At 44.5% G+C, this 60,948-nt stretch overlaps 2 protein-coding genes across 3 annotated transcripts; one reads left to right on the top strand and one right to left on the bottom strand.

Annotated features, from left to right (window-relative positions):
* Positions 1-368: 368 nt before the first annotated feature.
* Positions 369-37,555, top strand: RHCE (Rh blood group CcEe antigens). 2 transcript variants are annotated; one of them, XM_021683563.1, is made up of 10 exons: positions 369-577; positions 9,020-9,206; positions 12,860-13,010; positions 17,640-17,790; positions 18,544-18,710; positions 20,211-20,348; positions 22,559-22,692; positions 28,492-28,571; positions 32,296-32,369; positions 37,315-37,555. In XM_021683563.1, exons 1-10 carry the CDS (start codon positions 400-402, stop codon positions 37,339-37,341), a joined length of 1,287 nt encoding a protein of 428 aa, XP_021539238.1. In that variant the 5' UTR covers positions 369-399; the 3' UTR covers positions 37,342-37,555. The 2 variants fall into 2 exon arrangements, with proteins under 2 accessions (XP_021539238.1, XP_021539239.1); XM_021683564.1 differs by lacking the exons at positions 28,492-28,571; positions 32,296-32,369 and having other exon boundaries at positions 430-577; positions 37,315-37,375.
* Positions 37,556-38,710: 1,155 nt separating this feature from the next.
* Positions 38,711-56,977, bottom strand: TMEM50A (transmembrane protein 50A). Its single transcript, XM_021683562.1, has 7 exons — positions 56,812-56,977; positions 55,108-55,214; positions 52,389-52,501; positions 49,907-49,974; positions 47,790-47,882; positions 44,438-44,498; positions 38,711-39,181 (listed from the first exon to the last, which is right to left on the bottom strand). The coding sequence occupies exons 2-7, from the start codon at positions 55,198-55,200 to the stop codon at positions 39,136-39,138; spliced, it is 474 nt and encodes a 157-aa protein (XP_021539237.1). The 5' UTR covers positions 55,201-55,214; positions 56,812-56,977; the 3' UTR covers positions 38,711-39,135.
* Positions 56,978-60,948: the final 3,971 nt, after the last annotated feature.

Below are 60,948 nucleotides of genomic sequence, written 5' to 3'. Positions count from 1 at the left end.
ACTCCGTTTCCCCATTTGTAAAATAGGAGTGCTGATCCACTCTCTGCCTTGCAAGGATATGGGGAGGGTAAACTGAAGTCATGAGCAAAGGAGGGTTCTTATGTGTGGGTGCCCAGTGAACGGATGCCCTCTTTGAAACTGCGCACAGTGCCCGTCCTAGAGTAGGAATGCAGCAACTACTTGTTGAATGAACAAATAAATGAGGGACTGAATGAATGAGTTAGTGTTGGAATAAATGCATCTCTTCTGCTCCCTGTCACAGTCCCTCTGCTCCTATGTTAACTCCATCAACAGGCCAGCAAAACCAGCCTTGCAGCTGGAGATAAGGCTTTTGGCGGGTGTCTCCCCTATCACTCCTTGGAGTGGGGGTGGGGGTAGAGGGGTGATGCCTGGTGCTGGATGCCACACAGACACGGACAAGGACACAGGATGGGCTCCAAGTACCCACCATCTATGCGGGGCTGCCTGCCCCTGTGGATCCTAATGCTGGAGGTGGCTCTCATTGTCATCTTCTTCTTTTTCACCTCCTCTGACACTTCCTCACAGGATCCGAAGAAGCTCATGGGGAACTTCCGAGGTGAGTGCCCAGAGGGGGGTGGTCACAGAGGCAAGTAGCAGGAACAAGGGAAGAGGAGGTCTGTGGTCCTCCAGTGGCTGACATGTTCCTTTCCACAAAGTCTCTGAGTAAATGGGTTCCCACACCTTCTCCCATAGGTTGCGCAGAGACCCAGCCAACAATGTAGGCTCCCCCTTTAGGACCAACGTGGACATCTCCTCTTCCATGAAGCCTTTCTTGATTTGTCAGGGCAGTGAGGGGCCTCCTATTCTGTATTTCTAGAATTTCCTTTGCCAAATGGTTTTCATAAGTCTCTGCTTCTCTGTCCTTTCCTCCCCTTTCTCCTGAACAGCAAGGAATTTCACGTTGTTTGGCTTTTAGTTTTTATTTCCTTTTCTTTTTTGGTCTCTCTTGCTCATTTCTGTACCACCCTCCTTTTGGTAGCTTGAGTCTGTTGCCCCTCCCCCACCCCCAGCCTTCTCCTTCTCACTCATTGGCTGGGAAGTCTACATTCTGTCTGCAAATCCAGAGCCATAAGGTATGGCTGAAGAGGAGTGTAGGATGGTTGTGATTTTATATGCAGCTAAAAATATTCACAGACTGTGATGAGAACAACTGTAAACAAGACAGATATCCACAGTGGTGTGGCTTCTGCTTTTTTAAAAAAAAATTGAGATGAGTTTCAACCATCTCATTGGGCCGATATCTTATCTATGATAATGGATGGTCCTCCTTGAGTGTCCTCCCTGAGACAAAGCTGAAGCTCTAGTCTGGTTGAGTGCCTGCTTCTTCCCGAGTGATATTAACTGACTAGTTAGCTGAGAGCAATGGAAAAGCATCACTGGGCCCTAAGCAGAAGTAAGTAGGACAAAGAGATGACTTGGGGAGGGAAGCCTCTACACCACTTCAGGGGCTGGTCCAGAGAGAGGCCCTTAGCACCTGACGAGCAAGGCCTAGACAAATTTAAGTTCATTTCAGTTTACTTTAATTCTTTTCAGTCCAATACAGTATAATTCAATGTGTGCATTCATTCGCGCATGTATTCATTCAACCCTGTATTACATCCAGTGGGGGATCTAGACACGTGCTAATCAGAGCTAATATTTATTTTCTCTTCCTAAGTTATCAGGCACTATTTAAATGCTTTATATTGAACCCTCACAATAATCCCATGAGTCGGTATGATTATGATCTCTGTTTCTCATACAAGGAAATGAGGCACATGGACGTTGAATAATTTGCACAAAGTCACTCAACCAGTGATAACACAGCAAATTTAAACTCACGCAGCCTGGTTTTAGTTTCCATGCATGTAACCACAATGCTTCACTGCCCCGTTTTACAGTGAGCTTGAGTCACCTGTCATATAACCAGTGGGTATAGGAGCCGGTATTTCAACTCTGTATGTTGGCGCCAGGGTCCACATTCTTCACCCCTCTGCTATGCTGGTAACATAGAAATGAAGTGTCCTCAGACACTCACTTTACATGGAAGCACAGAGGAGGGCCCATAACCCAGGCAGGGGAGTTGATGGTGTCAGGGAAGGCTTCTGGAAGGAAGTGACTGACCAGCCACGTCTTGGAGGCTTGGTAGGAATTAACCATGTGAAAATGGATCATCAGCCAGAGTGAGAGGACAGCAAGAGCTGGTGTGTGCACTCACTGGAATGGACCAGGTTAGGGTTTAACATCGCAACAATGGAGCCCAAAGAAGGCAGTAGGGCATGGTGGACCCACTGGGTTGAGTAAGGAGCTTGACCTTCATGCTGCTGAGCTGATAGGAAGAAGCAGGGGTGTGGTGAGTTTGGGTTCAGGTTGTGGAGAAAGCCATTCCTGGGCTAGTGGAGGGGTAGGGGAAAGGGCCATGACTTGAGGTGGGAGACCAGTGTGTGGGCTTGTGTGTAGTATGGACCAGAGGGCTTCAAACGCTTCTGATCACATACACCATTTTTTAAGCACGTACCATACCTACATGTCATCATCAAGTACTGCTGCGTGAATATATTTTGTACATTATAATAATACACACAAATTAGAAAATCTGAAAGAGGTCAAAACAAATACATAATATTTTCAAATTACTGATTGTGATGGTGCCAATCAATCTCAAGGCAAGGTCCATTGTTTCCATTACTGAGAGTGGATGTAAATCCATTCCTAGAGTCTTCTTGATAACTTCAAATTCTCCTGGTTGACTTCCTGTCAAATCTAATTAGACTGACTTTTTTAAAACCTCGAATGTGACGGATGAAGAGTTTACACAAGAAATATCACTCTGCCCTTTTTTTTTATACACTTGGCTGCCATTATGGTTCTGCCTTCATTCTGTGGTTTTAGGCAGGCGTTGTTCAAGCCATTAGTCCATTTTGTAAAGGTTAGTTGAGCTAAAACTAGGTTACCTTATCTGTCAATTCACTTAATCTAATCCAGTCCACGTGAACTCAATGTTATTCAAACCAGCCAATTCCAAAAAGACATTTTTGAGGCAATCAGCATGAATCCGGTATGACATACAGGAATTATTGTGAGTTTTGTTAAGTCTGATAATAGTATGGTGGGGTTTTTTTTAAGGCCCTATCTGCTAGAGAGGTATATTGAAATGAAGCAATGTCCAGGGCTTGCTTAATGCCAGTCAAAAAAAAAAAAAAAAAAAAAAGGAAAGAAGTGGAAAGGATAATAAAAACCAGATCAGCCCCGTGTGGGACGGTCATCAAAGCTGGGAATGGGGACATGACATTCACCATGCAACTCTCTCTGTTTTTGTATATGCTTAACGTTTTCCATAATAAAGAATTAAATTTAAAATGAAAAGCAAAAAAAAAAAAACCCTGCCATTCACTGCACCATGATGAATTTGGAGAAACACGTCACCCTCTTCCCAGTGGCCCAATATTCCCTCAGGACTCCTTCCAAAGCTAGGAGCCTAGAAACTGTCTGACATCCTGAGTGAGCAGAGGAGGCTCCTGGGTCAATGTGGATCTTAAATACTTGCAGAGCTGCAAACTTCACCAAGGCCCTTTGGAAGTAGGATAGCCTAGATCAGTGGTTCTCAAAGTGTGGTCCCCAGGATACCACCTCAGCCACTAACAGCTCAGGAATGTGTTAGAAATGCAGATTCCCAGGCCCGGATCCATACCTACCGATCAGAAATGTTCAGGGTGGGTTTTAGCAAACTGTGTTTTACCAAGCCCTCTAAGTGACTCTTAACGCACACGAGAGTTTGAGAAGCATTCAAGGCAGACTGATTCAAACCCTGCCTCTGTGCCTTCTCAGCTGCGAGATCTTGGGCAAATTATTCCACCTTTCTTGCCCTCCATTTCAACCATGTCACGTGACATGGGTCGCGGGACATGGGTCACGTGACAATAGTACTTTTTCAATTTGTTGTTGAAAGGTTTGAAAGAACGAAAACATACACAGACTAAGAGTATTCACTTTCATTATTAATAAACTTCAATTTCTTATATTTTTATAAAATCAAATAAAACTAGAAGGGCTCATATCTTCTTCCAGCAGCCCCTATGGATTGTCTGGAGCATCTTCTGAGGTGTGTGTTCCCTGCGCTGGTCCGCACCGCCAGTGATGAGGCCATATGGGCAGGGCGAGCAAAGGAGACACAAAGTGTCAAAATATTCAAGTCAAAATATTCAAGAGACAGCTAGGAGATCAAACGAGCTGTACCTGGTGGAAGTGAAGGAGGGGTTTAAGGATGGCTTCAGACATGAGCTTTGGTATATGGAAGTGCCAATTCCTGAGACAAGAAGCACAAGGGGAGGAGCAGTTTGGGAGGTAAATAAACATCGATATATTCATTCTGGGCTTGGGGTTGAGGTGCCTATGAGATGCTTAGGAGAAGCAGAGTGTAGCAGCTAACTATTGCTGCATAACAAACCACCCCCAAACTTAATGGCTGAAAAAAGCAACCATTTAATTTGCTCATGATTGTGATTAAGTGGTTCAGCAGAAGAGTCATAGCAGTAAAAGAGGATAAGCCCCAATGAGTGGGTGCTTTTCAAATCTCGGCTTGTAACATGTTGACTAATGTAGCATTGGCCCAAGCAAATCACAAGGCCCAACCCAGGCAGGATGGGTCTATACTGGAAGGCGTGATTCATCGGGAGCCATTACTGTAACAATCTGCACACAGAGCCTGCTCTAGGAATGCCACATTGGGGAAACATCCTAGACCCTGCACTGTGGATACTACCCAGGTCCCCTCCCCTGCTCCCCAAAGGGAGGAGAGCTACCAAAAGACATTTCCACGGACATGTAAATACAGTACCCCCAAATCCTACAGTGTTGCAATCCCCCTTGATTGGGACATCCCTTTTTCCATTCCCTGTATGCTGTAGGGGTGAAGGCAGGGTGGGAGTAGAGGCTACTGGGGAACAGAAGTCAGCCTAGGGCTCTGTGGTTGGTCCCAGTCTGGGGCTGCAGAGGTCTTCCCAGTCAGCAGTGGGGAGAACAGTGTGGAAGTCGAGCCTAGAGCCTAAGGGCCAGAAGCTGGTTCTGGCTTCAAAGCAGTTCGTGCTGAAGTGTCTGCAGGCCAAAGGAAGGAGGAAAGGTGAGTGGAAACACAGGGGCAGCCAGGCCAGAGGAGGGGGGAACGGTCTTGCCCAAAGTCACACAACCAATAAGTGGCGGACACAGGATAATAGCGTCTCACACTGTGTATCCAATGCCAGGCTAAGTGATTTGCACGAGCCAGTGAAAATGTTCACAGCGATCCTCTGAGTGGGTGCCATTGTTTCATACCCATTTTACAGATTAGGAAGCTGGGACACAGAGGTAGAGCCAGGCTCTAAACCCTGACAACCTGACTCAGAGTCTTCACCATTACACCCTGTGTGCTGTGTGGAAAAGCATGATGCATCGTGGTTAAACCCAGACGGTCAGCATTCAGATCGCTCACCATTTGCTAGCTGTGTGACCTGGGCTAGTTCTGGCACCTCTCTGGGCCTCCCTTTCCTATCTGTAAAAGGTGGATAGTAAATAGTACCTACTGCATGAAGTTGTTGCAGGTGAAAGCCATAAGGCACTTAGAATGGTGCCTGGTGTGTGGAGGGCATCATGCATGGGCCTGCTGTTGCCAATGCTGGTCATCATTGCCTCCTCTCACACCAGCGGGCTCTCAGCTTAGACCCTTCCTGCAAGTCGTGGGGCTTTCATAAAATTCTCCCGAAGGCCTGTCTGAGACCATAGAACTCCCCTCTGGGGCCCAGCCATTGGGACCCCTGTAGCACATCCACTCCTTATCACCTCCAAACACCTTAGAGTCCATTAGCTTATCAGCCCAGCAGCCGATGTGGGGTGCAGCGCAGAATCTGAGAGGGGGAGGCTAGCACCACTGGGGATGCCCTGAGCTGGGACCTGGCCCTGAAGTGGGGGTCCCAGTCCTGAGACCGAGGAGGAGTTGGAGGGGGGCCTAGAGCTCTGGGAGGCCGGGAGAGGAAGCAGGAGGGTGCAGAGAGTGAAGAGAGGCCTGACATCTAATGTTATTGACTCACCCATTTGGGGTGACTGGGCTCTGTCAACAGCTCCAAGAACCTGCCCGCCCCCCCCGACTTCATCCCATGGGGTGGAGTACGAATATCCTCCCTCAGGGAGAGTGTGGGGCCTTGGGGAGGAAGGCCCCGAGCTCCTCCGCCTGACAGCAGTGACAGGCATGACAGCTGTGCCTGATAAAGCCCCCCAGCCCAGATCCTCCGACTCTCTGCCCTATCCTGGTTACCCCCCTCTCCCCACCCATTGATCCTCTCCTCAGAATATGCCAAAGCTGTAAGGGCCTTAGAGAGTACCAAGTCCAACTCCCACATGTTTACAGAGAGAGAAATTGAGGCCCCAAGAGGGTAGGGGACCTGCTTGGGGTCCCTTAGTGAGGTGGGGGCAAATAAGAGCAAGAAACAGCCTAGCCTGGTGGAAGAGCACTCACTGTACCTGGAGTTCAGAGCATGGCTTTGCTGCTAGCGTGCTATGTGGCCTTGAGGAAGTCACAGGCTCTCTCTGGTCTGCTCCTGTAAAATGGGAGGAAAATGAAAGGCTCTCCCTACTCATGGGATCTTCAATAAGTCCAGACCCTACGCATATGGCGTGGCTGCTAGATGGCATCTGTGTTTGGTTTAACAGCGGGACTTAATACGAGATTGAACCGGAATACCGATTGTTGGGTGTGCGGTCTCCAGTGGGCCACAGGCCTTACCACTCCCAAAGATGCACTGTGCCTTTCACACACATAGTTTCCTGCCTGGCTCCTGAAGGAATTTGAGTGATCCCTATACAAAATGTGCCCTGTCACCCCCACTCCTAAGAGGATGTAAGCAGGAGACAGAAACATTGCCTGCACCTCTCTCTCCCCATGGCAGAGAAGGGGCAAGAAGTTGAATCAATGCCATTTCTCACCCGCTCCCCAAGTTCCCAGACCCTTTGGAGGTCCTCGGGGGTCTCCAACATCCTGGTGTGATCAGATTGTTCCGGAGGCATCCATACCCACCCACATCTCACACGCAAGATCCTGTGCGTTTCTCAATGAAGGTGAATTTAAATGTGACTTGAAGGGGCTTTCTGAGACTTTGGAGCGTTCTGGAAAGGAGTGCTTCCTCATTGTTATCAGAGCCAGGGTTGGAGGGGGAGACCAGGTGGGTTCTTATTACTGTGATGGTGAGGATGGTGGTGGCAGGAGGGGGAGAACCACCATTTCCCGAGCGTCCTCCCTGCGCCAGGCACCGTGCCAAGCCCTTGAACAAAACCTCACCTCCTTCAGCTCTCCCGGCCCCCTCTGGGGTGGGCACAATTGCCCTTATTTAGCGGATGAGGAAAGTAAGCAACCTACAAGTCCACACAGCTATGAGGTTGAAGCATGTAAAACGCCATTTTTATAGGTCAAAAATGGTCAAATGTTGGCAATTTTAATATGGTTTAACCTGATAGGGAAGGACAGAGCTGGGATCAAACAGAACTGTCTAAACTTGAAGGCTGTGCCATTTTTCGTCTGTGTGTGTGTCTTGTTTTGTTTGTTTTTGTTACTGTCTGCATGCTGGTTGTAGAAAATTTAAACACCGAGAAAAAACAAGTAAAACCCTCCCAAACCCAGAGATAATATCATGGGGGGACAAATTCTTTCAAGTTCTCTCCCCAGGCATTTATACATGGGAAATAGTTGGTGTTTGTTGATTAAACAGTCTTCCTATTCTGAGCAATTGGGTGCATTGTATCATTGGATTCCAGCCACCAGACGGAGAGTGTGATTATTTTTCCCATTTAACAGATGAGAAGACAAAGAACAGCTAGTGTGGTAGTTGAAGGCACAGGCTTCAGAGCAGATCATCTAGGTTTAAATCTGACTGGAAGAGCTGGGGCAAGTTACTTAACTCCTCTGTGGCTCAGTTTTCACATCTGTGAAATGGTGATAAGAGCACCCACCTTGAAGGGGGGTTGGGAGAAGGAAGCGGGCTGGTCTGTGTGATGTGATTAAAAGCGTGTCGCTGGGGCTCCTGGCTGGCTCAGTCTAGAGAGCATGTGACTCTTGATCTCAGGGTGGTGAGTTCAAGCCCCACGTTGAGCGTAGAGATTATTTAAAAAACAACAACAACAGTGTTGCTACTTGAGAAACACTTAATAAATGTAGGCTGTTACTAAAGCTCAGAGACATTAAATAACTAGATGAAGCCTCACAGCTAGAAAGTTCGATTCCTGATTTTGAACCCAAGTTTGTCAAGCCGCTACCCATTTTTCAAACTTGGAATTAAATAAAAGTGTCCACCCTTTTCCTTTTGCTGGACCTCTCCCTGCCATCAGGCAAGTCTCTCGCACTCACCTGCTGCAGCAGCCCCTGAACAGGGTCCGAGGCTGGAAAAGGTGAGGGTCACTCCGATGGCCCTGGTGCTTCCTGCCTGCCCACTGGGTCCCTCCCAGCAAGTGACAAAGGGAGAGATCTGCTTTCTGAAAAGATAATTTGGTTCTTACCAACAGAATCTCTGAGCCTCTTTGGCCCCTCTTTTCTGGGCCAAGTCATTGGCGTCTGTACTCTTACTTTCTCATGCACATGATCAGGTTGAATCTGTTCCTCAGTAGCCACAGTAATTACCTTTACTGGATGTCAACTGTGTGCCAAGCACTGGTCCAGATGCTTTACACATGTTCATATCATTAAGTTTAATAATAACAGTTACCGAGCACTCACTATGGGCCAAGCCCTGCCTTTGTGCTTCACCAGCAGTAGCTCATCGAATCCTAACCACAACCCTGCCTGGTATGTATTGTCCGCATTATTCAGATGACAAGACTGAGGCTCAAAGAGGCAAACTAACTTGCCCCAGCACTCTTTAATGATCTCTTCCAGCTGCCATCCCATAAATTCATACAGAATGTATGTAAATTCTAATTCTGTAAGCTCTGTAAATTCTAATTTCTAACTTTCCATCTTGTCTGCTTCTCTTGCTCCTTCTCCATATCTGCTCCTGGGCAGTCCTCCAGGATGTGACCATCATGGCGGCCCTTGGCTTTGGCTTCCTCAACTCATCTTTGCGGAGATATGGCTGGAGCAGTGTGGCCTTCAACCTCTTTTTGCTGGCCCTGGGGGTTCAGTGGGCAGTCTTGATGGATGGCTTCCTGGAATGGTCCTTCCGTAAGAAGGTGGTCATCAAACTGTCCAGGTAACCAGACGACAGCTGTTATCATTTTTTGGGTCCTTGAGGGTATGGGGCCCAAGAGGGCTGGTTCTAGACGAGCTGGGATGTCCCCTTGAAGCCATGAAATGTTGAGGATATCCGCTAACAAATTATTTACTGTTTATCTAAAATTCAAAATGCATCAGGATTCCTATATTTTATCTGACAACCCTGAGCCCAGATCTACAGCCCTCCCCAAGTTCTTTCTTTATTATTGAGTATGATTTTATAAAGTTACACAAGCAATATGGGTTCAAAGAAAAGTTAATAGAGATTACAGAAAAGAAATAGAAATGTCACAGTCTCTTGAAAACAAAGGAGTACTCTTAGTCCTCAAATGTCGGTGAACAAGAAATAGCCATGCCTTTAAATTACCTTTGATCCATTTAGATGCATGTATATGAAATTCTAAAAACTAGCAAAATTACCCATGTTGCTAGAAGTCAGAATAATGTTTACAAGAGGAAGGTGATGGTTATTGATTAGGAAGGAGCACAAAGAACCTTATGAGACACAGTAAATGTTCTCTGTGTTATCCCAGGTAATGGTTACACAAGGGGATAGATATATATATCCGTCAAGCTGTACACTTTTTTAAAAAAAGGCATTAGCATGGGGCACCTGGCTGGCTCAGTTGGTAGAGCATGCAACCCTTGATCTCAAGGGCGTGAGTTCAAGCCGCATGGTGGGCATGGAGCCTACTTAGGAAAAAAAAAAAAAAGACAAAAAATTAAAAAAAAAATTAAAAAGGCATTAGCACTTGACAGGAGAAACTCGGTAAAATTTACCTTGTACGTTGTTTTTTGCTCTTATCCCACTCTGAATCTCTGTTCTGCCCAGATGATGGTAAATCCCATCTTAGGCATCTTGGGGAACCGGTCACCTCTCTAGGCCACTCCATCCTCCCCTCTGATGAAACCCTGCTCAATCTCTGGGCACTGCTGTTGACCATCTCCCCACAAGCCAGACATGGTACCAGGCAGCACACAAACATTATTTTGTTTAACCCTTCCAGTAGGGGTCTAACTGGGGTACAGGCAAGGAAATAGAGGCTCAGAGAGCATAAGGCATTTGCCAAGAGTCACAGGGCTAAGTGGTGGTAATGGTTTTAGCGTTTTACTATCTGCAACCCTCCCCACACCCTCCAGGGTGGTTATGACATGAACCATAGCCCAGTCAGTTCCTTCCCTATTGGCCCTGAAAAAACCCTCCACATTTTTTCTTCCAACAAGTTTTAGAGCTAATCCCCATGGGGATTTGATACCCACCCACCCCCAAGAAACACCTGGGAAGAGGCAAAGGGTACTCTCTGGAAGAATTCTGACAGTGATGGCCCTGGTCTGGCGTTTCTGCTGCCTTGCCTTCAGCCTCCTGCCCCTTAGTGTCCAGGCATCATCTCTGGGCTGTTCCTTCTAAGGTACCGCGCCCAAGGAGGCCAACTTGTTCTTGACTCAATCCAGGAAGACAAGAAGAGGCCATGTGCAGCCTGAGTGAACTCCCCTGCCCCACCTCTGACAGCCTGGATCCTCCCAGCTGTGACCCCTGCTGGGACCGGCTTTACAGATTTGAATAATGAGCTCCATCCTGACCTTTCCAAGGGCCTGGCTGCTTCAGGGGGTGGTGCCCAGGCCTGCCTCCAGGACAGGGTCCTCCCTTCTCCCTTGGCCTCACCCACACTCTGCAGCCTGACTTGGCACTGAATTGCCTTGAGTCACCGATGACCAGTCCCTTCGGGGCAGGGGCCTGTCCTGCTCAGCTTTGTCCTTTGTTTTCCTCCTGTAGTAAAGACTTACTAAATGGTTTTTGGAACCAAAATGAAAATAAAAGCAACCCTCAAAGTTGTGATATATTTAATGCTGTATTTTGAGAGGTTCAGGAGGGCTCCGCTGGAGGATAGTAGCAATAACCAACCCTCTTACTGTGCTTGACACATATTAACTCACTTTACCCTTATGACAGCTTCACAGGCCTGGCCTCCACCTTACAGATGAGGACCCTGAGGCACAGAGTGGTTCGGTACTTTTCCCAAGGTCACACAGCCAGGAAGGGGCTGAGCCAGGATTCCAACCTAGGCTGGCTGGACTGGAGACTGCACTCCTGAATACTGCACCTCACTGTCTCAACACCTCCCCTGCACCAACTGGCCCCCCGGGGTCTGACATCCCACCACTGGCACACATCCCCTTGAATTAGGCCCTTGCCAATTAAGTGAACACTCACCAAAAAGACATAACATGGCCTAACTTTGAGTAACTCCTAAATAATTCCCGATCCCTGTGAGACTCCCTCCCCAGGCCCTTGGCCCTCTTCTGATGGGCCCTCTGAAGTCCTTGAGCCTTAAGCAAGGTACTACGTTGGCAGCAAATGCCAGGGAGGCTGTGTCCAGACTTCAGAGCACAGGCTTTAGATCCAGGCCACCTGGGTTTGAACCTCACATTTGTCATTAACTAACTTTATGGCCAAAAGTGTCACCTCTGCTAGTCTCAGTGTCCTTTTCTGTAACGTTAGAGGTACTGAACGAACGGTACTCTAGCCACATTTCTAGAGGGCCGCTGAGAAGATTAAAATTTAATGAGGTGATGTAATTGTTGTAAGCCTATTATACATAATGCTTAATAAATTATTGTTATTTTGTAGTTGTGGCTGTAGCATCAGGGAGGGGAGGTGGTCTCAGAGCAAGGTGCCTGGAGAGGGTGAGTGAGTTGGTTTAACCACCATGGATTATTCTGCTCATTGCCACCTCCTCCAGGAAGCCCTCCCTGATGAGTCCAGTCCACACTGCTCTCTCCCTCCAGTGAACCCCTCTAGCCATGTAATATCATGGATAGTCTTAGTAGACAGACTCACGATGTCAGCCCCATCTCCCCAGCTGGATCATAAGTGCCTCGAAAACAAATTGTTTTCTCCTCCTGAATGCCTGTCCTGAGCTAGCTCATTTCTCAAGGGACGGAAGGAATCAGTAGTAGTGCTAATAATGCGGGCTTCTACTCCTGAGTTAGTTCTTTGTGCCAATCATTGTGCTAGACACACAGGCACAGATATTCCTTCTAATCCCCACAGCACTACCACAAGATAAATATTATCATCACTCTTGTTTTACAGATCAAGAAACAGGCCCAGTGAGATTAAATAGTTGCTCAAGTGAAAAAGCTGGGACTGGAAGCAGGCTTGTCCTACTTCTAAACCGTCTCCATTACAAAGGAGACGATGGGGGGCTGCAGAATGGCAGGCAGGCCAGCAGGTGAAGAGCGCCCTCTATTGAGCATCTTTGTGAGATGCAGGCAGAAGAGAAGCCGTGGGCAAAACCTCAGTTGTCAGACCTAGAAGGGGGTCCTGAGGGAACAATCAGCCTCTGTAACTCACCATGACATTCTTACAAGAAATTCAGAATGGCCTCAGTAGGCATGAGTATGTGCAGATCAATTTCTCACCCTGATGCCACCCTGATGGGGGAAGGAGCCCACGGAGATAGCAGATGGGGCAGCACCCGTTCCCATGAGGGTGGAATCTTGTTTCCTTGTTCTCCTACTGTGTCCCTAATTTCTTGGACAGCGCCAGGCTTGCTGAATGAGTGAATGAGTGAATAACGAATGAGAGGATACTTTTCAATCATCCCCCCCCCTCTCTCTGTCCCCCAGTATTAAGTTGGCCACCATGAGTGCTATGTCTGTGCTCATCTCAGCGGGTGCCGTGCTGGGGAAGGCCAACCTGTTGCAGCTGACATCGATGGCACTGGTGGAGGTGACAGTCTTTGTCACCATGAGGATGATTGACAGGCAGTACCTCAGTGTGAGTCATGATGCTGTGAGCAGGGGACTTTGGGGAGGAGGGGTGTGGAGGTGGAGGGGGGTGGACAGTGCCTCCATTTGGTGGAGTTCCTGGGATTTAAAAATTATAAAGACAGACCCAAATGGGGTTCCAAAATTGTGATCTATGCTAAATGTTTAAATATAGCAACCTAATGGTTTTAACTGGAGCTGGCGTAGTCACTGGTGATGACAAGGTCTAAGGTTTGACAGGGGATATGGGTGGCAGAAGTGTAATGTAGGAAAGTTATTAGTAGAGAAAGCATCAAGGAACAGAGAGAGTTGGACGGATCAAGATGATGACCTGGAGGAGTGATAGAAAGATGGTAAGGCAGGTGCTGAAATCCTTAGACCAAGAAGCAGGTGGATAATCAGCAAGGAGTGTAGAGTTCACCAGCATGTTCTTCAAGGGAGCTGGAGATATTTGGGAGGGAAAATGAACAATGGTCTAGAAGCTTAGATTTGAAGTTCTTATTATTCACTAATTTTTGGTTCTCTTCATCTTTTATATGACTTTATTTTAACCCCTAACTACTTCGGCGTATATTTCCTATAAACAAGGGCATTCTTTTACATAACCATTGTTCAGTTAACAAATTTTAGAAATTAACGTTGACATAATATTATTATCTAATTCAAATTTCCCCAATAATATCCTGTTACAGCAATATATATATATATATTTCTTTCTTTTTGGCCCAGGGTCACACTTTCATTCAGTTCTCATGTCTCCTTAAACTTTTTCAATCTGGAACAGTTTCTTAGTTTTTCTTGCTATTTCGTGAACTTGACATGTTTTGAGGTTACAAGCCAGTTATTTTGTAGAATGTGGGTTTGTCTACAGTTTCCTCATGATTAGTTGGAGGGTATGCATTTTTGGCAGGAATTACACAGAAGTGATGTTGTGCCCTTCTCAGTGCATCATATCAAGAGACACATGCTGTCAATTTGTCCCATTACTGAGGATGTTAACTCTGGTCACCTGTTAAGATTTTGTCTTCCAGGCTCTTCCACTGTAAAGTTACTATTTTCCCCTTTGTAATCAAAAAGCATCTTGTGGGGCACCTGGGTGGCTCAGTTGGTTAAGCGACTGCCTTCAGCTCAGGTCATGATCCTGGAGTCCCGGATCGAGTCCCGCATCGGGCTCCCTGCTCGGCAGGGGGTCTGCTTCTCCCTCTGCCCTCTTCCCTCTCGTGCTCTCTGTCTCTCATTCTCTGTCTCTCAAATAAATAAATAAAATCTTTAAAAAAAAAAAAAAAAAAAAGCATCTTGTGGGGGAGATAATATTCTGTAAAATCCTGTTTCTTATCAAACTTTCACCCACTGTCTTTTTTTTTTTTTAATATTTTATTTATTTATTTGACAGAGAGAGACACAGAGAGAGGGAACACAAGCAGGGGGAGTGGGAGAGGGAGAAGCAGGCTTCCCGTGGAGCAGGGAGCCCGATGTGGGGCTTGATTCCAGGACCCTGGAACCATGACCTGAGCCAAAGGCAGACACCTAACGAATGATCCACCCAGGCGCCCCTCACCCACTGTCTTTAGCAACTGCTGATTTTTTTTTTTTTGCCTGAATCAATTAGCACTCTGATGACTACCAATATTGGTTTTCTTTCTCTTTTTTTTTTTTTTTCTTAAAGATTTTATTTTGGGGGCGCCTGGGTGGCTCAGTTGGTTAAGCATCTGACTGTGGCTCAATCATGATCTCAGGGTCCTGGGATCAAGCCCTGCATTGGGCTCCCACTAAGCAGGGAGTCAGTTTCTCCCTCTGCCCCTCCCCCTGCTTGTGCTCTCTCTCTCTCTCTCTCTCTCAAACAAATAAAATCTTTTTTTTTTTTTAAAGATTTTATTTATTTATTTGACAGAGAGATAGAGAGAACAAGCAGGCAGAGAGGCAGGCAGAGGGAGAGGGAGAAGCAGGCTCTCCACTGAGCAGGGAGCCCGATGCGGGGCTCGATCCCAGGACCCTGGGATCATGACCTGAGCCGAAGGCAGCCGCTTAACCGACTGAGCCACCCAGGCGCCCCAAATAAAATCTTTTTTAAAAAAGATGTTTTTAATTAGTCTCTACACCCAAAATAGGGCTCAAACCTACAACCACCAGATCAACAGTCACATGCTCTAAGGACTGAGCCAACCAGGCGCCCCCAGTATTGGTTTTCTAATTCCATCTTCCCTTCCACAACCATTAGTTATAACGCATTCCGCTGTAAGAAAGAACTTTCTTTTCTCCTCCATTCAGGCATTCATTCATTCATTCATTCATTCATTCATTCATTTAACTATGGGCTCACGGAGTCACCCAGACATACTTTCATTTTTTTTCCTCTCTGCTTACCATAAGAACTAACTGCAACTCCTTGGTTTCAAGGAAAAAACTGCACTGGAACTTTTTTTAGGCAGAAAGAGGGGACCACCAAGGGCAGGAGTAGCAGTCAGACTCAGGACTGGAATTGTAAATGAGAAGCCTTTAAGATCCTAGGTAGTTCATGCTCTCCATCTTTTGGTTCTGTTCCTCTCTGTGCACATCAGCATTCTCTTCAGTGGAGAACATGTTCTCTCCACCCCTTTCGTTTCCGGGCTTTTAAGTCCCAGATCCTGCAGGATCCTGCCCTCCTCTCTGAGCTGGTCCCAGTTCTAGGGTCCAGTAAGAAAGAACCTGATTGGCTCATGCAGCCACGTGTCTGCTTTGGCCCAATCAGCTGCAGCCAGCGTGGAGGGCGGGTCACGCAGTGAACACGTGGCCAGTCCAGAAAAAGAGGTAAATTCCTAGAGCTGGAAAGCTTCCTGCGGGCCGGGCGTGGTAAATGCTTTCCTACTTTTAAAGGGCTGCAGTGATGCAAAGCCATACGGTCTGCTCTCTTTGTGGCTTTGACTCCAGTTTAGTTGGTGCCGGGGAGGATTCAGCACTGATTTTGAGAGTTGGCTGCTTTACCTAAAAACGTCAGTTCAGCCTGGGTTTATTGAATGGAAAAGCTCGGGGAAAACCAGAGACAGCAACCAGAGCTGCTTCGGTGGCGGCGACTCCAGAAATGAGTGTAGGGTTCCACTCCAGTCATCCCCACGTGTGGTTCCTGGATGCCTGGGAGACCTCAGACATTAAAAATGCAAGACCTCTTTTAAGTTCTTCCAGGCGACTTCATTTTCATGTATGCCTGAAATGTGTGAATGTATCCTTCCCATTCACTCATTCCTTTCACAAATATTTATTCCGTGCCTATTATGCACCAGGCATCTTTTCGGCAGTGGGAAAATGCTACTGTGGTGGACCTTCCATTCCAGAAGGAAAGACTGCCAATAGCAATCAACGTAGGCGAACGATACAGCATCTTAGATAGAAAATAAAATGAGAAAGGAGATATGAAGAATCGAGAGGGGGATAAAATGTTAGATAAGGTGGCCAGGGAAGGCTTCCCCAAGTAATAATGAGTAGAGACATGAAGGTGGGGAGTGCACAAGCCACGTGGGTGCCTGAGCACAGTGGCAGGTCAAGGGCGGGGGTGGGGGGTAGTGGTCTGCCTCTTCCAGGAGTATTTTATCACCCACACTGTTTAGAATTGTTGGCACGGGGTAATAATAAAAAGCAGACAGACTTCTAAGAGCTTTTATTATCGTTTTAAATTCTCCAATGCACCCCCTTACTGCCTGCACCCAGGGTGGGCCACTCCCTCCACCTTGCATTCCACGCACTGGAAAAGCCAGAGTGAAGTGGGACTGATGTGGGAGCATGCCTGTGGGTTGGAGGAAGAGCGAGGAGAGTGTGTCAGGAGTGGAGCAGGAAATGAAGTCAGGGAGGTTAGGGGAGAGCAGGTCACACAGGGTTCTACAGGTCATAGCCAGAACGTGGACTTTGAATTGAGCGAGAGAGGAACCATTGGGAGATTCTGAGCAGAGATGGCCATGAACTGACTTAGATGTTCATAGGGTCACTCTGGCGGCTGTGTGGAGGGTAGTCAGTAGAGGGACAAGGGTGGAATTGGGGGGGGGGGGACCAGTTAGAAGGTTACCGCAATAATTTGGAGGTGGTGGTGATGGTGGGGCTTAAATCAAGGTGGGGGTCAGTGAAGCCTGGTGGTAAAAATTCTGCCAATTCTGGATATTTTTTGAAGGCAGAGTTGACAGGACTTACCAGTAGTCCACCAAGTGAGTTATTAAAGATTACTAACTTTGATATTCATAAAGCAAAATTAGCATATGTCTAGAATTTACTAAAGACTTTAGTTTCGTATTATAAAAAGTCTGGCTGCTTCCTGCTGCAGAGTTTATATCACTCATCACTCCACAAATTCTGCTGAAAAGTAGGAAGCAGTGGGGGTGCATGTCCATGTGACTTTTTGCCTCACCTAAGTAGATCTCAGCCAAAAGCATTTAAGAGCTACTGATAAGGCCAAACCAGCAACTTCCCTGGAATAAATCCATGGCTGCTCCTGGGTCTCTCCTGGGTCTTCTCTGAAAGGGGAACTGCTGGGTTGGGGAGGCTCCAAACACCCGTGTCATGACTCCAAGTCACACCTTCTGAACTTGAGTGAAGTTCGGAACTGTCTCCCAGGAACAGGGGGTTGGCCTGTGGGCAGGGGCTGTGGGCATTCACCGCCCTGCTGGCTTTGTTGCAGATGGACAACCACGTAAGCATGATGCACATCCACGTGTTTGCAACCTATTTTGGGCTGATGGTGGCCTGGTTCCTCTCGAGGTCTCTGAATGAGAGAGTGACGGAGGAGAAGAATCAGACAACAAAGAGCTCCAGTTTGTTTACCATGCTGGGTGAGGACAAAGTGGGGTGTGTGTGGAGGGGGGTCTCTCCCTTGGAGTTAGCGAGAGGCTCTCTGATGGCTCTGTGGAAAAATCTCCCTCCTTTACCAACCTGCCCAGGGTGCTCAGAGCCCCTCCATGATGACTCAGCTCCCCAACTAGTGTTGGATGGATTCACAATCCCTTTTAGGGCAACGCTCTTCATTAATATCCACAGGAGAGGGGAGACGCGTTACCCTTGAGTTTAGATCAGTTTGCCTAATCCTTTTATCATCGAGCGAAGGGAGGGAACTGGACAAGTGGAGAAGGGAGAGGCCAGCAGTGGAGAGAGGGAGAGGGTGGGGAAGAGACCAGTAATACTGGCGTATCTGGCGAAGCCCAGCGGAAATGCAGAAGCCTGACTGTGGGAGAAGCCGAGAGAAAATTGGGCAGTGAGCCGGGCAGTAGGTGACCCAACAGCCAGCCACGAGGCCAAAATCAAAGTGGCACATTACATTTTCAGAATAAGCATTTGGCCATCACAAGCCGGGCTCAGGAGGCCTGGGGGTTGGTGATTTAAACTCTCTGGGCCTTTGTTTTTTTGCCCATGAAGTATGTTAGCTGGGCCCTATCAACTCGATAATTCAGAGGAGACATGACTTGCCCAAAAAGTCACATAACTAAAAAGGGACAAAGCTGAGACTTGCCTGCTCCAGGAAGCCCCCGCAGGCTCAGGCTTTGGAGTAGCAGTGCTGGCTCTGGCCACTGACCCTCTCTGGCCCCCAGGAACCCTCTTCTTGTGGATATTCTGGCCGAGTTTCAACTCCGCTCTGCTGGATATTCCAAAGGAAAGGAGGAATGCCGTGTTCAACACCTACTATGCTGTCGCGTCCAGCGCGGTGACAGCCATCTCAATGTCGGCCTTGGCTCGCCCCCAAGGGAAGATCAACATGGTGAGGAGGGGGTTGCCCCTCGGGCAGCACTCAGGTCTTCTAGGCTGGACACATATTCATGCCCCCTGTTCCAGAACCAGCCCCACAGGGTGGGAAAAAGTATTCCGGGTGACAGAGACTTGTCTGCAGTGTCCTGGAGCAAGGGGAAGGGCACTGGCTTATCAAAATGGAGGTGGAATTTGGAGACTATGGAATGATCAAAGGCTCTCTGAGGGGAATGATTAAGTCTATCAGTGTTGACACCAAACAGACACGTGGGTGTGAACCTGTTTCTGCTAGTTACTAAAGCCAGCCACCATGAGCAAGAGTCAGCAGAGAAGAGCTAGAATAGAATCAGCCAGGCTCTCCCCTTCCCCTAAGAAATTTCAAGAATGGGATGAATGGAATTGGAGGTAAAGAAGGATGTTATTACCCTAGCCGTGTGACCCTGATCAAGCCACTTACACCTCTGGAGCCACAACTGGCTCATATGTAAGGTGGAAATTAAGAGGCGATGCACATAAAGTGCTCTATGGGGGAAATAGTGCTGGGCAAACATTAGCCATGTTACCAATGTAGCCAGGAGACTGTGTGTGAGTTTTGGGGGTGGAGAGAGAGACGGGTGAAAGGGTAGAGCTAAAGATGAAACAAGTTTCCATGACGATCAGGTATGAGGCCAGCCAGCCAGAGGTGGTGGGAAAAAGTCTAGAGAGACAGCAGGGCCTAGAGTGGACAGAATGTGGCCATGCATGACAGGTTAAGCACTAAGGGGAGTGGGTGTCTTTCTGGGGGAGCTCCATGGTGACAGGGAGTCTAGGATCAGACAAGGTAGGGACATCTAGGGAGGCAGGTGTGGCCAGAAGGTCAGGGAAGCCCAGAAGCTGGTCCCAGGCCCCAGAGCTCCAAGACCTGGTTAGAGTTGGGAGGGCAGAGGGAAGTAGCATGAAAGCGAAGCAAGGCCCCAGGTCTAGAGGATTAAAGGACATAGCAGAGATGTGACCCAGGAACGAGAGATAGCTGGTTAAAGCTGGATCCAGTAGTACAGGGTGGCGTAAACACCAAATAGCCAATAATAATGATAAAAATAGTAAAAACAATAATAATGGCTTATATTTCTTGAGCCCTTGGCTCAGAGTCTTCCATGTGGTAACTCGTTCAGTCTTACAATAACCGTATTAAGTAGGTACAATCAAAACCCCGTTCTTCTGGTGCAAAAGTTGAAGCATGAATGGCTCAGTGCCCAAGGACACATCGCTAATAGGTGTGAGGGTGGCTAGGATACACTTTCAAGTTCATTGCCTCCCAGTCAGGGTGACTGCTCACTGAGCCTGAGAAGCGGAGTAAGATAAAACCATTGATGAAGGTCCTGTAGTCTCAGCAGAGAGGAGGGGATGGTTTCAGGGCCCGTGAAGCAGGGAAGACATGACAGTGTTGCTTGCTACCAGCTTACCAAGTAACTCTGGGCAAGATGCTGTCCTCTTTGTACCTCACTTCATTCGTCCACAAGCACTTTCTTTGCAGACTCATATCCACAACGCGGTACTGGCTGGAGGTGTGGCTGTGGGCCCTTCGTGTCATCTGATCACTTCTCCTTGGCTCGCCATGCTGCTGGGCTTTTTGGCTGGACTGATCTCCATCGGGGGAGCGCTGTGCCTGCCGGTAAGGAGCTGGGCCGCTACCACCTGATTTGGCTTAGACCAGCAGGGCCCTGGGAGCATGGTGGGCCGTCGTGTGGTGTCATGGCTGCACGAGGCAGACGTTGGCACCTTCTCAGGCAGGCTTCAGAGCTTGGGTGAGCGACCCACCCAGGTTGTACTGTGTATTTGTTAGGATCTGGGGGAGCAAGTAACAGAACCCATTCATGTTTGCTCAGGCACAGGGGGGAATATTGTAAGGCTACTGGGGTGTCACAGAACCCAAGGACAGGGATGCTGCTGGGAACCCAGGATTGGCTGACACCAGGGACAGGAGTGTTGTGAGGAACCCAAGAAGTATCCGCTCTTCTTCTTTCTTTGCTTTGCATGAGTATCTGCTTTATTCTCACTCTGTAGACTTCCTTCCCCTTCTCCTTCTCCTGCTCCACATGGTGGAATGTAGTCTTGCTCTTCAGGAAAGCAGCTGGGTGGAATTTCTCGGCCCCATTCCCAAGTGTTCTGGAGAAGGGACTCATGGGCTTAGTTTGGACAGTGTGCTTATCTTTGGCTGGGAATGTGGGGGACCCGAGCATAACATACGTACACGGCTGCTGCCCGTGAGCCATGTGAATGGGGGGGGGAGGGGCAGCAGCCGGAAGAGGGATGCTGGGCTAACCCAGGCCATGTCCACTTCTGATTGTTTAATTCTTCTTCTAAGTGGATGGGCTTTTCTTCCTTCAACATCCAGCAGGTGCTGATAATACCAGCATACCCCATGATAGCCAATTTGTTATAATACACTTCTAAGAGAAATAATTTCAGAGCAGCAACTCTTTGTGGGTTTGAAGCCTTGGTAGAGGAGAAAGGAGTAGACTTTTGGATGGCTCAAGAAGCTGAATTTGGATGAAAAATGGATATTCAGGGAGGCAGTTTCACTCCAGAATAGGGGAAGATGTACCAACAGTCTCGTCTGACCAGCAATGGGGTAGCCTGCTTTTCATCTTTGGCATTGCAATGAATGTCTTTTATCTCCTGTGCTTTGAGGCCTTATGATGAAAGGCTGAAGTGCGCAGGGAAACCTGCGTAAATTCTCATCAGGCTGGGTGTCCACTCTCTGTACTTGTTTCCTTGACTCCATCAGTGGGGGAATGATTCAGAGATGATTCACTCATTCATCCGTCCCTTCATTCATTCAGCACATATGTTTTAACATGTGTCCTGCTCCCTGAGCTATAGTGTAGTGAGGGCAATGGACAAATAAACATAGCACAGCACGTCTAATCCAGCCTGAGCTGGATCAGAAAATGCTTCCTGGAGCAGAGGGTGTCTCAGCCGAGTATTGACAGATGACTAATATTAGCCAGGCAAAGTAAAGGGAAATGTATTCCAGACAGAAGGAACAGTGTGTTCAAAGGCTCAGTGGTGAGAAGAGCAGATGGCCCAGCCAGGAAATAGACGCTGAAGCACTGGGTTCACCTGGGAGTGTGGTGGGACCACAGTCTTGAGAGATGGGAGATACTCAGGTGTGGCTCCTGGGCAGCTTGAGGAGTCTGGGTTTTTATTCTGAAGACAGTGGGGGATCCCAAGGGGGAAACTCACCTGTCCTATTTGCATTTGTATCCACATTTGTTGGCTCATGGTCCCCTGGGAGGCTAAGTGGTGGAGGGGAAGGGGTGCTGAAGGAGAGTCCGGAGGGGGGGGCGGTCAGATTCTTTTCTTCTCATTAGTCATGTTGTCTTTGGGATAGCAGTTACATTTGGGCTAGACCAGCGGGTCTCAATCACCCTCCGGGGACTTTTTGACTATACCTGGTGACATTTTTTTGGTTAACACACGGTGCGAGGGTTGCTCATGGCATCTCGAGGGTGGAGCCCAGGGATGCTGCTAAACATCCCAGGGCCTTTGCACAATACATAAGTATCAGCCCAATGTGTGAGTAGGGCCTGGGCTAGGCCCTTGCTTCTGGAAGGGTGGTCAGGGGGCCAGTAGCATTGACATCACCTGGAACTTTGTGAGAAGTGCAGAATCCCAGGCCCTAGGCCCACTAATCTGACTCTGCAGCTTCGCAAGCTCCCCACGTGATGCAAGTACGCATTCAGGTCTGAGGAGCCCTTGTGGAGGTGAGCCCCAAAGCCTACCCCCTGTGGGTGGCCCTGGATGCCAAGGATCTGTGGAAAGCCTGGATAGGGGATATCAGTCTTTCATGTACATCTGCTTATCTGACGTTCGTTCCAGGAATACTTTAACCGTGTGCTGGGGATCCACGACACCTGCGGCGTGCACTACTCCTTTGGCTTGCCAGGTCTGCTCGGGGGAATCGCCTACATTCTGCTGATAATCTATGAGGTCACCTGGACCAAGCAGTCCATGTAAGTGACTTGGCTTATCCCCTTCGCACCCCGTCCAACTCAGGAAGAAACATGCCCAAAGCCCTCAGCTGAGGTGCGTGCATTCAGAGCCAGGCACTCCGCAGGCCTTAACAAATATTTGCTGGCAGATTTATTAATACATTCTGCCTAACCTCTACCTCTCCAGGCCATGTCTTCTTTCCAAAAAGGACAGCTTAGATGCTGGGCAAAGGCAGACAGTTGTGAGTCCTGCCCCCAAAATGTAGACAGAGCAGGTCAATTGGGCCCAAGCCAGCTGAGTCCATTGTTTAACCCCTGGTGGTTTAGGTCATGGTGAAGAGTGTGTCATGGAGTCAGACTCATCTTGACCTCTTACTAGCTGGGTGTGCTACCTAGTCTCTCTGAGCCTCATTGCCTGGTGTAAACGCAGATAATGACAGAGCCTCTCCTCATAGGGTGCTTGGAGGCCAGGTGCTTGCAGCCAGACACCTTGTGGTTAAAAGGATTTAATACTTTAATGTAGGAATATGCTAAGCACAGCCCATCCCTGAGGCCCCAGAGAGAGAAGGAGCTTGGCCAAGGTCTTGCTGTGAGGCAGGAACGTGGGCCTTGGGACTAGGGTCAGATCCTATGTTCTCCGGACAATGGACGCCAGTGGCCGATTTGACATACCCGAGACCTGGCCATCACCTCCCAGAGGTTGTGTGAGTATCTTCTGGGCGTGGCTCACATAAAATGAAAGAGTGACTTGAGCGTGATACAGGGATAGATTTTTCCAGATGAACTGATACAGTGATAACAGTAATAATAGTCCTGGTGACAATCACCACTGCTTATGGACTGCTCTCTAGGTGCTAATAGGCCTGTGCTAAAAGCATCACATGCGTCATCTCATTTAATCCTCGCACCCCGACCCGAGATGTATTATTATCCTACACTAAGATACGACACATATGGGGAGTTATCTGCCCTAAGTCACTCGGCTGGAATGCAGCTGTACAGCTGATGAGCGCCTGAAGTGGGTGATGAGGAGCTCATCGCATCTGGAGGCAGCTCAGAGAAACCACGGAGGGCTGGGGCCCTTCTAGCTCGAACAACAGAGATGGACACAGCCCCACATTATAGGAATCACATACAGCATGTGAGACAGCCCTCCTTAAACTGCTTGGGGTAAGGGGGAATCCCACCTCTGGGTGGGGAGGAGATGGTCTGCGTGAAGCAAGACACCATAGGGATGGGCTCCAATGATGTGTCTGCCACTGTTTTAACAGTTGTGCAACTCAGCCTCTCTCTGAGCCCCTGAGTCCCTCTCTGTAAAGCTCAGGTGACTGTAGGGGCCAGGCAGGTAAGGTTACAAAAAGAGAGCAGCGAGAGGAGCTGGGCAATCGTGGGCAATTGCTCTGAATTCAGCACCTGGCAACCATGACGGTGCCAGGACCCAGGCTCAGTGTCCCCAGGTCTAATGACTTTTTAAGAGAAACCAGAAATCCAGAGTTACGCACCTGCGCCCCCAAGCATTGGCAAAAGATTCAGAGTCATTAGAAACATTGTGTGGGCCAAATTCCGTTCCTGGGTGGCCAACCTGTGATTTCTGAACCACCTACCCTTCTAGCTCCTTAATTCTGTGCTTCTGTGGCTCTCCTAGAGCAGTGGTTCTCAACAGCACTAGCATCACCGGGAACTTGCTAGAAATGCAAATCCTACCCTAACCCAGACCTGCACTGTTAGAAATCTAGTGATGGGGCCCCAGCAATCTGTGGGTCAACCAGCCCTCTAGGGGGTTCTCCTGCAAGCTAGTTTGAGACTACGAGCCTAGAGCAAACAACAACAAACGAACAACAAAACAAACAACAAAAAACAAAACAAAGGTCAGCCAACCAATGGTGTGCTACTAAAGGACTAACAACCTGCTCTCCAGGAAAACAAAGCCCTGATTGCAGAGGGGCAGATACTCCCATCTGTAACCATGGAGGGGCTATCACTGAACTGGGGGTTGGGAACGGTTGAGAACAGGGGTCGGTCAACCCGCCCCTGGGAGCGGGCTCTTGCACACCTCTGCGAGTCAGGTCTCACCAGGATGGGACAGTAGAGTACCAAGGAGTTGTCCTCTCTCCTCTGCAGGAACCCGCCAAAGGGAAGGACATAGCGACAGCAATGACCTCTCTTAGGGAGGCCTCTGGTCAGCTGGAAGTCAAGGGCACAGGCTTCAGGGAGGGTTCCATTTACCAGCCGTGTGATCTTAGGCACAGTATACTCAAACTCTCTTCAAGTCTCAGCTTTGATCTGCATGATGGGATAATAAGATCTGCGTCCCAGGGATGCTGTGAAGATTCAGCATGGAGGGAACACCCTCTTGTCTTCATGATGATTCTTGCTACTGCTGCTTCTACAGGAGAAACACCTCTGTGTATAGAAAGAGGGACAAAGGACTAGCTGGGAGTCAGAACACTTAATGTGACACGTGGAGCAACTGTTTATTAGCTTCGTGTCATTGGGCAACACGGTTGGCTTTTCATTCATTCCACAGTGTTTGCTGAGCTCCTATTCATGGGAGCAAATGTGAACGGGTCACGTGCTTGCCGCTGGGATGGGGCAGGGTTTCACAAACTGTGGGATTTAAGTGGTGTAGAGACACACTTAAATAACATTGAATCATGCAGGGCAGATGCTGTTTTTCAATTATTCAGTCCTTGGATTGCATCAGGGCGAAAGCCTGCACTCATGTGCTAAGTGCCTCTGTGCTTCTGAGGCAAGCTGACGTCAGGTTGGAAGGCCAGCGAGGGAGCCTCTGGCTGAGACACGTGCTCAGGCTGCATCTGGGGGAGATTTTAGCAACACTTTGTTTGCACTGTATCTTTTTACAGTGACCTCCCATTTCTCTACCGTTTACACTGGTGACTCAAAGTTTCCTTTTAAATACATTTATTTAAATGTAAAAAAAAAAAGTCCATTTAAAGAAAAATATTTAAAAAAATAGTATCCTTGGAATGTCAATATGGCTAAATTTGTGAAGGTAACTCACAGATGCCGAAATTTGGGAAAGATCTGTCTGGCCTTCGTGGGTAGATGGGGTTTGAATCCCAAGAGCCACCCATGCCAAGCCATGTGACATTGGAGACTCTGGTTCACTTTCCTAACCTGGATCTTCCCATTTGTGGAACACACTCAGAGGGCTGACAGCTCACTCAGAGGGCTGCTCCAGCATCATATGAAATCAGATGGTAAACATGGGGAGCAGAGGGTGTGGTGCAGGGGAGCCCACCCTGCGTGGGGACTGTCATTATGGCTAGCTCTGTGTCATCCATTGCTGCTTTCAGATGGCATCAGGAGAGAGTGAACTGGGGGGTTAGCAGTTAGCAGATTTAGATTTAGCTTCTATGCTACCACTTAATCTTATTTTTAAAAACAAAACGTTGGGCGCCTGGGTGGCTCAGTTGGTTAAGCGACTGCCTTCGGCTCAGGTCATGATCCTGGAGCCCCAGGATCGAGTCTCGCATCGGGCTCCCTGTTCAGCAGGGAGTCTGCTTCTCCCTTCTGACCCTACCCCCCTCATGCTCTCTCTCTCTCTCTCAAATAAATAATAAATAAAATCTTAAAATATAAAAAAAGAAAAAAGAAAAAGAAAACGTTTTTGTAGTATAATCTACATCCAGAGAAGGGCAAATATCCTCAGGGTACCACTTGATGAATTTTCTGACACGCCCATGTAATCAGCACCCAGAACTCCTTCTTGTCCCATCCCAGGGCAGCCGTGACCCTGACTTCTAACACCATCAGTCAGTTTTGCCTGCCTTTGTCCTTCATGTACATGGAATCCTACAGGAAGTCTGTGCTCTTGTGTGCCTGGCTTTGACTCTACATTGTAGTTGTGAGACTCTCCCACATTGTTGAGTATCTCTGTAGATTGTTCATTTTCATTGGGGTAGAGTATAGAATTGTGCTGGGGTTTACTTCATAAAGGTGACTTGAGTGATGACATGGAGAGGTCAATGTCATTGAAGGAAAAGTTTAATGTTACAGTTGTCCTAGAAATGAGAGGCTCAACACACCATGTAGGGCCCCACAAAACCTTATTACACCCAGGGACCAGGCAGCAGAGAGAGAGGGGAACTGAGACTATATGCCTTCAGGTTGATGGCAGTGGGGTGGTGGGGGGGAGGGGTGGGAGTCCCCTCTTGGGCAGGAACTGAAAGCATGTGTTAGAGTTTGTGGTCAGGGGGTTTATAATATGAATTTTGCACTCCCGTGAAAGCTGACTTGCTGGAGAGAGAGCGGTAAACAATTTTGGCCATTAGTTGGGCCCTGTAATAAATGAGTGCCATGTAGACAAATACAGAATCTAAGAAACACAGTTAAAATAAGTGTTCCATTGTGTGAATACAAAACAATTTCTCCATCACTGATGAACATTTGGGTTCTTTCCGGTTTGGAGCTGTTATGAACATTCTAGTATGGCCGCTATGAACATTCTAGCACTTTTTTTTTTTTTTTTTTTTTTAGTACATACAAATGCTCTTCTGTTGAGTAAATGCCTAGAAGCAGAGCTGTTGGATCATGGCATTCATATGATCCATTTGAGAGGATATTACCAGTTTTCCACTGTGCCAGTCTAATCACCCATGGCACCCAAGAGTTCCCTTTACCCCATATATTCTCCAACACCCCATATTTTCCTTCTCTTTAAGTTTATCCACTTAAGCATCAAACATCAATTTAATTTTAATTTCCCTGATGACCAATTAAGTGCAGCACTTTTCATTGGCTTTCTGGACATTTGAACATCTTCTCTTTTGAAATATCTGTCCAAGTTCTTTTGCCCATCTTTCTGTTGTATTGTTCTGCCTTTTTCTTATAGATTTGTAGGAATTCTGGATATAGAGTCTTTGTTATATAAATGTATCATAAATATCTTCTCCCATTTTGTGGGTTATCTTTCACCTTAATGGTATCTTTTGATGGACAGAAGTTCTTAATTTTAACACAGTTCAATTCATTACTGTTCCCTTCACGTTTGTGAGTCCTGTTTAAGAAATCCTTGCCTAGGGGTGCCTGGGTGGCTCAGTCGGTTAAGCGTCTGACTTCAGCTCAGGTCATGATCTCAGGGTCCTGGGATTGAGCCCCACATCAGGCTCCCTGCTCAGCGGGGAGCCTGCTTCTCTCTGTCCTTCACCCCCCCCCCCACCCCGATCATGCTCGCTCTGTCTCTTGCTTTCTCTCTCTCTTAAATAAATAAATAAATAAATAAAATCTTTAAAAAAAGAAAAAAAAAACGAAATCTTTGCCTACTGCAAGGTCATGTAGATGTCTTCCCAGGCTACTTCATAGTTTAGAGTGAGGTCCTGGGGTCGCCTAGAAAGAGAGAGGACAGGGAAGTATGTTCAACAGGGGTGGGCCGGGGAGATGAGCCTGACAGCCAAGCTCTACTCCACCTTGCCCTGATGGAAACAGAACTTTCATCATTACTTGCCTCATGAGGGAACTTGGGGCTCAGAGAGGTTAAGTGACTTGCCCAGGATCATGCAGCTAGTTACAGTCCTTGGACTTGAACCTGGGTTTTCTGCCTCCTGGTCAAATTCATCATCCATGGTTTCCGAGAATTGAAGGCAGCCAAAGAGGATCTTGGAATCCCCCCTTTCCCTCCTCCATGTCTGTGTGGCTTTGCAGGAACACGGCAGGGGAAGGGGTTACCTGGGGAGAGGAATTATTCTTCTGATAGCCCTTCCTGACAGCATCACAGGAGTTGCAAACAGTCCTCTTGACCCCAATGACCTCTGCACTCTGATGGTTGAATGTGGCTACACCCCACTCTGTCATTTCTAGGATCAGCTACCAGTTGTTCATTGGCACTGGGACACTCAGCTTGGCCGTGGCTTCGGGTCTTATAGCTGGTGTTTTGACAGGTAAGTGTGAGATGACCCTCCTTCCCCCATGGCCCAGGGCACAGGTCCTGAGGCCAGAGGGCATCTGGCGCACGGCCACATGTCTGTGCCCATCCCCTTCTCTGTGAACCCCCGCAGCTCAAGCTAAATGATGCAAAGGGGCTCAGACCTTGATTAACAACAAAAACAGAATCACATGATTTCAGAATTAGAAGGGCCCTCAGAGGTCACCTGTCAGAGGTGTGGACTCTGAGGGCCAGATAAAGTAAGAGACTTTCTGGAGGTTACAAGTAGCAGCAAGTGGCAACATTACAGTCTCCTGAGCTCAGGGCTTGTGATTTCACCCAATTTTGTACAGCAAGCCAAGGAAACCCATATGCCAAAAAGTTTACCTTCACTCCCTGAGAATACCCATACTATTATTTTGTTCAGCAAGTATTTATTCAATATCTACTATGAGCCAGGGCACTATTCTTTTTTTTTTTTTTTTAAGATTTTATTTATTTATTTGAGAGAGCGAGAATGAGAGAGAGTACATGAGAGGGGGAAGGGTCAGAGGGAGAAGCAGGCTCCCCGCTGAGCAGGGAGCCCGATGCGGGACTTGATCCCGGGACTCCAGGATCATGACCTGAGCCGAAAGTAGTCGCTTAACCAACTGAGCCACCCAGGCGCCCCAGGGCACTATTCTTAGGCACTAGGGACACAAGAGTGAACAAAACACGTTCCCTGATCTCATGGAGCTGATATTCTAGTGAAGGGGGAGGGGATAATAAATAAACAGATAAGTGGAGTATTTACTATGTCAGAGATGGTAAGTGCTATGAAGAGAAATAACTCGGTAGAGGAACACAGAGTCGGGGTGAGGATGGGGTGCTCTTTTAGAATGGTGGGAAGGGAAGGCCTATCTAATAAGTTGACCTTTAAGCAGAAACCTGAAAGGAAAGAGGGAAGGAGACATGCCATGCGTTTATTTGGCAGAAGAGCATTCCATAAAAAGAGATAGCAAGTGCAAAGGCCCCGAGGCGGGAGCAAAGCATGCTCAGTGTGGCTGATATGGACAGAGTGAAAGGGAGAGTGGCAGGGGTTGAGAACAGAGTGGTAACAAGAAGCCAGATCATTCTGAGAGATGGGAAGCCATTGGAAATCTTTAAACAGAGGACTGAAGTATGCTTTTGCTCCTGCAATATGACAGAACAGCAAGACCCTTAGGGAGTTGCTAATCTGCCAGTCTTATTTATATGCTAGGTGAAAGTATGGATTTCTGTCCAAAACTGCTCACCTTTATTCTACAAGCAAACAGCTTTATTGGTTAGACATTCATATACTGTGTCCCTAAGCAGGGAATGAATGCCAAATAAGAGACCAAATAGCATAAGCAGACATAAAGGAGTTGTATGGCGTTGGGCACATCAGTTCACTCTCTCTGGGCCTTGGGTACCTTCTCTGTAAAATGAAAGGACAGTGGTAACTAATCATTTGGCTTCTTTTCTGCTCCAAAACGTAGAAAGATACTTTTTGGAATTGCCTAGGTGATTTTAGAGAGCGAGACTGACTAGAATTACTCTAATATACTCACTGGCCTCAGCTTTCAGCAGAGTTGAGGTGATTGATTAAGCACCAGATAAGACAAATGCCTCCCTCTGTAAGTTTACATTCTATTCATGGTGACAGTCTAATCCTGAGTAGGGTTACCAGATTTAGCAAGTGAAAACCCAAGGTGCCCATTTTTTAAGTTCAGCATTAACTGAGCATCCTGTATTTTATCTGGCAACCCTCCCCCCCGGACTGTGACACCATTCACCATTGTCACTAGTATTCACAAAGTGACACTGATTTGCACCATCTTGTAAAGCCCCTGGGAGGGCTTTTTTAATGCTTGCCTGGAGTCAAGAAAGAGAATAGACTATTGTTCCTTTAAGAGTTAAGACCAATGAGTATTCCTCTTTACGTGTGGCTTTGAACGTAAGAACACTGGTAAATAAAAAGAACATGAGCAATGGAAGGGGGAAAGAGGCCACCAAGCAGCCAAGATAGCACCAAATTGACCCCCTAAAGCTGAGCATTTTGCTTGCCAAGAGCCCCGCCCCCGATTTGGGCCTGTCTACACTTACGTAAGAAACAATCCCATCAAGCATGGTTATTGAGTTTCCCAGTTCCGGCAGATCAGAAATGGAGGTTAGAAATGGGACAGGTTTCTAGAGGTAAGGCACACTGGTAGAAGTGAGAGGTGAAAAAAGACAGCCTAACAGAAGAAAAATTCTTAAAGCTAGACACTAGAGCATGAAACTTGGGCTGCTAAGAGAATCCAACAACCCTCAACAGCTACATACTTCCTCTGCATTAGATAGCACATTTCATAAATGGATGTTCCTAGCAATGGTTCCGATTAAAAAAAAAAAAAATCTAGGGGCACCTGGGTGGCTCAGTCGTTAAGCGTCTGCCTTCGGCTCAGGTCATGATCCCGGGGTCCTGGGATCGAGCCCCGCATCGGGCTCCCTGCTCGGCAGGAGGCCTGCTTCTCCCTCTCCCACTCCCCCTGCTTGTGTTCCCTCTCTCGCTGTGTCTCTCTCTGTCAAATAAATAAAATCTTAAAAAAATAAAAAATCTAAATGTGTTTAGTGTTGTCTCATAAGACAAGAAAATATAATATATTTTGGGTGGATTTTTGTCAGTGGTGAGTAAGCCTCAGCTATGTGGAAAGTTCATGTAGGTGTTAGAGATCATTTCTGAATAATTCCAGCTAAATGAGGTGTGCTGGTTACACCCTACATGTCAATATCAGTTAAAGGTGTGCATTACAAAAGGAAAATGTGAATAAGTACACGCCTACTCTTGTTAATCTTACTACTTAATACATTGGGACCGATCACCATTAAAAATACACAGATAGGGCGCCTGGGTGGCTCAGTCGTTAAGCGTCTGCCTTCGGCTCAGGTCATGATCCCAGGGTCCTGGGATCGAGTCCCACATCGGGCTCCCTGCTCAGCAGGAAGCCTGCTTCTTCCTCTCCCACTCCCCCCGTTTGTGTTCCTGTTCTCGCTGTCTCTCTCTGTCATATAAATAAATAAAATCTTAAAAAAAAAAAAAAAAGGTGAACACTTTAAAAAAAAAATACACAGATAAATCTATCAATGGCATTTCCCTGGTTCGTATGAAAGGTGAGCAATCCCTTCACGTATCCTGAGAAATTCGGTTCGCTTTGCATAGCTGGAGGAATACACAGGGCCAAGCTCTCTGGGCAGAGGCTGGATGGGTGAAAAGAAGAATAGCGCAAAAGCAAGTTGGTATAAACTACTTTCCTAACTACACAAGTGGAGTCCTGAGCTGAGGGTCACAGAGTTTATTGAAGCCAGTGACGCCGGACTGACAGGAGCACCTAATTGGAGTTGCTGTCCATGGTAGCTCTCGTGTTCCAAATAGATCAGCTTTTAAGTAGGAGCACCGTCTGACAGGGCTCTTCTATTCCACCTTGGGAAGCATGTCAGATAGGTGGCTACTGTACACCTCTCAGTATCATCTAAATCCTTTTGAGATAATTGCTCTTGCCAGTTTCTTTTAAAAGATGTCTACAGAGTTAGTAAAGCTGGTCCAGGAAGGCCAGCGCTTCAATTTGTCTGTCTCCTGGCTGTAGAAGAAAAAGGGATTTTGTTGAGATAACCATAGCTGGCCTATGATATTTTGATTAATTTGGAGATAACAAATGCTGTGCTCTAAAGGTTTAACACATAATTATGAATTTTAACAGGTTTGATCTTAAACCTCAAAATATGCAAGGGACCTCATGCAGCTAAATATTTTGATGACCAAGCTTTCTGGGAGGTAAGATTTTTAACCTAAGGTCATAGATCTTGAGTGAATGAACTTAGAACGATATCTGTTATATCTGTATGTATGTTGACTTGGTGTTTGTGAGAACAAACTAAAAACAAAATTGTGTGTGTGTGTGTGTGCACTGGTAAAAGCTGGGGAGGGAAGTGGTAAAGGTTACCATTCCCCTGATGCCTCAAAGTCACTGAGGGTCAGAGATGTGAGAACGGCTGCTGGCCACACTTCCCTTATCTGGGGTCATCAACGTGGGCAAAGGGTTTGACGTAAAGGTGATCGAATCCTGCGGTGCACGAGCCAGCAGGTCCAGTCTCATTTGATAGACACACTGAGTGGAGCTGTGACCATCTGGGTTCTCACAATGAGTGTGCGGCAGAGCTGGATCTAGAACACAACTCTTGATAAGCGGTAGCTAGCGGACACAGGACCACGTGTACTGTTGGGAGTCTGGGATCATTTAGCTAAAGGACAGAGAACTCAAACAACGCGGCTGCTGCTGAGGGTCTCTGTGTTCCGTGTAGTATTTGTTGTCATGACTAGTCTAGAAAGAGGCTCAGGGCTCATTCCCTGTTACCCCACTGCACTCCTCCCTTTGGCCAGCACTCATAGTCCACCATGCAGTCTGATGTGTCACCTTAGGTAAATCCCATGTGATGCTGAGGCTGGCTGGGCAAACATTGCAAAATTATAAATGGGAAGTGGAGGCTGACGGAGGCCAGGCTAATGCCCAGCATCATACCTTTGCGAGCAGCAGAGGTAAGACCAGGAACTGTACCTCCCGAGTCCCAAGCCAATCCTTTCTCCACCTGGCATACCTAGATACTGATCACTAAAGGGACAGAGAACCAGCCTCATTATGGGCCTTGGCATTAGTGTTTGTAGAGAGAACCTGCCTCTTCTTCTCCTTTGCCTCCTTCTTTATCTCTTCTCTTAACTCCGCTTCTTCTTCCTTTTCCTTGTCAAAGAGCTTTACGGAGGTATATTTAAATTGTATATCTCAAATGTACAATTTGATGCATTTCAACATATTTATATGCCTATGAAACCATCACTACAGTCAAGATAATGAACATATCCATTGCCACCATGTTTCCTTGTGCCTCTTTGAAACTATTCCCTCCCTAGGCCACCCCGTTCCATCCCCAGGCAACCACTGAACTGCCTTCTGTCCAATAGATCGGTTTACATTTTCTATAATTTTATATAAATGAATCATACAGTACATTCTTTTTCTGGCTTCTTTTACTCAGCATAATTATTCTGAGAGTCATCCATGTTGTTGCTTATAAACGGTCTCATCTGGTACCAGCTTCTCCCTACAGCCAGTCTCTCTCAGTCCCTGCCGAGTGTTCTTGCCCCTTTGGTGGTAGCAGGGTAATCTGGTGAAAGGACTCAGGAAGCTGGTTTAATTCATCCATTCATTCCACAAGTATTTATTGAGCAAGCCCTATATGCCAAGCATTCTGCTATTAATGAGGGATGCCACAAATGGGACCAATATCCAGCTCAGTTATTTGAGTTGCAATAAATACTTGCTGAATGAATGAAGGAAATTTGAGGAACCCCCCCCCACCCCCAACGCTGGGCACTGCAGCAGCAGGTGAAGTGAAACCACGGGTACGGACCTGGAATGAGAAGACCTGAATTCCAGTTGCCATTCTGCAAGGTCTCATGGAGGCAAGTTCCTTGACCTCTCTTACTGGTAAAATAAGAATGGTAATCTTTGTTCTACCTCACTGGGTTGTTTTGAAGACCAAATGAGGTAATAATGGCTGTAACTACATTCTATAAACTGTAAAATGCAAAGCACCACGTGAACAGGAAAGCTTATTACTGGGGGTTTAGCCAACCATGAAGGAATGCGTAAGCTTAATAGTTATCATTTATCGTAAGCCGATGGTTTCCAATTTTGTGCTAGATGCTTTTCAACATTATCTGATTTTATCCTTACAACAACCCTGCTCAAGAGTAAGCATCCCTGTCTTAAAGATGAAGAATGGGGAACCATGAGAGACGATGGACTCTGAAAAACAAACAGGGTTCTAGAGGGGAGGTGGGTGGGAGGATGGGTTAGCCTGGTGGTGGGTACTGAGGAGGGCACGTTCTGCATGGAGCACTGGGTGTTATGCACAAACAATGAATCATGGAACACTTCATCTAAAACTAATGATGTAATGTATGGGGATTAACATAAGAATAAAAAGAAAATTAAAAAAAAAAAAAAGATGAAGAATGGGGCGCCTGGATGGCACAGTCAGTGAGGCATCCGACTCTTGGTTTCGGCTCAGGGCATGATCTTGGGGTTGTGAGATCGAGCCACACGTTCGGCTCCGGGTTCAGCACAGAGTCTGCGTAAGACTATCTCTCTCTCTCCCTCTGCCCCTCCCCACCACACTCTTTCTCTTTCTAAAATAAATGAGGAGGAAGAAGAGAAGAGGAAGAAGAGGAAGAAGAAGGAGAAGAAGAAGAAGAAGAGGAGTAACTTGTCCAAAATGATAAAGCTAGTAAATGGAAAAGGAGGAATTTGAACTGGTATCTCTTTGGCTTGAAAGACACAGCTGCTCCTGGAGGATATCCTTTTACAGCTGAGCAGAACATTTATTCAGCAGCAGAACACTGCTTTCATTTGAAAAGCCAAATATCCATTAAAGTGGCAAGAGTTCAAACTTCCAAAGCTGATAAATCCAGGGGTAATTTTTTTTAAACCATCTGAAAAGACATTTTAATCATCATCGAATGTCCTAACGCACTTCAGAGAACCAGACACCTGGGGTTTGGAAAGGACATTCCTTCATTGGTTGCCCAAACCATGTCTGACAGTTCTTGGGATGGGGCATTCACTACTCCCCACAGGTACCCATGTCATCCTTGGGTGGTTCTATTACTAATTAATCATTCATTCACTAATTAATTCCATTTAATGTATTCCCTAATATATGACAGAACTCTTGTGTGAAGAGCTGGAGAGACAAATCTAAATGTAATGCAGCTCTCGATCTCAAGGAACTGCATCTTCTAATCCTCTGTCTTCCTATAGATTACAATGATCCTACCTCAGATACTGTTTTACAAAAATTCAGTTCCTGACACAATTTTTCATAAATTCCTTCCTTCAATTTTTTATTTCAATTTAATAACCCATGGATTTTATTTCATGCTTTCCAAAGCACAAGGACTCACTGACATCCACTTATTAAAACTAATTCCACAGTTAACCTTTCTGAAGAAAATAGCTTTTTTTGCGAGTCTATTGCAGACAAGCCCCTGTCCTGGGTACTGTGTGGGGGTTCAGAGAAACTAGGACTTTCACCATGTAGAAGGACTGGATCTTTCTATATGCACAGCTCTATCTGTTAAGCACTGAGTGAGTCATCCTGGCAGTAGCTGCTGGACAAATGAGAGAAGGTAGAGTTTGGGGAGGTCAGGAAACATGAAACTTGGAGCTGTGTTGGATTTGGCTAAGTGGCAGGAAGTGAAAGACATTCCAAGCAAGGGGAAGGTTGTGAGCAAGAACTGGAGAAGCAGGAGGCAACCTGGCTCAGACGGTTGGTGAAGGGAAAGATGAAAGGTAGGCGAGAGCCACTTGACTCATCCTCCAGGCAATTGGAAGCTCCCAAAAGTTTAAGTGGGGAAACGATAGGATAGTTTTAGAGTTGAGTGGCGCAAGACTAAGCTCGTAGGATGGATTCTGAAATGAGTGCCATATGCTGAAGATCATCCATTGGCTTCTGAACAAGTACTTGCAGTTTATTTTAAAAATGATTTTATTGCCAAGAAACATCACCACCACCACTGTTTTAGCATATAAATACCTCAGAATCTGTTGAGTCCCTCCTGCCGTGTTAGGCAAAATTCTCAAAACCTAGCCTCATCACACTGGTATTACCCCTGCTTCTGATTTAAGATACACACTGTAGACACACAGTAAGGATCCAACAAACGCTTGTTCAACAAAAAGGAGGAGAGCGGGTTTCTAAAGCAAAGCAGGAAGACAGATTAGGAGCCTGCCAATGGACTCCTCCCCTCTTGGAGAGGCCCCTGAAAAGAGCCTTGTTCTGGAAGGCGGATCTGAATTCGAGTCCTGGTTCACCCACTGGCAGTCTAGTAGTGCCTTCAGGCACGTCTCTTTCCTTCTCTGGGGCTCAGTTTCTTCATTTGTAAAATGAGACCAAATTCCACATTCCGGAGTCAGACGGATCTGGGTTCTACCACCCCTTGTTCTGTGATCTCTCAGAGCCTCATTGTTCCCATCTCTGTGGAGACAGGAAGAGTAGTATCTCACCAGGTCGTTGTAAGGGTTTAAAGGACATAATGTGTGTGAAATGATAGCACACTGATCCTCAAAAAACACCCCATAAATGTTAGCCACTCTGATTCCCACTTCTACAATTCTGTGGTCCATGTTACCGGACACGCAGTGATTTAGGGCAGGGTGTGACGTGGCACCACCCCAGAACTTAGGATATGCTCAGCTTGCAGAAGAGAAGACCCAAAGGAGACCTAAGAACAATCTTCAAACACTTGAAAGATTGTCATGGAGAAAAGGACAAGTATTTGTTCCTATGCTTCTCCAAAGAATTTACCTATATCCAGTGGGCGATGCTGTATAAACTGCTAACAACTTGAACTTGTCTGCAAAATTACTACGAAGTAATTCATAGTGCGGTGAATTCACCCATTGGGTGAAGTGCGTCCTCTGTCACTGGGGGCAAACAAAAGCCAGATCACTATTTATCAATGATGCATGTAAGGAGCTGTAAGAAATGAGATCTAAGAGTTCTTCCAATTCAGATTTTGTGAAAGACCCTCTAAGACGACTGTGAGAAGACATTTTCGTCAACATGTCAGTTTCCAGAGTTCAAGTCAGAATCAGTATGTGTCCAAATTTTAAGACTATAAGGGTTCATCTGTAATAAAAGTATTTGTTTTGTTTTCACAGTTTCCTCATTTGGCTATTGGATTTTAAGCAAAAGCATCCAAGAGAAACAAGGCCTGTCTGAAAATGAGACAACTTCCTTTCACTGTTGCCCCCCTTTTTTTGTGGATGACAGACACTCATTACAGCAAAGTCTCCTTATATACAATGGAGCAAGGTCAGAGATGAATTTGGTATTAAAAAATAAGATTAAAAATTTATTTGAATGGTAATTTCATAATAGTTTAAAATAAATGTTTGGTTTCATTAAAAATGATGCTATCAGTATTTTCTTGGGTGCAGACACGTAATTAAGGTATTGGTTCAATTTTATTGACAATTCCTAGATTCTTTCTCATGCTTAACAAAGTGTGCTATGCTACCCAGTGAACTCTTGTCTACATCAGCAGAGCAGAGAATAAAATAGGGAAAAATTAAGAATTCACTTATATTTAGTCCTATAATGTGGACATTGTGTTTCTACTCAAGCAGTTTCACAAAGTAGTTCTTACAACCGGTGCACATTCTGGATTTAACTATAGGGAAAGACATGGTCAATTGTGGAGATAACAGTGTCTCAAGATTAAAAAACTGGTTCTGTGACCTTGAGAAAATCAATGTTTCCACGGTCTGGGTTCCCTCATCTGGTAAAAAGAGAAGGTGGACCTTCAACCTCTCAGATGCCCTCGAATTCTCTGAAAACCCACCGTGAGTGATTGGCTGTGGGATGGCAGCAACATGGCCATTTTTTTGAGTGTGTCTGGATGCCCAGGAGATATTCCATATGTACACAGTGAAAGACCACATGGCTGGTGTGGACAAGAGCACCACAAATTTAAATCATCTGGGAGATATTCTGTGTTTCAGGAAGGGCTAACTGTAGCAAATTTTATGAAAGAAAACATTTCAAGCTGTATTTCTAAAGAACAGGTACCCCATAGTTAGCTAGTTCATTTAAAAAAAGATTCCCATTTTGCCAAGGTGGGGGGAAGGGGAGAGCCTGACAAAAGGAACAGACCATGAGAATTCTCAGTAGTTAACGTTTGTAATTTTAATTGACCTTGCTGGTCTATTTTGAGGTTAGCGGTTCAGTACAGAGATAAGATGAAACTTGGAATCCAATTTACTGTCAAACCAACAACAAAAAATTTGTCACCTGAATAAAGCCTAGTGTCAAGCCTCTATCCTTTTCCTCTTTCTTTCAATGGTGGATGTGGAGTGACTGTCAGCATCCCACCAGGACCATGTGTCATGGCTGAGTGATTGCGACTCCCCACCCCCGCCATTAGGGGCACCAACACGGTCACCCACCCCTTGGGAGACCCTCAATGGCTACTTACACTGAAATGTTTCCAGAATTTTTGGCAAAACTGTATAAACCAAACACAAAGTATAGTGAGAAAGAATTCTGACCACTGCATAGTTTTAAAAACAAGAAATGTTTATATTTCATTTAACATTCGACACAGAATAGGCCACATTTAAACAGACACAATAGATCTTCAGAGCACTTTAATCTGTAGTTTTAGACCTTGGATATGACAAATGCTCATATAAGATGTATCCATAATTCCTTTTGTAATTTATTTTTACAAATTACACCATGATAAAACTTAATAAAAATTACTCGTGGCATATTTTCAACATTTTATAAGTTAATCCAATGCACACCACAATAGATTTTTGTTGCTGTTTACATAGGAAGTTCTCATGATTTTAGTATTACACAAATTGAAGCTGAGACTACACTCGAAAATGAGTTTAGAAAATGGCATTACAAAAAACTGGGGTGTGAGTAGTAAAAAACCCATGCAGGACTGCTGTGCGGAAGCAAACCGGATGTTTTCACTGCCATAAGTCTTCAGTGCGGCCAAACTTAAAAACCAGTCCTCTGCAAATAAAATAAGAAACATCACATCTAGTTGAGTTTGGGGGAAAAAAAAAAAAGAGTATGTGAGACTGGGAGAATGGTGGGAAACTAGCAACAAAGGATTGATGAATTGTATGAAAAAAACCTTGGAATGTATCAGAACAAAAACTGATCATATGCTTCCCACGTCCTTGACTTCTGGGTAGGTACTGGAGACCTATATGCTACTCTTAAAAAGTTAACCGATGTTAAAAAAAAAAAAAAAAAGTTAACCGATGTTTAGTATGTAACCATTATATGTCTAATTTTATCATATTCATTCAACAAACCTTTTTTGAATATAATGTGCTAGGTGCTCAGGCTATAAAAATACAAAAGATATGGTGTCCGTGCCCTCAAGCTGCTCACATTTCACATTCTTGGTGACACAATGTGGTAATGGCAGAGGGAGCGTGGGGGGGGGCGGGGCGGGGAAGAGGTGTATTTATCAAATGTTGAGAGAACACGGAAACATATAGAATTTATTCTGCCTGAATGTGTTAGGAAAGAAGTTACAGAAGTGGTAATATTTGGAATGGGCTTTGAAGGATAAGCAGCAGTTTCAATGGGAGACTGGTAGGAACAGGAGCTAGTGTGACGAAGGAAGATGTTTCAAGGAGAGGAAACAACATATCAAAAGGCAAAGAGGAAAATAAGACCACAGGGCCTCAGGAGAAGCCCGAAAGACTGTTGTGTCAGGAATATACCCACACAGAACTTACCATCCAGGGTTTAGGTGGGCAACTGTCTACAGCTGTCCTCAAGGTTTCAACTTAAAGAGGGGCAAGACGGCAATTATATGCATAAGGAGATCCGGGTCTACGTCGAGATCTAGATCTCTGGATAGACGTAAAGATACCTGAAGTGTAGTAGAGAAGGGAGGAGTGTAATATGGCTGGATTATAGCTTAAGAGATAAGAAAGATAGGGAATGGAGGTGGCCAGGATTTGGTAAACCAACTGACTGACCGTGGTGGCTAATTGCCCACAGGGGCCGCACATGCCTCAAATGAGTCAAGAGGGCAGGTGCCAGCCTGTATGTTCTACTATAGAGGGCAACTGATACTCACTCCCAGGCAATTTATGAAATGGGGTTTTGCAGAGATGCACCCTCTATTTAAAAGGAACAACTATCCACCTCCACCTGATTGTTGCTGTGCAAGGCTCAGGATTGTCAGATCTTCCAGTTTTTGAGAAAAAGCCAAAAATTCGGATTTTAACGTAAAAGTCTCTTGAGTTTTAAATGTTGGCTCAATAAAACAGAAAATACTATATAGGATAAATGAAACAGAACTATGGACAGAATTTGGCTGGATGGCCACTAGTGTTGAGTTCCTCTGTAGACAGCTCCAAGTTTTTAAAAAATTTTAAGATGAGAAATGACAGGATTAGAGGCATGTTTTAGAAGAAAAAGTGACACAGGAAAACTGGATCCAAGGGAGGAACCATCAGGGATGTGAAGTGCTCAGGAAGGGATGATGGTGACCCAACAACAGGAATGGACAGAAAGAGAACAAGTCTGAGACCCTTCAGAGGCCGTTCAAGAGGCCTTGGATGCGGGGGGGCAAGTGGGAGGAAGAAACTGAAGATGGTGATAGACAGTAGCACGAGCTGGTTTGCATTTGTTTTCTCATGTCTTCCAGGCCCCAGTGTCTACTCAAGGTTAAGCGTGCAGTCGTAATGATCAATTTAAAAAGGCTTTCATAAGCCTTTCTAGAGGTAAACACTTGAGTGTTTTTTGAGGAAAATAAAAATGCAACCAGGAAACTGTCTGTATCCTCTCTTGCAAGTATGTTAATTTCTCTTTATAAAGGATTTCATAAAGCTCCAAAAGGGGATTTGATCTCTGATCTTCTGGTTAATAGCAGGCCTCTACCCTCCAGATAGCTTGGATGAGACATACTTCAGAATACTAGTCAACAGATGTAAACTGTAGTCTGAAGAGTTTCTTGGGCAAAACCCAGTACCGCCTACACTGTCAGATGGTCACCTTTGGTACTGACATCTGTGTCTGATTTCTGAAACAGTAATTTCTCAGCTGCTGCTGAGTATTATTGTTGTTACAAATCAGAATGGTAGGCAATCTGCTACAACTATTCTAGTAACAGTGTTTATTAGTTGAATTTAATTTCAATTTGCTTATTTTCAAAAAACACGGTTTTTAGTCTTTATAATAGGGACAATAGTACCAAATAAGAAACTAACCAAACTTGTTTCATATAAAAGGAATTTATCATAACTAATTTGAGACAAGTCAATGATCGGTTTCCAGGGTTTTGTGACATGAAAACTGCTTCGTGAACTCATGTGTTTCTTCCCTCACTGGAAGAGACAACACATTTCCCACAAATCTTCCCCCTCAATCCGCTGTCCCTCCCTCCTGTGACAGTGACTTCTCTGCTACGGCAGCATCTCAAGATGGACCTTGCTTTACCCCTTCTCTCTGCCACAGTAAAGAATGATAAAGAAGGCTGCTGTTTGCCCCTCCCTGGCTGGTTCTCAGTAAATACCCTCCCCCCAACTCCATCCTGAAGCTTTTCCTCCACACCCTCACACTACCTCCCCTGGCTGAAGTTGTGGGGCCCTGAGTTCCCAAGGGCCTCCCACCCTGTGGAGACATTGGGGTAGTGAGCTCAGGATGCTTGGGGTCCCTCTATACAGATGCCCAAGCCTCAGCACTGCAGCTTGAAAGGAAAAGAAATCCTACCTACCCACACCGTCCTGCTCATAAACATGCTACACTATCCTACAAAATAACAAACGTACCCAAATTTTATTTCATAAAGCTGAGGAATGAGGTTTACTCGTGCTATATTTTTGAAGTACAGTGTTATACTCCCAAAAAAGGAGGGGAGAGGAGGGAAAGAGAACTCATACTAAACAACTGGCTGAGGACAGCAAAAAGAGAAAACATCAACTGAATTCACCCCCAAATCTGGAACGTCATCCTCCTAGTAGCTAGAGCCTGAACTCTGGAGTCAGACAGGCTCAGTTTTAGCCACAGGATCTCAAACAAGGAGCCTATTTTTTCTGTGCTTCCTTTCTCACATATAATATGGGGATAATAATGGGGCCACCTTCAGAGTTGTTACAGGAATTAACTGAGAGCATACAGGTAAAATACTAAGAATGGTGCCTCGCACATAGTAATTGCTCAATAAACTGGTCATTATTATGTTCTGCATAAAATCACTGGCTTAACTTTTTGTTGTTGTTGTTTAAACCCTTTGGGTTTTCTCCACTAGTTTGAGGACCCAAGGAAAGAGCCAAAGACGTTGTGCATCTTGCCTATCTAAGTTCATATCTGCATATCTAAGTTCACTTTTTTCTTATTTCCAAACTGATATTATAAAACTGCATGAATTCCTGGTGGAGGAAAAGTTTGGATACCACTGCTGAACGTTACTGAAGGGCAACTATCAGCATTTCATGAGTGGCTGAAGTAGATATGGGGCTTCGATTTCGTTTTGGGGGGGGTCAGTAGGAAGGGATAGAAAAGAAGTCCTACAATAGACTGTCCTAGAATACAGATCAGTTCCTTAACCTTTTTTTAGATTAGGGACTTCTTTGAAAATCATGAAAGCCACAGACTCTCTTCCTAGAAACACCAGTGTCTTGCATACAGAAATGTCTGGTGCTTCCCCCTCTTCAGAACCCTACCCACAGGATGATGGTTAAGAACCCCTGATGCAGGGGTGCCTGGGTGACGCAGTCGGTTAAGAGTCCGACTCTTTTTTTTTTTTAAAGATTTTATTTATTTATTTGAGACAGAGAGAATGAGAGACAGAGAGCATGAGAGGGAGGAGGGTCAGAGGGAGAAGCAGACTCCCTGCCAAGCAGGGAGCCCGATGCGGGACTCGATCCCGGGACTCCAGGATCATGACCTGAGCCGAAGGCAGTCGCTTAACCAACTGAGCCACCCAGGCGCCCAAGAGTCCGACTCTTGGTTTCAGCTCAGGTCATGATCTCAGGATCCTGGGCTTGAGCTCCAGGCTCAGGGTGGAGTCTGCTTGAGATTCTCTCTCCCTCTGCCCACCACCCCCCCCCTTCTTTCTTTAAATAAATAAATAAATAAAATCTTAAAAAAAAAAAAAAGAATCCCTGATGCAGAGGATAAAGAGAAGATTTTGGGTGTGGGGTTGGTGGGGGTGGTGGTGGCAAGGGTGGAAGGCTAAAGGTAGGGAAAAGGGCAGGCCCTTAGTATCCAGGAAAGAACGAACATTAGAGAAGATTATTGATAAAAGTACTAAGGTTTTTAGGGGTTTTAGTAATCTTTTAATTTGTCATTGCATCAGAAGGATAAAAAATGTTAAGGCTTCTCCTCCACACCTCAATTCTCATGCATAAGTTCTAATAACACCAAGGATAGAACGAACTATAAAATGCATTCAGAAACAAAATTTTTTTTTTAAAGATTTTATTTATTTATTTGAGAGAGAGAATGAGAGAGAGAGAGAGCATGAGAGGGGGGAGGGTCAGAGGGAGAAGCAGACTCCCCGCCGAGCAGGGAGCCCGATGCGGGACTCGATCCAGGGACTCCAGGATCATGACCTGAGCCGAAGGCAGTTGCTTAACCAACTGAGCCACCCAGGCGCCCCAGAAACAAAATTTTAAGGAGAAAAGGTTTTAAGCAGGCTTTCACTGAAAGCAACTGTTAGAAATACAGATTTAAAATAAACACGGTTACTCTCTCAAATAAATAGAATCTTTAAAAAAAAAATAAAATAAAAATAATATAAACACGGTTAGTATTTTGTAACGAAATCTATATGAATCACAGTTCTTCGTTAAAGGGGAGGTGGTGACACTTTAATAAAGTCAGTGTGTGTTCCTAAGGTTGGTAACAACCAGCCCCTATATTAAAGTATCTTTCTCAGTCTCATACTTCATACTTTGTGACATAACATGGGGGAGGGACACTGGCCAGGGTAAATTAATCAGCTAAATATAGTAACATAAAATAAACAATTATAAAAAAAGAATTCAGGGGTGCCTGGGTGGCTCAGTCGGTTAAGCATCTGCCTTCAGCTCAGGTCATGATCCCAGGGTCCTGGAATCGAGCCCCACACTGGGTTCCCTGCTCAATGGGGAGCCTGCTTTTCCCTCTCCATCTGCCCCTCCCCTTATCTGCCCCTCCCCTCCACTCATGTTCTCTCTCTCACTCTCTAATAAATAAAATCTTAAAAAAAAAAAAAAAAAGAATTACAAAAATAGGATAAAGAATGCAAAAGAAACTTACCCAAAAAAGATGAAGGCATTTTGGAAAAATACAGCAATTCCAGGGTATACGATGGCTTTTTCTGTAAAAATAGTTGTAATATTTAAAGGTTTATGGTCTCAGAACATTTAGTTTCTGATATACTGGTGATTAGCAGGTTTCCTGCCTTACATAATTGAATTTTCTGGTAACCATGGTTGGTTTGAGTATTAAATGACATAATACATGGGACAGAGTCTAGCACTGGTTTAGTAAGTGATAGCTCCCTTCCTTCATTTAACATATATTTAGCGAGTGCATACCATGATCAGCATTGTAATGTGGAAAGTAAATAAAACAGGCAAAATTTTTTTCATCTTCATGAAGCTAAACAATGTAGAGAATAAGTAAATGAGGAGAAAAAATAAAGTGAGAAAAGGTAAGGGAAGTGCAGTGAACGATGACATTTTATCCAAGTGGCCAGGAAGACCTCATGAGAAGGTGACAGTAGCAAAAGGACAGGAAGTACATGAGGGCAGGACCATGCAGAAGCAGCAGAACAGCAAGCACAGTAAGCCTGGAGGTGGGGGCGGGCTGGCACATGAGAGGAATGGCCGTGTGGGCAAAAGAGAGAAAAGCAGGACACAGATCAGAGAAGAATGGGGGGGGGGGGGGGGGGTGGTGAAGATCATATGGAGCCTTGCAGTCACAGTGAGGGCTTTGATTTTCACTCTGAGGAAGATGAGAAGCCACTGGAGGGTTCTGAGCAGAAAAGTAATGACATATTTTAATAGGATTCCCGTGGCTGCCGAGCTGAGTAGACAAAAGGGGGTAAGAGGAGAAACAGAAACCAGTGAGGAAGCGGTTTCAGGAAATCAGACAGGAGACTAACAGACTGAACCAGGGTGGTAGCAACGGAGATGGTAAAAAGTGGTGGGACTCAGGGGGTGCCTGGCTGGCTCAGTTGGTAGAGCATGTGACCCTTGATCTAGGGGTTTTAAGTTCGAGCCCCACACTGGGTGTAGAGATTACTTAAAAAAAAAAAATCTATATTAAAAAAAAATGGTGGAGGGGCACCTGGGTGGCTCAGTCGGTTAAGCGTCCAACTCTTGATTTCTGCTCAGGTCATGACCTCAGGGTAGTGAGCCAGAACCCCACACTGGAATCTGCACTGAGTGTAGAGCCTGCTTAAGATTCTCTCTGTCCCTCTGCTCCTCCTCCCTGCCCCCTCCCCCGCTCACGCATGCTTGTGCACTCTCTCTCTCTAAAAGAAAAAAGTGGTAGGATTCAGGATATATTTTAGCAGCAGAATCAGCAGGATCTGCTGATAGACTGGGGTATGAGAGAAAGAGAAGTATCATCTTTGACAGGCCTTCACCACCCAGTTTTTACCTGAACATTTGGAGGGACAGAGAAGCCATTAGCTAGGATAGGCAAGACTACCAGAGGAACATTTTATTCCAATTTATCCCAGATTGAAGTTGAAATCCTCATAAATTTCTACTATTGGAGCTGTCAAGATTACTCATTAATTGACAAACCAAGCATGGTAAGTAGATGAATTATCAACTTTTTCTCATAAGAGTTTTAAATTAATCTGATTACCGTGACAACTGGTTTGCATAGGCTTCACTACTGTAAGGCCAGATCAAATATTCCACATTAGTTGGAACTACTACCACTAGAATGGCTCCTAAGGATCCTACAGAAAGGCAACTTATAAAATTACAGATCTCCTGCTAATAATTCTCAAAGCATAACCTGGCTCCAGAAGTCTTTAGGAAAATGACTAAAAATCCTGTGAGATTGGGGCGCCTGGGTGGCTCAGTCAGTTAAGTGTCTGCCTTCAGCTCAGGTCATGATCCCAGGGTCCTGGGATCGAGCCCCACGTCGGGCTCTCTGCTCAGAAGGGAGTCTGCTTCTCCCTCTGCCCCTCACCCAACTTGTGCTCTCTCTCACTTTATCTCTCAAATAAGTAAGTAAAATGTTTAAAAAAAAATTCTGTGAGATAAACACATTTCTACAAAAAGGGGCTCTGTATTAATAGTTGCATCCGGGAGAGGAAAATTATCAATAATTTTATTTTCTTCTTTGAGCTCTTTTATATTATCAGTATTTTTTTTTTTAAGATTTTATTTATTTATTTGACAGAGAGAGACACAGCAAGAGAGGGAACACAAGCAGGGGAACTGGGAGAGGGAGAAGCAGGCTTTCTGCAGAGCAGGGAGCCCGATGCGGGACTCGATCCCGGGACTCCAGGATCATGACCTGAGCCGAAGGCAGACGCTTAACAATTGAGCCACCCAGGCGCCCCTCTTATCAGTATTCTATAATGAACGAGTACTGTGGAATTCACTATGGATGAAAAAGTAACATTTTTGTTTTTAAAATATGATGGTGATAAAGATTTTGTAGCAGCAAGAGAACTACTGAGGATATCATGTAAAATGCAAAAACCTAGGTTCAAAATTATATTTACACTATGATTATAACTACACAAAAACATAAAAGAAGAGACCAGAGGAAATATACCAAAACATTTAAAAACAGTACATTATTATAGTTTCGTTCTTCTCTACATTTTTGGGAATATGGCTTTAGTAGTAAGTTATATAAACAACAACAAATATACATATTTAAAATGCCTATTATTCCTGTCTATAAGACTTAAATGATCTTAATAAAAAAGTCAGGAAACCCATGGTTTTAATCCAAGAATTACATTTTGTTTAAAGAAATAAAGGGTTAAAATATGGGCTAGATTAGATCTCTGCTGGTCCAGTGTTTGCAAATCATTAATACCATATTTTTACTGTGAGAAGCATAGTCAATTTTACCTGGAACAATAAGGGGTTTTCATATTTTTCTGAGGTCCCTCAAGGTAAAATTTCACACAGGGATCTAAGAGCAGGCCTTGTCCTGAAGGCCTTGCTTTCCACTGGCTTTATACAGCAGATGCCCGTGAAGTGTTAATTTACTTTCTGTCTAAAAGGAGATGATGTCATAGTACCAGGGAGGCTTAGCTCAATAAATTTTAATTCTAGGATGTTAGAGCTTTGCATGGATATCATTCACCAAGACAAAACTTGCCAAATAGCTACAGAACATATGTATCCTGGTTTTGAGGTTTTTGGAAGCCAAAGAGAAGCAAGGTTTGGAGCTGTGTACCGTTACTTCCAGACACTAGATTAGAAGAAAAAATACAGAAGAAGGGAATAGTAAAAACATACCAAATAAACCAAATGCGGATAGGGTGAAGGGAGGTCCCAGGCATAAATGCTAGTAGCTAGGAGCTGAGCCACCTGTATGAAAAATACCTTTACTCTAAAATAACCAGCTCTAATGCACAACTTCAGTATTCCATTGAAGAAAAACGTGAACTGTTTTCTCTTACCTTTAGCAACATAACCTCCAAAGAGAATCCACATAGATGCAATCAGAGATCCAAAGGCCAGCATGAAACCAACGAACAGCCAAATGCGAGCACCTTAAAAGAAATAACATTTTACCAGAATTGCTTCTCATATGGCAGCAGTCAGTTCAATTAACTTCTCAAAAGGAAAGCAAAAACCAGAACAGAAAAAATGTGTAGTTGCCATTTAAAGTCTAAAATAAGAATGGAAGATGTGTTGAGTATCTTTCATCAGTGCAGACGTTGGCCTTTTTCTTGTTGGCTGGTCTGTATAGTCTAAGTGCCTATAATTAATCTCCTTAAATATGTATACTGAGAAAAATTCCTCAACCATCTTATAAAAATCTCACAAAATATGTTTCAACATATTTACAGGCTCATTCTCCATATATTTTTAGAAACTGTATTCCAAAACTTAAACTCCTCCAAGAGAACTTCCAAGCAATAACATAGGTATGCTTAACAAAAAAATCATATTCAGTGATATGTCAATCTAAACACACTACCATACTTCACTTTCAGGTAAGTCAGGCAGCGAAATAAATTCAAACTTATTGTGACTGGCACTTAGGAAAGCTACATTAAAATTATGTTAACAGAGGAGGACAAATTTTAAATCCCATTTATAAAATATTTATGAAGATTTGCTATAAAATACAATCCTTAGACTGTCTAAAATGAATTGAGATGAGTTTCTTTAATTAGCACAAATACATTTTAATAAAAACACTGCCTTGTTCAATAAAGCAAAGCAAATAGAAGGCTACATTTAATTTCTGATTTCATTTCCAAAACATAAAACCAAATAATAGTTTTGAAATAATAAGCTGACATTCATAGATGTGGTATTAAATACAACTGGCTCTGGATCCCCAAAGCTGTACTAGCTAACAAATTTTAGAGATGTGATGGCCATATTCTAGTCCTAGCCCTCACTATTACTGGCTTATCATTATCAACACCAACTGCTAACATTCATATATTTGTTTATAGTTTATGATTATGGCAGATCAGTGTTTCTGTATCTCTTCTACTTCAGTTCATCTATAAAGAGAGTGAACCCAAGAGTCTGTAAGTGTAGATCAGGGCTGACTCCTGTTTCATTAAAAAAAAAAAAGAAAAAGGAAAAAAAGTCACTTGAATTCTGCCTATTTATTTTTTTATGGATGTAACGTAAGTTTACCATTTAGATTGTTTAATCAGTGTCCCCTCAAGTCTTTGTGTAAGCTGGACTCTCGAGGAAGCTGTGCCACACGCATCCTGTGCTCAGCCTGTCTCACTCAAGTGCATGGCAATGGAGGCCAGGGGACGGGAGTTGCTCAGTTGAGGAGGAAGGGACTTGGTGAACCTAAGCACCAAAATTCTATTAATTCTATTCAACTTTGCAAGATGAAAAGAATTCTGGAGGTTGGTCACACAGTAATGTGAATGTATTTAACACTACTGAACTGTACACTTAAAAATGGTTAAGATGGTAAATTTTATGTTGTATATTTCAAAACACACCCAAATCACTACGATTCTATTTCAAAATGCCAATCCAATCAAATAAAGTCGGCAAAAAAGAGAAGAAAATAATTTATATGGTAAAGCTTAAAGTGCTATAAAGTCTATTTTGCACATGGATTCTTTATTACATACTGTCCTTTATACTGTATACACTTGTATCTACGTATTACTGCACGGGGCTAGAAATTCAAGACTGCGTACTTGGGCTCTACAGCCAGGCTAGACTAAATGTGACTTGTACCTTATGCTTTTTTTTTTTTTTTAAAGATTTTATTTATTTGCGAGAGAGAGAATGAGAGACAGAGAGCATGAGAGGGAGGAGGGTCAGAGGGAGAAGCAGACTCCCTGCTGAGCAGGGAGCCCGATGCGGGACTCGATCCCGGGACTCCAGGATCACGACCTGAGCCGAAGGCAGTCGCCCAACCAACTGAGCCACCCAGGCGCCCCACCTTATGCTTTGAAACCTATAACCTCTGCTCTAGATATACTTCCATCCTATCTCTGATCTGAAGGGCTTAGACACGTGGCCCTTCCATGTATAATTCTCACTTTTAAGGATGTATAGTAAGATGTTGTTTACACCTGTTTACCTGTTTGACCCAGGCAACCTTCACTGTAACTATCACCTCGGACTTGTCCATTTGATACTGCATTAATCCTGTATGAATAAAATAAAGCCAAGTTATCACGGTCTTTGACTCCAAGAGAAAATACCCATGACATCAAATTACCAGATACAATAAACTAGAATGCCTCAAATTTAAGATTAGGCCTCCTGAGTCTTGAGTAATGGGTTCATGTAAACTTAAGCAAGTCCCTTCAACCAGATACCCTCTAAGCAGTGGTGACAGTCCCCAGACCAGCAGAATCATCACCTGGGAACTGATTAGAAAGAAAATTCCCCGGCCCCACCCTAGACTTACTAAGGCAGAAACTCTGGGTATGGGGTCCAGCAATTTGACTTTTAACAAGTCCGTGAGGTGATTCTGATGCTTGGTAACATCTGAGAGGTAATTTTTCAAAATGATGTCTCACTTGTTAAAATTTGAGAGTGAAATTCTCAAAATTACATCTTGCTGAGATGGAACAATCTTTAGCTTGGTGCTACCTAGCTCTCCATTTGTACACATGGGACATACTCAACATGTAATATGCATGCATGACAAAACACAGAGAGAAAAAGGTCCCTAGAATATCCAAAAACTACTTAAAATTGGCTTAGGAATGAATTTTTTGTGATAATTCTGTACTAATGTCCAATATTTGGAGAAATGATTATATATTAAGCAAAACAATAACTTTTTGCTCTGAAGACATTATCAAAGTGATTCAAGTGGTAAAGTCTTGTTTTTCAATCCCCGATACAGGTTCCAAACATAGCAAGTCTTTTGCTGACTCTCACAGAGTACCATTCTAAATTGAGATAGCCTTGCTTTCTTTAGAAGTATCCTTTCAAAAATTTAAATATCATGGGAAAATGTTCACAATATATTAAGTTAAAAAGTTATAGAACTTTACACATACTATGTACATATATATACACATACATATATGTATATAGTATATATATATATTGTGTATGTATGTGTGTGTGTCTACCACTACAATGGAAGCTTCATGAGGGCAAGGGTTGTGTCTATCTTGTTTCCCATTTTTATTTTCAGCGCCTAGCACATAGTAGGTACCCAATAAACATGTTGACTATATGCACCCTGACTTTTTAAATAATAATATGAAGTCTTAATTTATTCATTCAAATCTAAGTTTTAGAACGATCAAAATACTCTTAATTATGTTCAGTGATCTCTGTATCAACCACATTATTTGGTACACAAAATAAATACATTTTAAAACAAGCTTTGTATTTAAAAAAAAAAATGCAGATGTTCTTAGGTTAGTGATTCTTTGCTCCTATTTTTTCCTTGCTGAGCCATCTGAATAGACTTTTTAGCCCTCTGTCAAACAGCCATGATCTGCCCTGTCAGTCTCCACTACCAGGCACATTCTAAAATGAACAATCTCTATTTGTTCTCTGGCATTACTAGTTTCATATATAATCTCAAACTTACAGAAAAGTTATCTAGTTCAAATAATTTTTTTTTCTGAAACATTTGAAAGTTGCCAAACTGATGCCCTGTAACCCTAGAAATGTGTATGTATTTCCTACAAACAAGACAGTTCCACAGAACTCCAATACAACCATTAAAATTGGGAAGTTAACAATGATCCATTACCACCGTCTACTCTTCAGACCTCATTCAAGTTCCTCAGTTGGCCCAATAATGCTCTTAACAAAAGCATCTGCTCATGCAAAAAAGCAGAATCATGAGGTACATTTTGTTCTCATGTCTCTTTAGTCTCAGTCTTCTCTGGCTTTTATGACCTTAACCCTTTACTCCAGCCATCCTGGTCTCCTTGTCATGGAGCCTCTGTCCTTGCTGTTCCATAGGTCTGGAATGATCCTCTCTTATATATGCCCATGGTCAGCTCCTTCATTTCTCCAAGTCTTCACTACAACAGCGCCTTCTTCATGAGGCCTTCCTTGACTCTATTTAAAATTTCTGTACCTCCTCCTGACATCAACTTTCTCCCTTCTCTGTAATGCTAGCATGCTATATACATAATTTATTTCTCCTTGCTTACTATCTGTCTCACTCATTTAAGTATAAATTCTGTAAGTGCATGGATGTTTCTGTTTTATATACTACTATATTTCCTATACCTAGAGCAGAGCCTGAGAAAAGTGTAATGAATATTTGTTGGATAAATGAATAAACAAACACTTAGACAAAGTATATGGTTTCTGACCTAAAAGTAAAGTTGCAACATGAGCAGTGTAGCAACCAAAGGAGAGCTGAGAGGAGCTGGGGGATGGAAGTGGGAGAGGAGAGCTGGAAGGGAGACTAGAAAAGAGAACTGTTGCTTTTCTTTATAAGTCCTCTGCAAGCTGACTTTTAAACCATTCCAGTACATTGATGACATTGAAAAATATGAACTCTACTAAACTATATGGAAGACATTTTTATTTTGTGATAATCTATGTTAAGTAGTGTCATGAACAATGATGCTTACATCAGGAAGGCTATGGTTGCTATAACACCACAGGCATGGTATGAGTGGTTGAAGTCTTCCATAGTGGGATAAATGACAGCTGCATCTATGATAATCCACCAGCCTGTAAAAAACTAAAACAGACATTAAAAAGTGATGCTAATGAGAAATTACCGTAATTTCATATCTTACTAGCTAAAAAGAAAGCAACGTTTCTAAATGAAGATATCCCTTCTAATGAATTTCAAAAATTTTTAAACGTTCTAGCAGTTTCTTATATATAATTTGAACATGGCTTAATATGTGAATAAATATTAGATACCCTTAAGTCTGCCAGTAATCACTATGTAATACGAATTTCTTTTCTAAGCCTACTTCAATCATTATTTTATATTGCTGTAATAAAGTCTGTCAACTTATTTTGTGAACTAGAAATAAGTTCTATTTTCCCATGGCAGGAGAAAGGAAAAAAGCGATTCAGATTCTGACTGACAGGAGTGGCTTGTTGCTGACATAACCTCCAGAAAGAGGTTATCATTGAAAATGAAAAAAAAAAAAAAGTATTCAAAATAATAGTGGGAATAGTTATTGTTGACAGAATTTTAGCTATTCTCTTGGTGTTGTGAAATAAGTAATGGTTCTGCAGTTCTGCTTTTCCTTTTGATGTATACAGTGCAGTCTACAGATGGTTTTAGGTGTGATGCTAAATTCAATTTAAACACCAAATATAATTTATCTTAATTGAGTTTGGTTTTGGATGTTATCAAGGGTAAATACATAATGAAAAAACATTAAAACTGCACAAATATCAGCTGACCACAAGCTTAGAGTAAGATATTAGCCAAATTCTGGTAAGTAGCTTAGAAAGTTTTAAAAAGTAACCCCCTGAGGATGCCTGTGTGGCTTTTTGGGTTAAGAGTCTGCCTTCGGCTCAGGTCATGATCCCAGGGTCCTGGGATTGAGTTGCTCATCAGGCTCCCTGCTCAGGGGGGGGAGAGTCTGCTTCTCCTTCTGCCTGCCACTCCCCCTGCTTGTGCGCGTGCGCGTGCTCTCTCTCTGACAAATAAATAAAATAAAACCTTTAAAAATAAATAAAAGTAACCTCCCGCCCTACCCCCACTCCCAACCATGACCCAGTTAGCTCTGGGAACTGCCATCTTCTGGCAATTCTTTTTTTTTTTTTTTTTTTAAGATTTTTATTTATTTATTTGAGAGAGAATGAGAGAGAGAACACGAGAGGGGGGAGGGTCAGAGGGAGAAGGAGACTCCCCGCTGAGCAGGGAGCCCTATGAGACTCGATCCCAGGACTCCAGGATCATGACCAGAGCCGATGGCAGTCGCTTAACCAACTGAGCCACCCAGGCATCCCCTGGCAATTCTTTAAAAATAACTACTGGGGCACCTGGGTGGCTCAGTCCTTAGGCGTCTGCCTTCAGCTCAGGTCATGACCTCAGGGTCCTGGGATTGAGCCCCAGTCGGGCTTCTGGCTCGGCGGGGAGCCTGATTCTCCCTCTGCCTCTCCCCCTGCCTCTCCCCCTGCTCATGCACTCTCTCTCTATCTCTGTGTCTCAAATGAATAAAAAAATCTTAAAAAAAAAAAATAACTACTTTAGGCTAATCAAATTACTTTTATCAGGTTATAGACAGTTCCATACTCTATTAATGACATTTTTTCTGGCTAGCACAAGTACTCTTCCTTTTCTTTTTTTTTTTAAAACTCTCACCTCAGTGTATTCAAGATATTTTCTTCATAGACTAAAATTTAAAGCTTTTTTTTTGGGGGGGGGATGTTTGTAAGAGCGGAATTTCTATAGTAGTTTTGTTTTTTATTTTTAAGATTTTATTTTTAAGTAATCTCTTTGCCCAATGTGGGGCTTGAACTCACAATGCCAAGATCAAGAGTCCCATGCTCTACAGGCAGCCAGCCAAACGCCCCTCTATGGTAGTTTTATATTTTGCCATTACTTTAGGATAATTATTTTTCATAGATTATAAATGTCAGAGACTAAGCAAAGAGGAGATATTTAAACTTAGATTTTTTTTTTAAGATTTTATTTTTAAGTAACCTCTACACCCATCATGGGGCTTGAACTGACAACGCAGAGATCAAGAGTCACATGGTCCACTGACTGAGCCAGCTAGGCGCCCCTAAACTTAGATTTTTGTTTATTTAAAATCCACTATTTAGAGCATATGACAACATAAGAGCATAAAACACAAGTATCAGATGCCTCGAGGGATTTGCAATGTAAATAAAAATTTTATACTATAAATTACTTCTAGGCAATATGCTTTAATGAGCTTCCTGTGTGATTTTTTCTTTTGTTTTGCTTTTTAATGAGATTGAGAAGAAAGCTAACTCTGGTTATGAAAAAATACAATCATATCTCTCCACTGGTTTTGACCTGTTTCTTAAACACTTCCTGGTATCTCAATGTACTCACAAAAAGGAGGCACTATCCATATAATGAATAAATATACAAAGCATACTATCTTATATATCATTTTTAACATGCATTTAAAGAAAACCAATCACTCTACTAATCATTTTTCAAACCATAATGTCAACTCTTAAAATGGAGTAACTCAACTCCCTCGTAAACAAAACATCAATGTTTATTAAAATAAATTCAGTGGTCAAAAATAAATAGTACATATTTAAAAACATCATACAGAATTCAAAACACATAAAAACAAACACAACAAAATAATGAAGGCCCAAATTATCAATGACACTTACTAGAACACCAGCAGCAATGGAAGCAATAGTATTGCGCTTTTCCCCCCAGTCAATGCATTCTGAGCATCTCAAGCCTTCTAGAAATCCAGACATTTTTTTTCCAGTCACTTAAAAAACAAAAAACAAAAAAATCAAATCCATTAAAGTACTCCTATTTACTTGCTTCAAACATGAGTTATGTTCCTAGAAAATAATTAACAGTTCAGGAATAATTTAATAAAAGTGAAATACTTTATCTTGGCTACATATACTTTTTCAGAATATTTAATTTTTGATCAATCTCCACATTAAAACCTTGGTAAACAAAATTTGGATTCATTTAGTTTTTTTTTTTAATTTAAAAGATAGTTTTGGTATATTTAAGAAGTATGAACAAAGGTGGGTATCCAAATATGGAAAAATTTCATAATGGTTATTAATTTTAATTCCAAACCAAATTATTATGTGATTTTAACATTTACAATCCAGGAGCACTAACATGAAGGAGAGAAAAAAGATAAACTTTGGCTCTCAGTTAAAGCATGCACTCAAATGAAAAAATATTTGTCTTGGGAATTTACACATTTTATCATAGAACATGTGTTTCTTCACACTCAGATTAAGAAATTAAACAATGCACTGCAGGTCTTCTACTCACATCACTTTCTTTCATTTCATTATTTTTTCCAGAACCAATCCTGATTTTTGGTGTTATTTCTATGTAAAGAACACCCATTTCATTTTAATATCTGTCTCTGATTCTAAGAGATGCCTTTCCAAAAGAAAGCATAAAATTGAAGCTAATATTAATTCAGACCCCCCCCCCAAAAATGCACTGCTGAATTACTATAGATGAATTACCACAGCCGACCTAACAAATTACATAAAACACCCCTCGGAGCCCAGCCATGCAGACCTGGCCTAAGACACATCCGGACTACCGCTATTTCAGAGTACTGAAAAAGCCTGAATTGGGTATAACTTGCTAATTACCAAGACACACCCAAACTCCTACAGAGACTCTGAATCCGTCTGTTAAGCTACTCCTCTGTACACAGCAATTCTGATTGCCCAAAACCATGATATTCTAAAGAAGAGCAAGGAGTCCAAGCGTAACATCCCTTTTAAGCATTAAATATTAACACCTGTGATTATAACCAGTGCTAATATGCTTTGGAGACAAGCCCAGTTTTGAAAATTCACCTTTCATTTTCCCTGGAAGGAAGTGCAATCCAGGGTGTGTTACTTTCGGTTCATCTCTATGCCCCCGCCCCAACCCATCCGAGCCCATTCTTCTTGGGTTTATTACCCGCACCCTGCTGCACATAGCCCGCCCCCAGACCCGGGATTCCAGGTCTGGAGTGGACGCGAGCTGAGAGGATGTGGCAACTCGTTCTAGCTCGGCCACCCCACCCCCACCCCCCCACCCCCCGCCGCGTGAACCCGCGGGTGACACTCGCTCTCGGAGGCTGTTTCTCCAACCCTCAAGGAGGAGACCACGATGATTTCCACGGATCCCGGGACGTCCCGGGGAGGGGCGCTGTCCGGCAGTCCGGCGCGGTCCGCACGCGGCCGTCCGGGAGGAAGCGGACACAGCCCGAGCCTGCAGCCTCCCAGAAGGTGGAGATAACGACCCCGTCAGCCCCGGCCCGGCAGACAGCCCCGGGCCCGAGTCCTCTCGGCCTGTGGCGGCGACCCCCTCTCCCACTCCTGCCTGGCACTTACGTCCAGCCCCGCCCGTGCAGTCGGTCCCGAGCCCGGTGTCGCGCAGCGCGGGGCCGCCTCACTTTCTCCTAGTTTTCAGCCAAGAAAACAAACCAGCCACCGGCCACCGGGTACCCGGATGAAACAGCACCGCCCCCGGAGCTCGGTCGCGCATGCGGGGAGCGGGGCTGAGGGAGCAGCACGAAGTGGGAGGAGGCGGGAGGAGAAGAGCGGAGGGAGGGCCAGAGGGAGCCACGCCCACCGCGCCAAAGTCTGCGGGTGCTCCTGGTGCCGGGGGCTGGGGATTTCCACGGCGCTCAGTTCGCGGCTGCACCTCAGGAGTGGTAGTCTGAGTGCACCTTCCAAAGGAAGGCGTCTGTTGGGCCTTTGTATTCGTCCAGTGTGAGGTGGTAAGTTTTCTAGTGCTGCGGTCGGCTCCTCAGTTATCTCAGGGTGACAGGAAAAGTGTCGGGTCCCGCGTGGTGCAAAAAGAGGTTCTGGGGAGACGCCTGGGTGGCTCAGTCGTTAAGCGTTTGCCTTCGGCTCAGGTCATGATCCCAGGGTCCTGGGATCGAGTCCCATATCGGGCTCCTTGCTCAGTGAGGAGCCTGCTTCTCCCTCTCCCTCTGCTGCTCCCCCTGCTTGTGCTCTCTCTCTCTCTCTGACAAATAAATAAATAAAAATCTTAAAAAAAAAAAAATCGGTTCTGGGTTCGCGGCCCCCCGCTCTAAGTTTTTAAGTCTTGTTTATTTTCTCAGCGCCTGGCCCCGCCCTCACCGTAGCTCCGCCTCCATAAGGGGTGGAGTCACTCCCAGGAGGCGGGGAGCTCCCGGGTGAGCGACCGGGTTTTGTGCCCTGCTAGTCCCCGGCGGGCTGACCCTCTTCTGGGACTTGACGTTTTATTCCCGTTGGGGAAAAAGGCACTGCTGACATTTGGGGCCAGATAATTCTGTTTATGAAGGCTTGTCCTGTTGTGCACTGTAGGGTGTTTATCTGCATCCCCAGCCTCTGCCCCCTGGATGCCAGGGTCATTCTGGCTGTTGTGACAGCCACATATGTCTCAAGAGGCTAAATATCCCGTTCGCGGGAAAGTCATCCAGGTTGGAGCCGCTGTTAAGGAGACAATGTGGGTTTTGGGGAGGTGACCCTTTTCAAAAGCCAGAAGCAGTGAAGTCTTGCCTACATGAACGACTTGTGGCGGCCGTTCAGAAGCTCTCGGTCCCGCTCCAGCGGCTCGAGTCGGGCGTCGTCCCGGAGTCGGAGCCGGCCCCGGAACCCGAAAGAAAGCAGCGGTTCGAGGAAGAGATCCGGGAAGAGGTCGCAGAGCAGAACCCGTTTTGCTCAAAGGGTTTTGCTGAAGTTGCATGGGTCATTTGTAGTGAAGAGGGACGCAAGGTTCACCTCTTTTACATGTTGAGGCTACAGTATATGAGTAAGCTAGGAACCAAGGTTATGTCGTTTAATTTCTTTGATTTCCTTTGATGCATAACATCTGTAGCTTTGTGATTGGGGGGGCATTAGCTGATTAGTAGGCAAAACTGGACAATACAACCCATTTAGCCTATTTTTAAATGGACATCGTTCTTACCCCTCAGGATTAAAGATTAATTATGACTCTTAAATGGCTGGGGGTGGGTAATATACTGCAGGCAGTTCTTCGTAGAACCTTTTTAATGGTTATTAACGACTTAAGGTTAGTTTTGCAGCTCTGAGCAGCCTATAACAAATCTTGCCTTAAGCTTTTTTTTTTTTTTTTAAGGATTTTATTTATTTATTTGACAGAGAGAGAGAGAGGGAACACAAGCAGGGGGAGCTGGAGAGGGAGAATCAGGACCCTGGGAACATGACCTGAGCCAGAGGCAGGAGCTTAAGGACTGAGCCACCCAGGCGCCCCTGGACTTCAGCTTTTAGTAAGTTAACTAATAACTGGGGGGAGCGGTATTAACTTTTCCTTTTTCTTTTCTTTTTTTTTTCTGTCTCCGCCCTTTTTTTACCTTTACTGGAGTTAATAATTGTCAGGTATTTTATAAACATAAGTAAGCACCTTTATGTTGCTTTTATAATAAAGTACATGCTTAATTTGTCATTCTTAGCCTTTTTGGAATACGTTGTAGAATTAATGAGTGCTTGTTTTTGTCTCTTCTGCATACAGTGGAGCTATTAGAAATAGCAAAAGCCAGCCCCACTGTCTCTTTGGGAATAGCCAACCTTGACTTGACACCCGGTCTCAATATTGTTCTTGCAGCTAAAGAATGGAATTTTGGAACAGCTATACCAAATAATGCAAAGTTCTAGATAAGCCAGATTTATCCAAACAGAACCTTCCAAAAAACAAAAAAAAAAACTGTTGCCAGAAAGATCTGGTTAACTGTTTTTATTTGGTTTACCTTAGAATACACTTCTCAGAAAGTCTAGCTAAATATAATTTGTTAATGTCAAAATAGCAGATCTGAAAATACTAGACAAGCTCTCACTCATGGAAATGGGAGAGTAATCAACTCTATTTTTGGTGACCAACCACACCAGATTGGGACTAGCCCTGAAAGTCCTATGTTCCAAGAAACCCTTCCTGGATGTAAAAAGTCCTGGTTTTAACAATGAGTGCCATAGGGTGCCTGGGTGGCTCAGTTGGTTAAGCGACTGCCTTCGGCTCAGGTCATGATTCTGGAGTCCCGGGATCGAGTCCCACATCAGGCTCCCTGCTCGGCAGCGAGTCTGCTTCTCCCTCTGACCCTCCTCCCTCTCATGCTCTCTATCTCATTCTCTCTCTCAAATAAATAAATAAAATCTTTAAAAAAAAAAAAAAAAAAAAACAATGAGTGCCATAGATTGGAAGAGGGGAGGAGATACAAAACCCATATTATGCCCCCCCCCACCACAAAAGGAAGACAACACCGTTCTTAGTGACACATGAATCGGGTGATTATCTGCCTTCTGTTGACCACTGACACTGGCAGCCATGATTTGTGGTTCACAATAATGTATCTATTGTAGCATTCTCTCAGAGCAACTTAAATTCTAATCATGAGTGTTAACCCTTGTGCTTTGGAGGGAGATAGCGCTAGTTTGATTTTTAATTTTGTGCATATTGTGACTGTGCTTTCTAAGAATTGAGATAATGAAAATGAGAGTGAGTACAATGTCAACGCCAGCATGACCCAGACAATACCAAAAAAAGAAGACTAAATGGCTGTGTTATTTTAATGACAGTTGGAAGGACACATACAACTGGATTAGGGAGGCAAATGATCCAAAGAGAGCATACTGCACAATTTGCAGAAAAGAATTTGGGGTTGGGCATGGCAGAGAAGGGGATATGAAAACATGAAGAGACTGAGTACCACAAGTCTGGAATGAGACAAGCAAGTACTTTTGAATCAATGAAAAGTGTCTTCATCTCCCAAAAGGACACCAGTGTTCAATCAAAAAATAGCAGCCTCAGGGCACCTGGGTGGCTCAGTCGGTTAAGCACCTGACTCTTGATTTTGGCTCAGGTCATGATCTCAGGACCAAGTCACGAGTTGGGTTCTGCACTGGATGTGGAGCCTGCTTAAGATGATCTCTTTGCCCATCACGCCCCCCCACAGGCGCGAGCGCTCTCTCTTAAAAAAAAAAAAAAAAAGAACAGCTGCTGAATTAGTGTGGGCATACCACACGATTGAACCTACGTTATCTTTTCGCTCCCTTGATTGCTCTTTGAAACTGGGTAAAGGTACATTTCCTGATTCAGAGGTTGCAACTAAAATGTCCTATGGGCGAACAAAAGGGGAAATTTTGATCACAGTTGTATTGGCCTCTTACAGTGTAGAGCTGATTCTGTCAGATCTTACCAATAATCATGCCTTCTGCAGTATATCAAGTGATGTGTTGTATTACGGCAATCAAAAATGTTCGCCCTAGCTCTTAAGTACTTTGATCTGAAAAATGAAGTTTCAAATCGTCTTCTTGATGGCTATGAAGATTTTAATGAAACCTTAGAACACATTAAACAAGAGATCAAGCAAACGATACAATAGCAATACAAACTAGATCTGGCTCACCTATCTGTATATTCGGTGGGTAGTACAGATGTAAATTTCAGCAAATTCCATTCAGTCTATTAACTTCTTACCAAAGAAAATGAGAGCTGCTAAATGTCCGGCACACCATGCACACCAC

This window comes from Neomonachus schauinslandi, chromosome 4 (genome assembly GCF_002201575.2).
Source record: "Neomonachus schauinslandi chromosome 4, ASM220157v2, whole genome shotgun sequence".
NCBI lineage: Eukaryota > Metazoa > Chordata > Mammalia > Carnivora > Phocidae > Neomonachus > Neomonachus schauinslandi.
The sequence above is the reverse complement of the archived record's forward strand: the minus strand, read 5'-3'. Positions and strand labels throughout refer to the sequence as shown.

Excerpts from the sequence above, each read along its gene's own strand:
- RHCE (XM_021683563.1), top strand. The coding sequence starts at position 400 with ATGCCACACAGACACGGACAAGGACACAGGATGGGCTCCAAGTACCCA. Across the intron at positions 28,572-32,295 it reads TATAGCTGGTGTTTTGACAG|GTTTGATCTTAAACCTCAAA; the intron begins GTAAGTGTGAGA and ends GAATTTTAACAG. Across the intron at positions 32,370-37,314 it reads ATGACCAAGCTTTCTGGGAG|TTTCCTCATTTGGCTATTGG; the intron begins GTAAGATTTTTA and ends TTGTTTTCACAG.
- TMEM50A (XM_021683562.1), bottom strand. The coding sequence starts at position 55,200 with ATGTCTGGATTTCTAGAAGGCTTGAGATGCTCAGAATGCATTGACTGG. Across the intron at positions 44,499-47,789 it reads TGGAGGTTATGTTGCTAAAG|AAAAAGCCATCGTATACCCT; the intron begins GTAAGAGAAAAC and ends CTATTTTTACAG. Across the intron at positions 39,182-44,437 it reads AATGCCTTCATCTTTTTTGG|AGGACTGGTTTTTAAGTTTG; the intron begins GTAAGTTTCTTT and ends TTTTATTTGCAG.